The sequence below is a fragment of the Erigeron canadensis genome, chromosome 7, assembly GCF_010389155.1.
Source record: "Erigeron canadensis isolate Cc75 chromosome 7, C_canadensis_v1, whole genome shotgun sequence".
NCBI lineage: Eukaryota > Viridiplantae > Streptophyta > Magnoliopsida > Asterales > Asteraceae > Erigeron > Erigeron canadensis.
In genome coordinates, this window is record NC_057767.1 from 38,166,273 (window position 1) to 38,229,587 (window position 63,315).

Below are 63,315 nucleotides of genomic sequence, written 5' to 3' on the forward strand. Positions count from 1 at the left end.
ATTTGAAGAGAATACAAACACTAAACATTAAATGGGCAAGGAAACGACCTCATATTCAACTGAAAATGTCCCCAGACTCTTTCCACCGCCGTCCCTGAAATCCGAGACGCCCCCCTGTCGTTTCCTTGTCGTCCTCGTCCCCTAAACGTCCCCGGGACGGATACCCTGACCTTTCAGGCGTCCCCGTGCATCATAGGTTATACATATGACAAAATATTTATACTTATAGATTTATAAGTTTACAATCCGACTTAAATCCATAAACTTGCATAGTTATGAGAGTTTTTGTGATTTTGTTTTGATATGATTATTTGATTATTGCGTTTGTATAATGTAAATATCGAACAAGTGTGCTTGGTAAAATAAGTTATTATCTGCGTTTTCATTAAAAAAAAAACAAGTTAAGACATGTTTTTTCAAAACACATGTTTTTGGATAATGATAAATCAACCTAATTGGTGTGCCTAAAGATATGCCTAATAGTAAGATGATGACATGTGGAAACATCAGGGGGCAAGATTAGAAAAGAGAATTAGTGGAATCCGCATGTCAAATTCTTAAGGTTTTAGGTTGATTTTTAGGCATATGAGTTAAGTTGATTAATCATTTTCCTTTTTGAATACATAATTTATTTTATAAACGCAATCCGAAACACCACTAATATGTTAAATAATACTCCGTATTTGCATACTAACAAGCTCTAGTGTAGTAAAACCTTTTAAACCTTTATAATTACGACCTATTTCACCACATCTTACTATAAATACCTTATGGCTTATACAATAGACAAAAAAGATTAAAGACATGCACTTTTTATAATTAGCTGATACCTATTTCACCACATCTTGCTATAAAATACCTTATGGCTTATACAGTTGACAAAGATTAAAGACATGCACTTTGCTTATTCCAAAAAAATCTTAATCAACAACAACAATAACAACAACAAAGACCCAGTCCCCAGACGGGGTACGGGGGAAGTGAGCTGTAGACAATCTTACCTCTATTCAAAGATAGGATGACTGCTTTCATAAAACCTCCGGCCACAAAGAGATGAAAGTCTAAAAGCGTAAAAATTTTAGTTATAAAAAAAAATCTTAATATGATTGTATTTTATGTATGTTGGGATTAAAATATGTCAATAAGAACATGCCATATTATGGGACGCATGACATTTGAAACTCACGCCTAGTCAACAACCTTGCTCACTAGATCTCCACCGTCAATGTCTTAGTATCCTGATCACACCTCTTCTTTTAATAAATGTAATCAACAACGTAATCGTTATCACGTCTGTAATCACCACCCCCACCAAATATATCTGGCATAAACAAAAGTTCATGTGCTTTTTATAAGAAACTAAAAGTTAATTACTTTAGTTGTAACTAGCATAGTGCCTTTATGATGCGGTGGGGGTGACGGCAATGCGATGGTGACAGGGCGGTGGTGACTAATGATGGTGACAATATGTAGTGTAAGCTATTGATGTAAATATAAATTAGGAATTTGATAACTAATGCCCAAGAGACATTAATTATGATGCATTTAATGAACTCAAATTTTCTTTAAATATAAAATCATGTGTTTATGATTCATATAAAAATGGTTATTTTCAGATTGATAGAGAGTATTTCTGACATTTCTTCCTTGTAACTTTCAATATAGTGTCTATTTTTTTTAATAAGAAGTATAGATTCTTATAAACTGTATTATCAACCAGATGAAATTAATTAAGATTTACATAATAACACATGAAAAATGCTAAACAAAGTTCTTAGACCTTTATTTAACTTGCCTAAAAAAATATACTTTTTACATCATTTTCTAAATATGACATATATATATTTTGACTATTTTTTGATAATAGATACCTCTACCATTTATAGCAGTTAGAAAACTATCTCTCAACTACTTTCCTATTTAAAAACTTCGGATTTTTTTTTAATGTTCGTGTCATGGGACGGTTAGCCGTTATATCCATTCGGGCAGGTAGTCATTAGCGACTGATTCACCAAGTCAGGGACCACAGGAGAGGGAAAACCCACCAATTTAACCACTACAGAAGCAAGGGCGCAACTTTTAAGGGGTGGGGGGGACCCCTGAAATTTTTTTTTTACGATGTAGGAGGTATATTGTTTTCGTGTTGAAAATTTTTGATATAATCGGTTTCGACTCCCATTTTAGCGTTAGGGAAAGAAAAATTTAGATCCCGACCCCCCACTGAAAATTTTCAAACTTCACCACTGTACAGAAGACACGACGTTTTGGATTAGTTCGTTACTATTTTGCAACCATTTTTTTGTTTTCTAAAGCAAGAATGAGACTTTATATTATCACAAAACAAACTTCGTATGACCCAAATATATAAAAGGTCAGATCTTATAATAATCTTGTTAATATTGCTAGCATCTTGTAAATCTTAATAAATATTTAGCGCTCAATGAAAAAAGTACTCTCTCCGTTCCATTTTAGTTGTCATGTTAACTAACATTGACCGTAAATAACTTTGTTTGTACTATATAGTAGTTGATGAAACTTATATGAACGAAAAGTACATTAAAAACCCAATCCATTCATATATTTTATATCAAGTGTTACATGACAAAAACAAAATCATTTACGGTCAAAGTTAGTTAACATGACAATTAAAATGAGATTGAAGAAGTATTTAATAATATCATACTTCTTAGATTTTATATTGGAAAAATACCAAAAGTGCCTTGATATCCGTCTTTGTACGCACCCCAAGAACAAATTTTATTCCCTTTTCATATTCCTTTGCGTAGTTTAAGCACCATAATCAGGTTGTAACAATTTTATATTAACTTAACTAATTATAGCTATCAGGGGCCCATTACACTTTATTAGTCGATATTATATATTAGTAAGTAACTCTCAATGTCGTTTTCCACGGGTTTTGGGTCCCAATATCGTCTTCGATGGTGTAGGGGGGGTTTATATGTAAACAACCTTACCCTTACCAAAAGTAGAGAGACTGCTTCCAGGTTCTACCATAGGTAGAAAAAGACCTCCAGCCTTGCTGGGCATGAAAATCGAACCCATGACCTCTGTTTCCAGAGGCATGAGCTCCAACCACTGATCCAACCCAGTTGATTTGATATTATATATCATATATCTATATCTATATTCCATATATAAACAAACTACCCATCTCCAAATTAAACATTTTACCTTTAAATTAGCTATTTTACCCTTTTAATTTACACTACCACCAAACACTTTAATCCTGAAATATCAAAAATACCCTTAAGAAAACTTTACGCCCAATTTGTCTCTCTTCCCTTCCTCTGAAGCTGCTAACATATTATACCAAAAAACACAACCATACATTCCCCCCCCCCCCCCCGGAACAACAAAAGACACACATACATTCCCTCAGAGCCACCTCCCTCTAAAACATATATAGCCACCGCCCCCCAAAATCGCCGTCGCCGTCTAAAACACACATAGCCATAGGTACGGTGATCTGGTAATCGCGCGGGTACCGTTAATTAACAAGTTTTTTTTCCTATGCCCCGCCACATCGCGCGGGTACAAAACTCATATATATATATATATATATATCACCTTGAGTTTATATTTTTGGTGGGGGACTCACTAGTCTTAAAAGGGCTATGCTTATAAGCACATATTTGGTGCGTCTTTGGAGAGTTGGACGCTAGATGCTATTGATACCAAGCATCCTCCTCAATCCTCCGTGCGTCTTCGTGAAAAAGTTAGCGGACGACCAAAACGTGGGACCATTTGTGTTTTCTTTTCTTTTTCCTGGTCATTATATTTATATATTTGTGGTAAAGTTGCAAGAAAAATTTTCTTATAAGGAAGAAGAGAGAAGGGGTCTTAAATGACGTGGTCTTAAATGACGTTGGCAGACAATAAGCTCCATTTGCTCTAAGAAGCTTTGCCTTACAGAACCGGCCTAATACGATTAACGGTTTTGTTATTTATAGATGATGCAAAACATTTTAATAAAAGTATTTACATCTGGTCAAGTTATCGGAAATAAACCTTGTATAATTTGCATTTGAGACCTTTATATATGTTTTAATACTTAAAAGACCAACCTTTTTATCATTAAGTTAATAGCTTTGTAATCATTTATAAGTGGTTCTTCGACTACAACTCAAAAAAGTTTTGACAGAAACACATTAGCTTTTGACACTTGAAAAGTACGTTCTTTTTGATATCATGGTAGAAAACAAAATTACTTTTTGGGTCTTTGCAACCAAGTAAAACAATGCTTGCTATGTAAGTTTGTCGTTATTAGAATAAAAGCAGATGTTGATATATTTTTGAGAAAGAAATGCTATTCAAAGATAATGTAACTAAAGTTGTTATCTTGTAGGTACAAATAAAAATTATTGGCATAAGATGACGAATGCATTGGATACAAGAAGCAATCGGATATATTGTTTTGCAATTCTTAAAAGGTCCAAAATTATTCATATCACATACAGATAGGATACGGCATTAGGTGGAAAATATATAAACAAGATCTTTTTTCTTTTAATGGAGGTGAATCAAAACACATCGTTTGACCTTAATACTTTTATGACCATTGTCGAATAAAATGTGTCATCTACTATCCAATTGTGAAAACTATGTTCACAAAAGATTAATCGGTTATTTAACCGAGTCTCTTTATATCTTTGTTGAGTAGGCAACTAATGAAAATCCCACAAAGGTTCCCACATTTAGGATTAACAAGAATTTAACATTTACATTATGAGTAGAATTTTAAATGCCTCAGTATTAAGATATTATATTTACATATTATTAAGAGTTAGAAATATTCATTTACTGATTTTCCGAAGTTTAAAACATCTTCAATGGACATTTCATAGAGTTGTCTACACTGACATATACGAGTAACTATTAACTAGCATATAAACTATGAGTAGTATATAAAACATTGACATAATAGTGTCGTAATTCGTAAACTTGATAAATAAACCTTATATCTTAGTTTTTAGCTCATTCGATTGATATTGTTGTTACTTATAAATATATCATGGAACAATCTAAAAAGAAAGTTATCTTGACACATTATTTATACGTCTAATTGAAGAAATGACTATATAAATATATATATAGGGTGACAATCAAATGAGAACCAACTTAAAATAAGAACAAATAAAAACATTTAAAAACTACATTTTGATGCATTAAAAGTCCATAAAACTGATATAGTGTATAACTAATTATCATTATTTAAGTGTTTAACAACACATGGATCCGTCAAAATCGAAAAAATTCACGTTTTTTGTTGGATGCATCATTTTGATAATATGCATCCAAGATGGATGCACAAAACAAAAAACGTGATTTTTTCGATTTTGAATGATCAATGTGTTGTTAAACACTTAAATAATGATAATTAGTTATGCACTATGTTAGTTTTATGAACTTTTAATGCATCAAAATGATGTTTTTAAATGTTCTCACCGTTCTTATTTTAAAAGTGTTCTCACCGCAGTGTTATCATATATATATATATATATATATTAATATATTAATTTTTCTTAACTATCATGACAAGATCAAAAGGGAAGCAATTGGTCAGTATCATGTTTTAGGCTCAATATGTTGACATACTTTAATTTTTATCTATCTAGATACACTGTTTCCATGTCCTACTTAAATAATAGAAACAGACCACTGTCCTTTACATGTTGTGAGAATTGAACATCTGACTTCAATGACAAAGATGTTAACCACATACAAACTGTTAAAATGTAAGAAGTCGAAAAAAGGTTCATATTGAAACAAATGTAAAAGTAAAAGGACTCGAAATACAACTTGTCACTCAAAACATAAACACACAGTTGTTGGTCATCTCAATTTCTTCTTTAGCTTTCACAATAATCAACATTCAATTCAACACCTTCTTCTCCCACCACCGCTTTCTCTCTCTAAAAAACACAATACTAATTCCTCATTAAAATGTGAATTCATTGATTCATATACATACATACACACACATTCATTATAATAATAATAACAAAAAAGAAAATCCAATTTATTTATTAATTGAAAGAAAGAAAGAAAGGAGAAAAGATGCCATTCAGTAGATATCAAATTAGGAATGAATTCAGTTTAGCTGATCCGGAGCTATACAAATCAGCAGATAAAGATGACCCAGAAGCTTTACTTGAAGCTGTTGCCATGGCTGGTCTTGTTGGTGTTCTTCGTCAACTCGGTGACCTTGCTGAGTACGTATATATATCCCTGTATCTACACATCTATATCTATATCTATATCTATACATATTTATATGTTTGTATTTGTTTTGGTTTTTAGTTAAATTGGTGAAATTCAATTGATTCAAGATTTAGGGGAATTTTTGTTTGATTAAATTAAGGGAAAAAGTTTGTATCTTTAGGTTGTGTATAGCATTATTATATTTGGGTTTTTTATAATTTTTATTTTAAAGTTAAAAATAAATTTATCTGACTGATTTCTTGAATCAGTGTAAAGTTTGAGTAAGTGACTTGGTAGATTAGTTACCTATCAGTGTCACATGTCACATCATCGTAACTGGATTTTTAATGTGTTAACAAAATATTCTGCTTTTTAGTACTCCCTCTGTCCCATTTTAGTTGTCATGTTGACTAACTTTGACCGTATGTTAACATATGTTGCAACGTTTACTCAATTCGGAAATTGATCACCACCGAGGTGGCCTAGTAGTTAGGCGCCGTGATGTCCTTACAATTGGTCTTGGGTCTGAGTCGAAGACTCGCCCTCCCTGGGTAACCTGAATAGGCAAAATGTACACACAAATTCAGTAGCATGACATCTTTGATTAAATCTGTAATCTTTTAGTTGTTAAACCAGTAGATGTAGAACAAACCGTTGACTCTTTTTTACTGACATTGATAACAAGTAGCTTTGCAACTTCATGATTTGTAAACTAAGTTCCTGTTTATTTCTATCATTTGAGGTTATCGAAAAAGTATGTGTGATTAAACCCGGACTTATAGTTTTCATTTCATATTTACATATAATCTATGCAAATCAGTATGTTTATAATTAACTAACCAGCATTGTAAGATATAACTGTTAATTGTATGCTAGTTAAAGCACGTAAAGCTTTTTTGTGATTATCGACATTTCAAAATAGCTGTAACTTTTATAATAGAATATTATGATCCATTGGTATGTGATATTGTAATGACGTGAAGCTTGCATCCAATTCTGAAGGTTTGCAGCAGAGATATTCCATGGTTTGCATGAAGAAGTGATGGTAACTGCTGCTAGGGGTCATGGTCTACTGGTACGTGTTCAACAGGTTGAGTCAGATTTCCCTGCAATCGAAAGGGCATTCCTGTCCCAAACAGGCCATTCGGCATTCTTCTCCAGTTCAGGTTAAAAATTTATTCTACATTGTTACCAGATTTACCTTGTGCATTTTGTTACTATCTATTTATTATACAAGATCTAAAACTTTAGGATATCAGTTGACGCTCCTGCTTGTTGTAGTCTAGTAGATGATCATATAATATATCTGTAGGCAATATCTATGCAGAGACATTTGTTGGGGAACATTTATAATAGAATTTAGGTTGAAAGCTTGTAGTCTGGAATAACTTGAATTTCTTGAGAATAAAAAAGGATGTAACCTATGGCCCTAGGTCCTTTCACATATGCGGTTTATTGTTTGACACATTCATAATTGGGGAAAAACTCATTCACTCAATATGTCTATGTATTACTTAATAGTTGTGCCTTGGGGATTATGATGTATTATACATACAATAACCACCCTGATTTGATCATCATTGATCTTACAGGTATTAGTTGGCATCCTCATCAGCAAATGGAGCAGAATCTTATTACCAAAGGAGATTTACCTCGGTTTGTCATGGATTCTTATGAAGAATGTCGTGGTCCACCTCGGTTATTTCTTCTAGACAAGTATGAAAATATTATATTCTCTTCTGCCTACCATACTTAGTACTTTTTAAAATAATAAGATGGATTTAACTGTTTTTACTTTCCTATCCCAATGAAGTCATTTACTGCTAAGTGACTAATTTAGAGATAAAAAATAACTAAACCTAATAATCAAATGTGGCTTTCAACAGGTTTGATGTTGCTGGTGCTGGGGCATGCCTAAAACGTTACACTGATCCATCATTTTATAAAGTGGAAACATCGCCCTATGAAATGATGAATGGAGAAGCTCAAAGGGACAAAAAAGCCCGTAAGGCAAAGGTTAGTTTGATGAAATGAATTAATTCAAATATTAGATACTCATTACATGCCTAAATATATCATGGTTGACCATGCACAAATTTTTCAAAACTGTAAACTCATATCTTCAATATCAACAGAAAAAGGGACCGCGATGGAAACATGGAGAGATGCCTGAGGTTTTCCAGCCGTCAAGTGTCAAGTAAGTTCTAGTTAATCATTTCTTTTATAAGAACGATTACTTTTTCCGGTTTGTATTTTTAGTACTCAACTTCTTATCATTTGCAATGCTTTAGACTCCATCAATTACTCCTTGAGGAGCGTGTGCAAAATGGTGCAAGTGAACCTGCACGCCGTGTGAAACTAAAGAAAAGAGAAATTAAATTTCCGTTTGATACGGAAACTGGAAAAGGGTACATGGAACAGTTGTTAAATTCTCCACCTGAGGATAAGCTTGTTCACGAGGTTTCTGTTAGTTACTCGCCTCCAAGATTGGCTACCAATAGCTATAATGAATCAGGGCCTGAACCACTTGAAGTTAGAGGGGTTCATTCGCCTTTAGTAAGTCCATATGAATCTCCGATTGTAGATAAGGCCGTCTCTAGGGAACATCTTGAAAATGCCATGGAGGATGTACCCGAAATGCAGGTTTTAGACCTTTCAACTTCGAGTATAAAATTGCAATCAGGGGGGGACAGTTTTGGAATTGAGGAGGCGGACGTAGAAGAGAAACAAGTATCTGTTTATGCAGAACACAAAGATGACAGTATTGAAGATGCGTACCAATCTGATGATGTGGCAAGTGAGACAGATAACTACATGGACGCTCTTGCTACCATGGAATCAGAAGTTGAAACAGATGCTGAACTTAAAGCTAATTCTGGTCCAACCAAAATTCAGCTTCAGTCACAATCATCAGAGTCTCAATCTGCATCAGATGATGAAAATAGCCCAATTAAAAAGAAATTAACAAGTTTTTCATATTCTGATGCTGCAAGCTCTTCAGCAGAGAGTATGTCTCCGCATGGTGTAGACTCTTCTCAAGCCTTTGGATCTACTGAGATCCCGTTCCGTCCACGAGTTCCGCCCAGCCAGGCCTCTGATAATTGCCTTGAGATGAGTGATATGACGAGTCAAAAGTCAGCAGCAGATGGAGCCTTGTCTGTGGATCAAGGATCAATTTTCAGAGGAGGTACTTCCAAAGAATCAGATCTGAGTGAAACATCGGCCAGCAGTTGTGTAGGTCTTGATAGGGACCAAAAAATTGGAGAAATTGACATTGACCCTGAAGACATTATAGCCTCCTCATCATTTGTTGGAAATCCTCAAATTGAAGAAGATATTGAGGATGATATAGACAATTCTAGCAGTATAGCTAGTTTCAGGGGTGGGATTCAAACAGATGAAGAGATAATAGATGATGTTCATGAGAGCAAGTCTGATCCAGCTGATGCTGACATGTCGTATTCTAGTGATGATGAAAGAGAATTCAAAGATAGAGAAACAATATCAGTTTTCTCAGAAAGTAAAGCTGAAAATGCTGCTGTTTGTGATCCCGTGGATGATTGCAATGGAGATGATAATCTTCATACTCTTGAGGAAGAAAAAGAGTTGGAAGAAGAACCTGAATCAGTTAATTCAGAAACAGAAGATTTGATTCCTGTCACCATTCAAGATGATGTCAATATTCATGAAAGTAAGGTTCTTTCTACTTGTGACGACATAGAATTAGATAACAACGAAGATAATGATCTCTCTACTACGGAGGAGCATGCTGAAAATGGGTTGGTCATCGATGAGTCTGCTATTGCTCAAAATTCTCTTGAATCTGCTGAAAAGATGCCGAGTGAGCAACCAATTGTATCTCCAGAATTAGACTCCATGCCATCTGACTCTTATAATAACCCAGAAATACAATTTCTTGAAAGAGTAGATAACACTGGGATTGCATATGATGTCGATAACCCATGTGAAGATATGGAATCATCTGAATCTGTGGAACAGAAGGAATCAAGTGAGCAGTCAGTGGTCCCCATTCCTTATGCATCGTATAATCATTCAGATATACAGGATCTTGATACCACTCCTAAATCATCCATATATCTGAATGGTGATGTAAATGAAAATGATGTGGATAACCAATCTACGAAGTTAGAACTCTTGCAGGATGAAACCCTTTTTGTTATGGAAAATGTAGATCAAAATGTACCTAACAGCGAATCTAATGCCAAATTAATTGACAATGCTCCTGACTCACCCGTGTCAAGTGATGCCCGAGAATCTAACTCCCTGGACCAAGATGTAGAATCCGAATCTGCAAAGTTCGTTGATCAAGTTGTAGAGTCTAAATCTTTGGATGAAGATGTAGAATCTAAGTCTTCAAAATTTGCTGATCAAGATGTACGAACTAAATCGTTGGACCATGATGATCAAATTGACGAACATGAAGCTGCATCATCTATCTGTAATCACTCTGTTTCTACTGAAGAAAAGGCTGGCCAACCTGAAATGCAATCAATTCAGTTGGAAAAGATCGACTCTCAGAATCATATAGATCGAGAAACTTATATTGATAATCATCCTGATTCTGACCCGGTTGGCCATGAAAGCTATTGTTTAGATCAAGGTGACGAGTTTCAAAGGTCATTTATGGCAGATTTATCACAGTTGAGCGGCCATGTTAACCAATCTGGTTTCAACATGCTTCCACAATTAGCTCCAATCAACATAGAGGAGATGCCACCATTGCCACCTCTTCCACCTATGCAATGGAGGATGGGAAAGCCTCAAAATTGTTCCTTAACTTTGAGCTCAGATGGCGGTTTAAATAGTATTCACCACATCCCACCATCTTTCCCCCAAATTGAGAGCCACCTGCCGGTAGATCAGAATGAAAATGCAACAAATGATAAATCTGAACATGATAATAAAGTTTTTAACTCAGTGGAAGATGGTAACCTAATTGTATCATCGGAAGTGAATGTAGTGAAATTGGAAGAAGTTATCCCACAACCAGCGTCTGCTAGGGAACAATTTGGAAAAGTTTCAACTTCTGGACGAGACATCATAAGGCCATCAAGCACGTCTTCACTTCCTCCACTTCCTCCAGGTGATGATAAGATGCCAAACGGTATTCGTCCTATGAAAGTGCAGAGGCCTCGTACTCCTCTCATTGATGCAGTTGCTGCTCATGATAAAAGCAAGGTACTGTCGATTCCCAATGAGTAGGTCGATTGGAGCCATGTTTATCTGGAGTCATTAAATGTGTTAATTAAAAACATTTTTCCCCCCAAATTTTATAACACATTATTATATTGGTAAAAGTTTTGTAGTCGTACTCAGCTCACTAATTTTTAATGGAAGAAATTAAATTTTTGGACAAAGTGTTTTAGGCCGAGCCACCCCTAATATGGAATTTTTATATGATGCGAGGAGAATTTCGGTGAGATTTTCGGTTGTTTTAAGAATTAAGATGTGACCATGAATTATAGAATTTTATAATGAATATATGCGCGGAAACTATATGAAATGAATCAAAATTTGCTGTTTTTGCAGTTGAGGAAGGTCTCAGAAAGAGCGATGCCTCCAGTCCCAAAGGAAGAGGAAAGAGACACTTTACTGGAACAGATACGTATGAAGGTACTAGTTCGAAATGTTCTTTTTAGTTCCCTTTTTCCTAATTTGTCATGGGGTGGCAAATTATCAACAAGAGTAATATTGTGTGCTTCGAAATGTCACCCTAAGTGTATAATTAAAGCAAAACTTCCTGAATATATAGCAAAAAGTTGGATTATTATTAAAATAGTAATTTGGTTTCTGTAAGTACTACTTACGGATACAACAATCTGTATATTTGCTTTTGGATAATCCAAGCCGATATTTGTTGACCATACAAAATTACTTGTTTTGACGTGCTACCTAGCCCATCGTACCCACCCATTGTGTCACTTCTGATTATTAATTTTCTAAACGAAACCTCTAATCAGTGATGACTATAAAATTTTCTATCTACAATGAAAACTTAAATGACATGTTATATAGGTGAAATAATGTCTTCATAAAAACATACATAGAGATGATGGTTACAGAGATTTGTTTGCTAATCATCTTCTTTGACATTTAATAACGATTTTACTTTCGTATATACCAGTCCTTCAACTTGAAGCCAGCTGTCCAGACTAGGCCTAGCATTCAGGGTCCTTCAACCAATTTGAGGGTAGCTGCCATTTTAGAGAAAGCAAATGCAATTCGCCAGGCCTTTGCTGGAAGTGATGATGATGAAGACGACAATGATAGTTGGAGTGATTCATGAGACATTGGCTTGATGCAAAATATGAGGCCTTCACCCACCATTGTACTTAATACCTTTGGTTTACGAGTAATTATGCTCTTGAGTTCTATTAATAGGAAGTTACAATAAGCTGTATAATATGTTTGTTCGGTCAATGTATCATGTATAGATTTCTACGTCTCTAGTACTGTAGTTTTAGTGGATTTTTCTTCCAATGGATGTTACTTAGGTTTTACTCGATAGGTGCAAGCGTGTAGTTTCTCTCAGTTTTTCTCTCGTCAATTGTGTTGGCTGTATATGGAGATTTTGAGCAACACCAAGTATGAACTATGTTTGTGCTCAAGTTCAATAGCATATCTAAAAGGGTATATATTATGAGTTAAAACTACTCAAATTCTTATCGTATGTCCTTCAGTGCTTTGCTCAAATATGATTAATGTGTGCCCTGTAAAAGTTACTATATAGGTGTACAACACAATTCTGTGCGTGTGTTAAGAAGACATCGAGTCATCTCCTGTAACTGGATGATTGATTACAAATGACTAAAAGGATAGATGAAGAGCAGATTATGATCTTTATATATTTTTTTTATAGAGCCAAGGAAGATGATGAACTAGGATAATTTGGTGGGCATTTTTTTGTGTGACTAAGTTTACATTTATCTTGGTAAAGAGATTTTTTTTACTGTTCAGGTATAATATCCTGAAGATATGTGTTATTATTTGCTAATTGCAAACTTTAGATGTACCGTGTACGCATGTTATCTTATATATATCAGGTGTACTAAATATATGATCATCAAGAAATGATCGATATAGAAAGAAGAAAAGTGGAACTTGCGTGATAATATTGGATGCTCTAAAAATAATATATAGATTTTTCAACTTATGAAACAGTCGAATGTCAATTTCACTTTTTGTACTTTCCCCACCTCTGTTAAAAAAATTATTGGATTTAGAAATGAGGTGTTTTATTCAGAGGACGATTCTTTAACTTATGTGTGTACGGTCTAATTAGAATATTTCGTGATTGTTTCTAAGCTTTTAAATTGGTTTGCTCTATTAAGGTTCGAAAAATCTAAACCTCTTATTAAAACATCAAGATACCTGACTGGCTGACTACCATTTTATCTAATGATGGTTATTGAATCAACTGAGTTGTAATTTTATTTTTTTAAAAGGCAACTTTAAGCAACATCGGGGCCAATTAAGTGGATAATGATAACTTCGACAGATACTTTCTTCTTCTTAATCAACTCCACGTTCCAACATTAAATAAACTTGTGAGATGTAATTAAATCATTTTTAAGCAATATAGGCCACCACAAAACTTGTACGAATGAATACATATTCAACTATATTACATGTGCAAAATATTAGTACACCTTATCATATCATTATGAATATTTGATTACTTTTTTTTAATGAGCACATGTCTTATACGGAGTAGTTAAAATATATAATGAAAAGGTCTTAAAAGTCTTATATCCTAAATATTTATTTAGTATAAAAGTTGGAGTAAAATTGTCTAATAATGAAACTTTTAAGTTATATATATATATATATATATATATATACAATCAAATAATAACAGTTTTAAAATAAGAATGGTGTGAACATCTTAAAATCATCATTTTGATGCATTAAAAGTCCATAAAACTGACATAATGCATAACTAATTATCATTATTTAAGTGTTTAACAACACATTGATTCATCAAAATCGAAAAAATCATGTTTTTTGTTGGATGCATCATTTTGATGAATATGCATCCAAGATGGACGCACAAAACAAAAAACATGATTATTTTGATTTTGACGGATGAATGTGTTGTTAAACACTTAAATAATGATAATTAGTTATGCACTATGTTAGTTTTATGGACTTTTAATGCATCAAAATGATGTTTTTAAGGTGTTCTCACCGTTCTTATTTTAAGAGTGTTCTCACCGTTCTTAATACTTGTTTTACAATACCCAACCCATATATATATATAACAAGTATTAAAGTAAAATAAATAAGAAAAGATCTTGACTCCTAGAATATGGTTAAATTGATACATAAAGATTCACGAAGCAATTGATGTACGATGATTTTCATGATGCACGGTGATTATCACTGAAGAAAAACATATTGTTTTATTTGTTTTACTTTAATACTTGTTTTATTTTACATAAAACCTATATATATATATATATATATATATATAATAAGTAGTTAAGAGGTCTTACATTTGAACTTTACATGTCAAATATTTTAAAAATGAGAAAATTACCTAGATGGTCTAATCTTAAGTTGTATAACTAGATTTAGACATCTACATTATTTTTTACCCATTTAGTCAATGAATTCTTACCACCTAACTTATTAAATAAGAAATAAAATCATCCAGTCAAATTATGCCAAGTATCGATTGTGAGCTTCAATGCATATTAAAATTTTCAAATATTTATTTAAAGACATTGAAACCATGCCACTTTTTTGTTCCATGTCGAACTTTAAAAACCCGTCTAGAACTTAGAAATCATGACTCATGAGTCGTCTTCTATTTCTTCTTATTCTAACAACACTACTCTACTCATTTGTTGGAGACTCAAATATATTTGATGAAAAATATTATTTGGGCTCACTCGGTCACTCCACAATCATAATATTTTGTGGAATTCTTTTAAAGGATTAAAACACTAATGCGACACAAGTTTACGTCTCACGCCATGTATTACGCCCCAAAGCTCATACTTTTTAAAAGGCTAATTAATAACAATCTACTTGATTCATAATTTACTACAAAGAAGCTAATAGTGAGTTACGTGGTTATAAATATGTAGTACAAAACTTTAGCACATAATATCTAAATTTAATAGCACTATTACAGTGTATATTCATTTCTAAAAAGAAAATATAAGTAAAAGTTGATCTGCTAATATATACGAGTATATTTTTAAAAAAGAGACTATAAAACATGTTGAATATTATGCTTGCGACCTATAAATCCCCGATTAAACCTTCACTACTACAAATCTAAAATAATAAACGTAATATCTTAAACTTTGCATGCAAACTGATTTCAACTAAGGGCGCGTTTGGTTCACAGAATGTTTTTGGAAACTTTGCATGCAAACGGATTTCACCTAAGGGCGCGTTTAGTTCACAGAATGTTTTTGGAATGAATGGAATCTTTTGAAGGAATTGGAATCTGAAGGAATGGAATTTGACGGAATGTTTTTGATTTTTTGAAGCTTCATGTGAGGGACATAATGAAATTCCTTCCTCTATTCCAAGGAATGGAGATTCCATCAAATGAGGGAATGTTAACATTCCAACGGAATGTGATTCCTCCATCTTTAACCAACCAAACACGCCAAGGAATGAAATTCAATTCCAATTCCATCAAATTCTGTGAACCAAACGCGACCTAAAGCTCCATATACTTATGAAAAATCTTCAACAAGTGCAAGTATATATTGTAGTCTACTATTTAACACTTGGCATGATTTAATTGGATTATTTTTTTTTACTAAGTAAAAAATATTGTAGGTGTCTACATCTGAATATACACCTTAAATTCAGACCATTTAAGTAATTTTTCCTTTAAAAATTGTTAAAGAAAAAAGTCACGTATATTTAAATTAAAAACTTGATCTCTGTAATAACCTTGAATGAAAATTAATGAATGAAGTTTTTCTACTTGAATTACCAAATAATAACAAGCCTTTTTGATTCAGATGTACATGTCATAATTGAAATATTTTGATATTGTTTTCGACCATTTCCCTTGGCTAATTTTACGATGGGAAAATAATCCGTACTGCAACGCTTTACCTATCTTAGGTATTGTTATGTTAAAAAAAGTTACAATTTAAACCTTTCAATTTGATAAACATACAAAATCCCCCTAAATTTTACATAATCCTTCTCTAAATTTTACATAATTCCTATGCTTTATCTAAGATATGTACTGCATGTTTTACCTAACATTTTCCCTTTCAAGATATATATAAAGAAGTTTTCAATCTTAATTTATGTTATGAGATTAAAAAACATCTAGGTATTAGTGAATAAGAGAAAACACAAAGATTATAGTGTATCTTGTAAGTTATTTTATCAAACCAGTGTTAACTTCTTTCTTTCATCAATCTTAAATTCCAATAGTAATTATCTTGTTAGTCAGTGACGGCCCCGAGAATTTTAACACCCCGGCCGAGCAAAGAAAATTATGCCCCTCACTTTAACTAAATCCAAACATATAAATAACTTTTTTTTATAAATGATAACTAACATTATGACAAAAAATTATATATACATAATAAGATCATAATTTTAGAATTACATAACATAGTACTTACTTTATAGATGATAGCCTTAACACTCTTGTAACATATTATACATTTTATATATAATATATATAAAAAAATTTCAAAAATTTATGCCCTCTCAGAATTTATGTCCCGACCAAGAATCGGGTTTACACACCTTCTAGACCTCAGTTGTTAGTTATTTTATCAACCAATTTTTAACTTATTTCTTTCATCCACCATAAATTCCATTATTAGTATTATTCCAGATTTCCAGCACGTTCACATTATATATATTAATGACTACCACAACTAAGAGAAAAAAAAATAATTTTAACTATTGATCTAAGCCATTAAAATTCATAATCAAAACAATCTTAACCCTTAAAATTAAAAAGTCAAATTCAAGAGTCAATCTATTTTTATACAGAGTAACTTAAAAGTTAATTGATCTAAAAGTTAATTGATTTCTACAATCAATTTTGCTAGCCTTGCTTCTTAGAAGTTATAGTAGTGGTATTCTTTTTACTAATAGTCGTATCCTTTTCTCAATAGTTTTATTTTTTTATTTTTTATTTTTTTGATTTATAGGGTGTATATTTTAGTGTTGTATTATTTCGTATTATAGCTGCTTGATGTTTGTGATTTCTTTATGTATCTGATTTTATATTTGGTTTGGTTATTTTAGCGTTCATGATTTCTTGTAAGGATTTACGTTTTTTGTTTTGTTTTATTTGTTAGTTTAATTTTGAAGATATAAAAGGTATTGATTAACAATTCAAGAGGGTTGAAAAATGAAGATGAAGATTTGACGATTACAAAAACCCATTGTTATGATCCTAATTTTTTGAATTTCATATTTGTCAAAAAATTCAAACGATCCTTCAAAGGAAGCATTCATTATTTTAAGATATGTTATATATGTTTCTTTTTCTATCTTCTTCTTTAGCTAAATATGGTACTTTACGTGTGTGCACCTTATTTTTTTTTGTAGGAACATTGCATTTCGGTCCTACATTCCTGTTATTTCCTTCAACAAACACACTTTTTGGAGGTATGTAAACAACAATATTGGCTTTAATTTACATAGATCGTGTATTCTATATGGTTTGCATTTTAGCTTCGTGGTTACTTTTTGTTGCTTTCTTTAATTACATATATGTTGTGACATTATATGTCAAAAGAGACTCTCTTAGATCAATTCATTTTTTTTATTTAAGTGTTGAAATTGCCACCTCTGCTTAGATTTATGATGTACATCAATGCTTGATTAGATATGAAGATTGCTGAGCTGATGAAACAATACTGCCATTTGTAACAACTTAAAATAAGTTCGAGTGGCAGGTTAGTGTTATTCTTTAGCAACATGTTTTACATTGAGTCATTGACTTCAGTTTCATGAGAAGATAGAGGCTTTATTTGAAGTGTTTGAAAACACCATATTAGGTAGGGAGTATGTAGTTTTTTCCATATTGTTGTCCAATACTATCTCTATATGGTGTTATATTCTTGAATTTAAATTAAATATTAAATAGTGACATAGTGGTACATTTTGATATTTGGTGGGGCAACCTCTTTTAAATATTGCTTGATTTGTTTTCTATGATAGAATTTTCATTGATTTTTTGTCAAAATATAATATTAACATGGTTTATAACAGATTTAAGTTCAACAAATATCTAGAGTTCTAAATATATATCATTTAGTTACAAAGGTGCAAATACTATGTAATATTTGTGTTTACAAAGTAACTTTATTATAAATGTAGTAATGCAATAACGATACTAATTTGTTGTTGACTTTTATAGTTTGGGAGTGAAAAAGATGTGAGTGGTTGCTTAGACAAATGAAGCTCATTTAAGGTACAAGATGGGAGGTGTTTAAGACTTTAAGGTATTACTTATATACATCATGCTTATTAAGCAACAGTGGTTAGAGTATTTTTCATAAAGTGTTTTTCTTTTAGGGTTCTCAAGTTCAAATCGCATTACATGTGATGATGGAGCCTCAGCAACGTTATATCCATCTAACACATGGGGCAAACCTTTAAGGCATTACGAGGAGTCGAACTGACATGGCGCATCCATATGGCGAGTATCAACAATTTATCCAATGCTGCTTTTCAAAAAAGTACATGTCTTCGATCGTTTAGCCCTTGCTATATATGTCTGCTATGAATCATCACATCATCGTATTGCAAAACTATTCGGTTTTGCACATTGGATTTGGAAGTGCCTTACAAGCAAAATTGCATAATCCAAATGGACCAACCACGATTATTTATCATATTGGTTTTAAAATTGTAATTTTATCTTCTTTTAGCTTAAGTGATTGCAATACATGAGTTGTAATTTGGTTCATGAACGACCAAATGGTAGACAGACAAAGCCTTAAAGGGTTAGTATTGATATATGTAGTTATTTCAATCTAGCATGATTGGACTCGAGAATTGAAACATGTTAAATACAATCTATTTCATTTGGGTTTTTATGTAGTCTTTCTTTCATACGGATTTCTATGTTGTCTTATAAATAAAAGTTGAATGTTTACACTTTTTGTTATAAATAAACATGTTTCGTGTGCTTATAAGTGTGTATATATTATTTGTAACCCGGTCAATGACCGGGTATTGATCTAGTTTAACATGGTGAGGTGAACTTAATTGTAAAATCCAATGTTTTAAAAACCGGTATTTTAGTTATACTGGCGTGGAAAATTTTTTCGGTATTACTGGTATTATCGGTAATACCGGAAATACCGGCCGGTACGACTATTTTTAATTTATTATATTTTTTTGTGTAAAAATCTTACAAAACTTATTACAATTTAACAAAAATAGTCAAAATGCAATTATAATTTACTCAAAAATAATACCAAATATGTATTTCATAACAAAATATAGGTTTTAAAGTTCACAAGTAACAAAAAATAACATTAAAGTATCATAAAAATAATTTTTTTAAAAAATCAAAATTTATTTTTTGAAAATACCGGTATGGTAATACCGGAAAATACCGACCGGTATTGAATAGTGAAAATACCGAACTTAAAATACCGCCGTGGTCTCCGGTACCGGTAATACCGGCCGATATTTACAGGTATTTAAAACATTGGTAAAATCACAAAACGATGTCGTCTTGTTCTTTTCTTGACTTTTGCCAGCCGCCTCCTTACTTTTTTAAATCCTAATCCTCAAATAACAACATATTTGTTTTCTTCCAAACCCATTTATCAAAACTTCAAATTAATTCCTTACTTTTTTTCTCACATAAATACAAAACCATAAATTTAAATATACAAACCTTATTTATTTATTTATTTGTGTGACTGCATTCTACGTGTGATAACTTCTCACCGTCCAAAGCCAAACAACTCAACTTTTTTTTTATAATTTTTTTTATTTATATTTATTTTTCAGTTTTTTTTCATTTATTTTTTTTTTTCAAATTGTTGAACACCTAGCTCACAAATCCAAAATTAATTGAAACTTTATAAAAGCCTACGTCAAATCTTTAAAAAGTTTTGAACTTCTTACAACACCCACACCAAATTTTCTGAAAAGCTGTTAAATATTTAAAAACCCACATCAAATTTGTTAAAAAGTTTTGAACTTTATAAAAACCCACATCAAATCTTGAAAAATTTTGTGAAATTTTTAAAAACCCACAAAAAATTTTGGATTTTTTTTTTTAAATAAATATTTTTTTGGATGGAAAATGGAAATTATAGTGGGGGTGGAGGTAGTGGTGGTGGTGGTGAGAAACAGAGCCAACGTCTGCCCCTTTCAGATGTGGTGTCTGATTGTGTAAGAAGATGGTTTCAAGATACACTTAAAGAAGCAAAATCAGGGGATCTGTCTATGCAGGTTTTGGTTGCTCAGATGTATTCTAATGGTTATGGGATTCCTAAAGATCATCAAAAGGTTTGATCTTGACTTCTTAAAAGTTTGTTTTTATATAAGAATATGAATGATGATGGAATTAGGATACTGAGGCTTATTTGTAATTTATATAAAAAAGAAAGATTTATTGTTTTGACTTTTTTTAGGATGATTAGAGGACAAATAGATTGGTGTGTAGGTATTTTTGACTTTTATTCTTGTTTGGAATCACTTTTTGAAAGGATATATATCTGTTTACTGTTTTTTGCTAAATATAGTTTTTGTGGGTTGACATACATGAGCATTCTCAAGAAGCATAAGTAGTTTGAAGTGTTTGGCTATTAAGTGCGTTTTGGCCGTTTAAGGGAAAACTAAACCTAGTTTAAAAGCCAGGTGAATGCTGCTTATTGTGAATACAAGTTTTACGCCGTAAGCACTTAATGTATATGTTATGAGGTTGTTCATTTTTTCTTGAATAATAATGAAGCATGAGGAGTTTTTGTTAGTTTTGAATGTAATATCACTATGTGCTGTTGGATAACTGATGATTTTATAAGTATTGCTTGTCATCTAGGAGGCATTCTGATTTGCATTTTGGTATGTATTATTTGATCAATTGTAATTTCTAGTCCCAGTTGCTAGAATTTAGTATTTAGAAACACATATTTTGCTAAAGGGTCAAGTAGTCAGTTTTTGGATAACCAGTTTGTCATGGACAGACCTAAGCACAAATATGGTTTCTAATTTTGGGTGTCCTGCATTAGTAGCTTTTTTAGCTAAGTTTTAAACCTAAACTTTCTATTTTCCATTGTTATTGCAAAAAGAATTGATACTCGTTTACTGCTTCTCAGGGTGCTTAAAATTTTTGATTAGTTGAGCAATACTCAACACTTTACTTGAACTATGTCCCTAAGCATATGTTACTATCTCACAGAGCAGAGGTATTTGTGTCATGTTTTATGTAATATACATGTGTTATCTTATGGATACTGCATGACAACATCCAAGTACACTCTGATTATTGTGTGTATTAATTTTATTAAGTGTTCTCCTTCCTGTTGGCTTATTCAGCTTCTGACAAGTCCTATATTTCATTTTTTTCTTTTTACTGATTCTTGTTATGTTTATTATCTTGTCACAATCTTGCCTTAGAGATACGTTTTTCTTTATCAATATTTAGAATAGGTCTAGAAGACTTTTTTTATATAAAGAAAAGGGTTAGAGATACTTTTTGATTTGGATTTCGTTTGTTAATTCACAACTTGTGCCAGGCAAAAATCTGGATGACAAGAGCTGCTAGAATCCGATCTTCAGTTTGGAAAGTTAGCGACAAACGTCCAGGTTATCCTCTCTCTCTCTCTCCTCCTCTCCTTGTTCCGAGAGTAATTATGTGCGAGTAGTAGATAACCCGATAAGATACCTGCAAATTCTGCAATAAAGCGGTTATAGAAGTTTGATAGTTCAAGGAATAGAAAGTTGAATGACTAAAACAGTCATTTTCATGAAAGAAAGGGAGGCGTTCTGTGGGTATCTTAATTTAGGTAAAAAGAATGGACTCTGTTTCAACTAGTATTAGGCTGATTCTTTGACCCGAGTTATTCGAGAATCAATCCTAAAACGGAGACCGGAATATCCCTTAAGTGTTCTTTTGTGTGTTATGTGCCAGATATAGTTGTCACTGATCCATTCCCAATTCACTATTCAGGTTATAATGCAAGTGATTCTGACTCAGAAGAGTTGCTGGATGACTCTTGATAGGATGAAAAGGTATTGCTTCCGAATTTGATTTTGAATGTTCTCATCGTTATGTATTTCATCTGTTCTTATTGGGCTAAAATGCTTCATCTGGTATGCAAATTGACTCTCATCACTTTTCTACGTGTTTACTGGAATAGTTGATCAATACTACGGGCTTATTCATAGAATAATTGTCACACATTGTATGAGAAGCACCTATGACCTACCCAAATACTTATCTATCACCTAAAAAGTGCATCAAAAGCTTGACGTTCTGTGCCAAATAAATTACTTTTTTGGTACATAGGGAGTATTTTTTTTGGGTAAAAGTACATAGGGAGTATTGAGTATATTGTTTTGGTTTCAGCTTTTAGCTTTATGTAATCAGGGTTCACAGGGGTAGGCCATGTGCAGAAAATAAGCACAAAGATGATGAAGTGCTAATGTTTACTCAAGTTATAATAAGAAGGAAATAGTAAAGATGATAACTGGTTTTGTTGTATCACTGCTGATCTTAATCAATTGATATCTAGATGATGCAAGTTAGGTGTTCTCTTTTTTGGCACGTAGGAAGAGTATTGCTTCCCAAACCCTTCTTCATATGCAGCTTCCCCATTCCTGATGCCTATTTACCCTCTGTAGGGCTCTACTAGCGCCCGCGTCTTAGTCTTCTGGAACAATTTCTTTTCTTCTAGTGGTCTCTGTCGTCAGAAATTCTGTTCTTTAAATGGATCTCCTTCCCGGGAATCCTTTTTCAGGTAACGGCATTGGCTATCGGTCTGTCGTCTTTCCATTCTTGAGCATGCTCTCTAACATCACATACGAGATTGTTTGTCTGGTTTTTCTCACTCCTTAAGGAAATGTCTCTTCCGAGTCTTTTCTCACTTGCTTTCCTAAGATAGTTACATTTTTACTTATACGTGGTGTGGCTGCGACTTATATGATCCTCAACTAGCTTTTACTCTCTTGTTCGACAGCTTTTACTCTCTTGTTATTTATTTTGCCCTTCATAGACATTAGTTACTTCCAAACTAGCTGTATTTCATGGTTTAAGTGCTGTTCGTTTCTTGGATATATAATTCGAATGCAAGTCTAGATTCCTTCATCTTTAAATGAAAGTTATTAAGTTCTGTTGGTAAGTCACTTCACAAATGTGGGAAAAGATTAGAAAAACATGTTGAAACACGTACCCCCGTGTAGAAAAATTAATAGCTTTGTGTCGAAGTTCTGTACTTGGTCTTCAGAAAGTCAAAAATGTAATATATTTGTTTGTTTTTTCCTCAGTTATTTGTCATCTATTTTATATATACGTTTTAAATGTGCATTAATTCCCTCTATAATATTGATAATAACTTGATATAACTTTTAAGGCTTATAGAGGTTGTCATGGTTGTGGATGGGTAATTGTAAATATAAGGAAGATGGCTTGTTACTAACAATGTAGTAAAATAGAAGTAACGAAGGAATATTAAGAATATGGAAAATGGTGAAGAAGTGACGCACTGACCTAACAACCTCTAATTTTTAATGCAAAGGCCAGTCGTTGCATACTTGCATACAGGCAGGTTGGCTGGGTTAAAAAGTTAATTTTTTATATATGTGTGGTTGGGGTAGTTCGACATGTCAGATACTTTTTTGTCCATTATTTCAAGTTTTTAGACAGATCGTGAAATTGAAATAGAGCGATCCAGGTAAACATTTGAAAATTCTTGTAACTTTTAACCTGTTTTATTTGGTCAGCAAATTTGCCTCATTTCCCCTTTAGCCACTTCTGAAATTGACTTGAACCCCTTGAGATAATATATAACCCAAATCTACCCATTTTTTTGCTCGTGGGCTGCAGTAAAAAAATCTAACAAAAACATATCCAAATCTTCTCATCTATCAAAAATGGAGGCAAGTATTGCTGGGGCCTTCTTTGGTGTTTAATGTTTTGTTGAGCAGTTCTAGACTTCTAGGTGTGGATATTCTTTTCGGGCTATTCGCCTATTCATGAATATTACTTTCTGTAGTCTCAATGCTTCCACTCCTTTGTTATTTCGCCCTACCCTGTAGTAATTTTTTGTATAACTGATAGACTAATGTAACTGCAAAGGCTTAACCTTGGACTTGAGGATTGTAAAGTTCCATTTGGGTGTATCTTGTCATATCTTCTAACAAAGAAGTCAAACTATATAATATACAATATATAATGCATATGTGTTGCAACTTTTTAAATGGACCATGGATATAAGAAGTGGCATGAAAAGATTAGAACATTTAAGAAAATGGTTTTGTCAAACATTTAGGTCAGAACCAATCCTTTAAATGTACGGATATTGTGACTTAAATGCTTCGTGAGCGTATAGTACCCCTAGTAAGTGACGCGATAATTAGTTATGAACGGGGAAACGGCAAGAAGTTTTAATGTACCCGATATTGAGTTTAACAATTAACACCAACAAAGAAACTATAATAATGATGTAATCAGTATATATAAACATATTCATGATACTAAACTCATATGCTGCGGTTTCTTTTGCAGGGCTCTTGGATTGTTCTTCTAATCATCATTAGTACGAAATTGCACTTGGATTTTTGATGCATATTTCGTGTTCACATTATGCTGTTTGTTTTTGCTTTAAAAACCTTTTGTACATTTGACAGGCCTCTCCTGGTTTAGTTCGTGTAGAAACAACTTTGCTTTTCTTTTCTTGTTTGCCAATGAACAGTTTGTGAATCTTTAGCTCATATGATTTCTCTTGGACTTGAACGAAATTGGATTGAAGTCCGTCCTACCAGTTTTTTTTTTTTTTACTTTTATCTTTTTATGTTTTCAGAATCTCTCATTTTCCTATAAACCTGCAACACTGCATGGTGGAGGTTTCTTTTCCATTCTGGTCAATTTACAGGGGGCAATTCTGTAGATGTAGCCACATCTGTATATAATATTTGTTTAAGCTCCAGTTGGTTTCTTATATCAAGTAATTTATATATATGGTCGCTGTTTATCATTTTTTTTGTGTGCTTCGTTCATCTTAGAAAGATAGTTACCATACATATATTTGATCTTTAAAACCTTATTTTGTTGCAAGGATGTCCCTCTTCTACATAAAATGACAAATGCTATTATCATCTTAGGTGTTTTTGATGTATTCTGAAATCTGAACAGCTTCATGTACAAATGTGTAAACCAACTTTGTCATTGAACAAGTGAAACTATTCCATTCATAGTAGTTGATATTGATATGATGTGAATTTTAAGTTAAAGGCCTTACTCTTTAGCCCCTCATGTTCCCTGTTATTTGGTTATGGCACCACACAAAACCAATTCTAAGCCTTGTTTAGTAGATTTTAGATTGTGATAATGAAAGCCCGACTAACCCGACTCAAATGGTCCTTACTAATCAACGTGACCGAACCACACCCTAAGCTTGGTAGTTATCTCAATTCTATCCAACTGTTATGCAAAAGTGCGAAACTATTCTTGTTAAAGCCAGACACTTCAGTTTTGATTGGGTTAATAGCCAAATAGTAAAAAAAATTATTTCACGAGGGCTTGGATTTGGGAGACCAAGGTTTTTAGAAGACAAGATTAATTCTCGTGCCTTTAGATGGATCTATACCCTTCGTTGTGATATTCGATTTGCAATTTTCAAAAAAAAATGCTTTTTTTTTTCTACAAATTTCTAGGTTAATAACCTTAAATACGTAAAGCAGACAGTACTATTATTGATTTTAAACTTTTAACATATTATCGTTTTAAACCCTCCTTTTTCTTCTCTTTCTAATTAATCCTTAAAGTTTTAATAAAGTTTTAATCAAAATGGTCATGCCGTTTGTCTCATCATATATGTCCACTTGTTTGTCTTATATAAATGTCCATCTCAAAATTAATTTTTATCATTTTATCATTCATACACATACATATACATATTATCTGCCACCTAAATTTTTACTCTAACTGTTAGGCAATAAATCACTTAAAACATTATTTTAAAGTAAAAACATTTATTTTGAAACGTTAAAAATATCCTATTGGCAATGTTTTTTTCTATATGACTTTAGAAAAACACTAAATTTATATATAGTTATTAAAGGAAAACATTATATATGATGTTATTGACATCAATTTCTTGAATTTTAAAGTTTCTAAAAAAAATATCATCTAACTAGATGATACATCATATATAACTTATCCCCAATACTTAATCTTCACTAATAAAACTTGTAGGTTAATTGGCCCGCATTGGAGTTGGCCCAATTTTTATTTATTATTGAAGATTAGTTTTAAATAAAGCCCAAACACCCATATGATATGAAATGAATGGCTATTCCTTTTCCTGAAAAAAAGTACCTAGTAAAAACATCAACATAAATGATCATAAGAAAAGTGACAAGTAAACTTGGAGATAAAATTGCCAAACAACAGGAGGTATATGTATAATCTTTATACACTTTTAAGTTTTTAACTGTCTTACATTATAATTCAAGTTTGTATTTTTCTATGTGGGTATGTTTGCATGGATGAGATATTAATTAAGGATACAGTAATTAGTTCATTTTTAGTACTTGCATTACATAAAAATAGGGAATCTTGTACTTGAATGATTATTTGGGAATGTGGGTGTAGTCTAGCCTATCTGGTTCCGGATAGGGGGGCATTTCGAAGTATTTGGGGTTAAAATGTTTTTAATGAACTTGAATGTTTATTTGGGATTTTATTTTTGTAAGTTATTTTGTGTGTGTGTGTGTGTGTGTGCTGTTGACTAGTAATGCTTTTTTTTTTTGTTCCTTAAACCAATGCGCGTGTAAATTGTTTATATTTCACATATTTAGGCTGGACGTTGTTCTGATCTGTACCTTTGGGTATGGGTAATGACCGTTTACATCTTTATGTCACAAGCCAATAGCCATGGGATTGGGTATTTTCGTCGTTGAATATGCTGTGTAGGCTCATTTAAGCTATGTCGTTTATGTCACATCCAAGTTATGTTTAATCCCGTTGGTGTAGGCTCATTTAAGCTGTGTTATCTAGGCTTCGAAAACGGCTGAAACTAAATAGGAATAGGATTGAGCTTGGCTTAGATAGTGAAATGAGCTAGCCCACCTGGGTTGGGCTCACTGATTGTTTTGACAACTTGGTTCATAAGTGAACTTGTCTCTAGTCGACATTTGTATCTTTAAGTTGTAATATTGTGATCTTTCTCTTTTCAGGCTGTGACAAGGCAGTTCATCACGAGTGGGTATGAGCATTTAGATGTAATGGTTTTTACTGAGCTGGAGTTGCAACACCACCAACAGCCGGAGAAGCTATACAGGTCAACTCGTTCAGGAAAGGTAATGATACAATTGTTATCTGTTCATGTATCATATGTTCAATTTTGTCCTAATTCTTCCCTATTTTTTCAGGATTATCAGAGTGAATCAGTTAAAGCAGCAGAAGATTCTACGACCGTAGGATATAAGCATATAGAAGCAGGTGAAAAGTCATACCACGGAGTAAATTTAGATCTCAGCACTTTAGATAATACAGCCCTTAATATCGCTTTTTTTGTTTGATTGGTATTTGCTCCTTTATGAAAATTAGGAACCAGATTGTCTGGAGCATGTTGCCAATATGAAGTGGAGAATGCCACTGATGAAACTTTGGCCAAGGCTGCATCTATATACGGGGATGCACGTGAACACGTGGATAGGGAGCAAGAAGATTTCACCAAACTCTTAATTTCACAGGTTATCTGATCTATTCTAATCTATTACAATTATGTTATAAGCTATACATCATGTTCCCTGGGTATAAAGTGATATTAAATGTGAACCTCGAAAAAGGATGTACGCTCAAGTCCTAGTTATGTAAATATAGAGGATGAACACCTCCTTCCCTGTCGAGAACAACTACATCATCAAGAAGATCCTATCTCTACATCTCTTATGATTTCTCTATTTGTAGGCCACTTCTTAGCCAGATGGTGTGTCAGGTGTTTCTCTCTTCTCTCTTTCTGTATATAGATATAGATACATATGTACATGTATATAAAAGAGATACATCCATGTATATATATGTTCTCACATATATTTGTGTTAAGCTGTTCTCATTGACATGTTTACATACATATAGATACATAAGTTGTTCTGTCGACCAAAAATTTTCAGAGATAATAGAAGTCTTTATAAGCTCACATTGGCACATGCCAATGGGGTTGGTGACCCATTGGTAAGGTCTTTGACCTTGGGAGGATCTACCTGGGTTCGAGTCCCACTTCTCACATTTGTGGGGGTGGATTAATATGGTGGTTTTCAAGAGTCCTGGTTTCTAGGCATATGTGTAATTTAAGAGTAGGAGTAGAGTAGATTGCCGTTCCCAAAAAAAAGCTGACATTGGCACATGTCAAGAATTAATGAAAAATTGTGTATGTTAGGGATGGTCCTTGTAACTTTTGAAAGCTAGGGATAAACATTGTTATTTCCTGCAAACAACGCGGACCATCCGTGTTGCGAAAAAAGTTAAGGAATTGAAACGATAAATGTTGGAAGTCTGAAAAAAACACTTATCGATCCACACATGTTATCTCGAAATTGAAAAACAAAAAGGAAAAAAGAAAGTTTTGCCCAATATGTATAAAATAATAATACCAGCTACAATGTCATTTTTTATGTTGGAAGTATATGCAGGGAATAGAAGCCATTTAATATTATCCTCTTCAAGTACGTATATATGTCCATGCAAATTTGATCAAAAAGAGAATAACAGATAGATATACACAAAATATACAATACACATCCATATCTAGTGAGAAAGATATAGAGAGAAATGGATGAGCACCTCCTTGCCCATCAAGAACACCACCATCATCAAGAAAATCCTATCCCTACATCTCTTCTAATTTCTCTATATGTTGGCCACTTCTTAGCCAGATGGGGTGCCAGGTGTCTCTCTTCTCTTACTATCTTTCTATATATAGATATACATACATACATGTATATAAAAGAATTACATACATGTGTATGTGTATGAGTGTATCTCACTCTCTATGTGCCTAGACATTCTTACATATGTTTGTGTTCATTAAAAAGTCTACACACATATATAAACACATGGTTTGAAGGTCAAAATAATCGACAGGGTTCAGTTGAACTCACTAAACAAATTTATCAATTTATCTTATTGATATGTACACTTAATTTGCAGTATGGATCAATATTAGTTATATATCATATACTTTGAGTTAAAGAGTTGTACAATATGAATTTTGTTGGATTGATTTTTTAACATATCTTTTTTATGGATTTAAATAGGATGTGGGAGTTTTCGGTCGGGTTGTATATGATAAACATTTGGCCCGATTCATTGCTTATGGCTGCAGCCTATGGGGTGGTCGAATCAGCATCGACCACCTTATTTGGTCCCCTCGTCGGCCAATGGATTGACAACTCCTCGTATCCCAAGGTTGAATCATATTCATTCTGTTACATGTTTGTTTTTAAATCTTAATAAACATTAGATTTGGGATTAAAAACACAGCCCTGTTTCTATAATATGTTTTAAGAGTAATATATCAACCCAAAAAGCTTACATCTTGTCAAGCATTTGTAGATGTATTTTAACTAAAGCAACAGTGCTGATTGCTTGAAAATCATATGCTATAATGCTTATATGTATTGTTAATTGGATATATTACAAATTTACAATGGATCCGTTAACCAAAACAACTATACCCAGTTCTGCCAAGGGTGAGGTATGGGAGGGTGTGATGTAGACAACCATTACCTCTACCCGAGGGTGGAGAAACTGCCTTCCAGAAGGACCTCCGGCATCTGTAACCTAAGAATAACCTTTTTTGAAGTCTGATTGAGGTATAACAAATTGTTAAATGGGCAAAAACATATTACTAGCTAGTAAAACTTTTTGGGTCATGACCAACAATGAGGTGGATATGACACCACCTACTCCTCTAAATATTTGTATGCTTGTGAAAACCACTATAGTTTCTACATCATATTCTCTAAATTTGTTCTTGTCTTATTTAAAGCTAAGTCTTACATTGTCATCGTGCTTCTTATTGATATTTTTGGTTTCATATGTATAAGTTTCGAACTTTGACCTAAATTATGCTTAGCCTATTTGTTAAATAGCTGATTGGGGTGCATATGCATATATTTACCATAAAAAAAGTCTATTAGTTTTCTCAAGTAAAAAAGGAAGTTCAACTGAATACATACTGATAATTTTTAATGATAATAATATTACTTTAAAGATTCCCAGATCCACCACTACACCATTAGCTTACATTTGTTTCTGAATAGCAAACTTACACACCACTTGTTATTGTCTCAGTTGAGATTTGAACCAACACCTGTTTAGTTAGTAAGTCATCAAAGATACAATTTAATGAAGCTAAGTAAGAGGCCTCTTGGTCTATATCCTAGATCCTTAATATGGCCTTACATTGGTTTATAAATTGTGGCTCTAGAAAGTTGATAAAAGGCATTTTATACGCCATGATCTTCTAACTCTTTTTATTTGGTAGGTTCTAAAATTTTGGCTATCAACACAAAACCTCTCATTTATCCTTGCGGGAGTCTCAGTGGTCGGACTTTTAATCTCTCCGGACTTGCGGTTCACCAATGTCACTGTATTTTATTTACTCGTTGTGTTGACCAATCTATCTGGAGCAGTTGCTGTTCTTTCAACTCTTGCGGGAACCATCTTGATAGAAAGAGAATGGTACATGTTTCACTCTAAAGACTTTCACTTTTGAACTCAAACCGCCCCATTGCAACCCTTAAGGAATGCTTAATTAAGTAAACTTATATAGAAACCCAATGACCACTTGTCTAGAGATGAATAAAACTCTTATATGACATTGATTTCAAATCTTGACAGGGTTGTGGTAATATCAGAAGGGCATTCTGCAAACTTGCTAACAAAGTTGAATTCCAGAATCCGTAGAATAGATCTAATAAGCAAACTATTTGCTCCAGTCGTCACAGGATTCATCATTAGTTTCGTGTCAATGATTGCTTCAGCCGTCAGTTTAGCAATCTTCAACATACTATCGGTTTTCTTGCAGTATTGGCTCTTAAACTCTGTATACAAAGGGATCCCAGCTCTAACAGAAAGCAGCCGCAAGCGGGGTCTTAAATGCACCAGACCAAATGATCAAGAAGAAGGCCCATCTACTTCTCATGACCCAACTAGCCGACATCAGGATACGTATGATCGTTTAGAAGATGTTTGTTCTTGTAACCCGATGGTTTATCAATTGGTTAAATGGGTATCTGATAGTTCATTTATTCGTGCTTGGCGAGTTTATCTGCAACAAGATGTTGTTCTACCAGGATTATCTCTAGCTTTACTCTATTTTACAGTTCTCAGGTGTGTTTCTTTATCTTTTTTTTTTTCCGAATAATTTCCATTCATTTGGAATCAGCCAAAACTTCTAACTAATAAGTATGGTTAGAAAGAGTGATCTTGACTAATTGTGAGTATATGACTCTGAAAAGCATCCTTTAATATTGCAATATCTACTGGCGAGAATAGTTTATTATCGAAACTGTAGAGGTGGCAAAATGGGTAGTTGCACGGGTTGGATAAGGGTCTGAGTGAGTTCAGGATGACACCGTTGGATAACTGTAGAGCTGGGTTGACTTGCATTTAATCTGCAAAAGTATTAACAAAACATTTGTGCAACTTTCAACCCATTTGACATGTTCCTTTTTGTTAAAGTTTTTGGTTTGATCAGGATGACCTGTTACGCAATCTACATTAACATCAACCGATTGATTAATAAGTATATGTGTCGAAATTGCCGTATCTATTGAAAAGTACAATAGTTAAAATTATCCACATCTTATTCACTAGATTCAATAATTGTATAATATCAAACAGTTTTGGGACTTTGATGACTGCAACTTTGGAATGGGATGGAATTCCAGCATACATTATTGGAATGGGCAGAGGAATAAGTGCAATAGTTGGTATTTCGGCCACATTTGTGTACCCTTCTATGGAGACTCGAATATCGACACTTCGAACAGGACTTTGGTCAATCTGGTCACAGGTATGGTTGAACTTGTTAATAAAAGTGTCTCTTCTTTGTGTAGAAAAGGGGCATTAGTCTATCGCTAATGGGTCAAATGAGTAATTTCAAAAAATTCTCTAAAACAGAAACAAGTCCAAAAAGTTGAACCATTTAACAATACTGTAACAGATAACAGGTAAAAAAAGTTAGTAGGTCATCTGGACCTGAATGACCTGCCCTAAAAGTTTGCGTTTTTTTTATATCTGAACCTGTATTGACTGTTACCTGACCCACCCATTTATTACTTATAGTAACAGCTAAATTGATATATCAAAGATTTATGTTGTTAATGTGAAGTGGACTTGCCTCTTGGTGTGTGTTGGTTCAATATGGGTTAAAAACAACACGGCATCGGCATACTTGTTGATGGCTGGAGTAGCAGTGTCACGTCTGGGCCTATGGGTGTTTGATCTATCAGTCATTCAACAAATGCAGGTGATCTAAAAGTCCGCAATCATAATCAAGAAACGAATCTTGATTTATGTATCTTAATGCTAGCTTTGCTTCTGAAACAGGACCAAGTTTCTGAATCTGATAGAGCTGTTGTTGGAGGCGTTCAAAACTCGATTCAGTCTTTCTGGGATTTGATGACGTATATTATGGGGTTGATTATCTCCAATCCACAGGTACTTTTTATTCGTTTTATGACAGGTGGCAAGATAGATAAGTTGGGGACATGGGTCAAAACATGTTCTGTTTGAGACGCGACATTTTATGGTGTGTGCGGGTTGATATGCCTAGGCCTGTTAAAATTTTTAGTTTTGAACTACTAAATTTGAAGTTATAATATCCTTACAATGATAGACCAAGTATATAACGGATATAAGAGGTTTTATGCAGAAAAATACGCCTTGGGCGACTTTCAACCCATTTGACCCATTTCTTTTTTTTGCTATTTGTCTTATTGGAACCCATTTTACTTGTTTTAAATAAAACACGCAAGTTTCCAAATTCTTAAATTATTGAGCTGAGCTGAGCTTACAATATCCTATCACTTCTTTTTTATATTTATATCATGGGACCATTCTTTTTGCTCATGTCAAAAGATGAGACTTAGCAGTCATTTCTTTTTTTTTTTTTTCTGCCTTCACCATATATAACAGTAAACTTGCTGAAATTTTGTATGGAGTACATTTTAGAGATCATAAATAATACCTTTCTTGTTATGTCTTGGTGATTTTATATATTGACGGTTTTTATGCTTTTAGGATTTCTGGAAGTTAATCTTGGTTTCGTTCGGGTTGGTAACCATAGCAGCAATTATGTATAGTATGCACATATATCGAGTTAGGAAACACTTTTTTCACTTTGAGAAGTTTCTCTTGTGGTTTCATTAATTTGTAATAATCATCAATTGTAACAAAAATTCTTAGCAACATGAGAAAAGATACATCAGTTCAGTACAACGATATTTGATTGTGGATTCAACATCAACATATCACCATGTAACAACATTCTAAATGTACACATTTGATGTGCTATCAAGATACAATTTTGTTCAACAGACATAATTAGTCACACCAAGATATAAACACAGAAAATCACATTCATGAACAGCATAAGGTGAGAACTAGATCAAAGGCATGCAGACAAGCTCTAAGAATACCTTCATGCGTTCAAGTTCTTCAATAGGTGCATCTCGGTTGTTTTCTAGTGATTCAATTGTTTCAGCAATGGCATTTTCCATTTTCTTTACGATCCCGGGTTGCAAGTTTTTCGTGATGCTGTATTCATTGATCTTATTCTTCATTTTGTATATGCTATTCTCTAATGCATTGTATGCATCCATTTTCTTTTTGAATTCTTGGTCTTCAAGTTTGTACTTCTCTGCATCTTTTATCATCTTTTCAATCTCTTTCTTGGACAGTCTTCCATTTTCATTTCGTATTATGAGTTTCTCCGACTCACCAGTGGATAATACCTCAGCCGTGACTGTGAGGATACCATTGACATCGACTTCTAAGCATTGCTTGATTTGTGAAACTCCTTTGGGTGCAGGTGGTATTCCATAGACATTGAACTTCCCTAGGAAATGGTTATCAGTAGATCTGGCTCTTTCACCTTGGTATACCTTGATACTAATTGCAGACTGATTTTCATTATTTGTAACATAGATTTTGGCCTTCTTTGTTGGTACCGGAGTGTTTCGTGGGATCAGAACATTCATTTCTTTCCCGGTTGTCTCTACACCGAGTGATAAGGGAGTGACGTCTGACAATGACAGGTCCTGAAATGTTGTATCATCATCATCAGTTAACTTTGCAGCCATCATTGCTGCACCACATGCAATAGCTTCATCAGGATTGACGTTCTTGCATAGTTCCCTGCCGTCGAAAAATTCCTGCAACATACACTGGATCTTAGGTATCCTAGTCGAGCCACCGACAAGAATAATCTCATCTACACTAGATTTTTCAACACTTGCATCATGTAAACATTTCTCCACTATCTGAATGCATTCATTGAATGAATCCATGTTCAGCTCTTCAAATTTAGCGCGAGTAAACTTCATAGAAAAGTCGATTCCCGCATGTAAGCAATCCAAGTCGATTGTGGTCTGAGTAGTACTTGAGAGAATCCTTTTCACTTTCTCACAAGCATATCTCAACCTCCCCAATGCCCGTTGGTTCCCCGTCAAGTCTACATCATATTTTCTTTTAAATTCCCGCACACAGTGATTCACCATGCGGTTATCAAAATCCTCACCTCCCAGATGAGTGTTGCCAGCAACCGCTTTCACTTCAAAGATACCCCCTTCTTCAATTGTCGATAAAGAGACATCAAAAGTGCCTCCACCCAAATCAAAGATGAGGACTTTTATCTTGCCAATAATAGAAGCGTTATTATCCAAACCATACGCGATTGCAGCTGCTGTAGGCTCATTGATGATGCGGATGACATTTAAACCAGCGATGATTCCAGCTTCCTTTGTTGCTTGACGTTGAGAGTTATTGAAATAAGCAGGCACCGTTATCACCGCATTTTTCACAACTTTTCCAAGGTATGCCTCAGCTATTTCTTTCATCTTACTAAGAACCATTGACGAAATCTCTTCGGCAAAAAATTCCTTCTCTTGACCTTTGTAGGAGACAACAATCTTTGGTGTGTCGCTAGGCCCTTGTCTGACCTTGAAAGGCCACCACTTCATGTCTTCCTGCACCATGGAATCACTGTACTTTCTTCCAATCAATCTCTTAGCATCTGCAAATTCAATTAAGGATTGATTATGTAAATATATAAACAGCAATAAGTAGTCCTTGTTTCCCACAAAATTTTTGTTTTCCCTTAAGTTAGTTATTATACATTACTGCCGGGATTTGAACCCCGGACCTCCATAAAGGTAAAGCTTCCCACCCTCCTTTTGAACCATTAAACCAAGAGCTCATTGGTTATGGATTCTTTTAGTAGATAATTTGGCTACTTCCATTAGATTCTATAATATAACTATATTCACTATATTTGGGTTCTTCTTCTTCAAAAAAATAAAATAAAAAAAGCAGTAAAAAAAACCCAGAAATGTTTATTCTTATTAGTTTTTGAATATATCGAATATGTTTAGCTATCTTATTAATGATGAAAATAAAATGATAAAAAGTAGCTACCTAGGAATGATATAACTAGAGTGCTTACCAAATATGGTGTTAGCAGGCTTCATGGCTATTTGGTTCTTGGCACCATCGCCGATGAGACGTTCTGTATCAAGGAAAGCGACACATGATGGTGTGGTTCGGTTGCCTTGATCATTTGGTATGATTTCTATCCGGTTACGGTACCATACTGCAACACATGAGTATGTTGTTCCGAGGTCAATGCCTATAGTCGGGGCTTCATTTGCTTTTCCTTCCATTGCATTCACTAATACTACTCAACATAAGATGTTTGTGAAGTCATGTTTGTTTCTCATTTTATGAAGATAATTGGTTACATCATCCGATAATTAAATAATGTAGCTTAAGAAAGAATCAATATACAGGTAACATCTAATTAAAGTCAAAAAGGACGGATGAAAAGTAAACTACATTATAAGGTCGTCTATATTCAGTTCTCAACGTATTGAAATTACCACTTCACTTCGTACTGGTTTTTCCATAATTATTTAACAAAAACAAATTTCTGTTTAAATAAACAATATTAATAAATTAAATTAAAATAATGTACATTGGTGTCTGTTACAAAGAAGTCAAATTAATATCTAGTTTGTAAAACTATACAATAGGATGTACACGTATTCATTTTTTATTACTTGTATTTTTTTAGGAAAAAACGTTAGTCCAAATTATTAATTCAACCTCAATGCTCGGGTTTAAACCCGGGATCTCTCTAGAAACAAAGTCTCTCGCCTCCTAACATATTTATTTACAACTAATAAAGATCAGTCTAATTGGTCAGAAACACTCTCGGTTTTACCTAAGGTCTTGAGTTCGATCTTTAGGGATGGTAAAACTTTGGGATTTTCCCTCTGAATATTTGTAACGGCTCATGGTCAATATCTTGTTGTCTAGGGTACGTGCAAGACTTCACCATTATACGGTGAGATTTCCCCGATGTCGTATTCCAACTGAATGTTCGGAAAAAAAACATATTTATGTACCAATGTGGGCTAGCCTATTTGGTAGAAACTATTGTCAACGTAAAAACCAATAAAATGATTAATAGTATATATTGGTGTAATTTAAAAGTCAACATATGTTGTTCAAAACAAAAAATTGAAAGTACACGAATTTATCTAATTATATATATATGGGAAAATGATCCGTACCGTAGACTTTACCTAAGCTTAGGTACTGTCATTTTAAAAAAAAGTTACAAGTTAAACCTTTGAATTTGATAAACATACATAGCCTACCTGAATTTTACATAATCACCCCCTGTTTTACCTAAGATAGATACTGCATGTTTTACCTAACTTTTCCCCTTATATATACACTTCAAAGGGAAAAGTTATTTTGAGTCCACTCTTAATTTGAGTTTAAAGGGTTTATTGATTTTCCATCCATCTCCTCAAATCCCAACCACCTCCTCCCACCACCACCATCATATCCGACCACCACCATGATCCTCTGGCGAATGCGACCACCGCCACCACGACTTACACATAACTTACACATGTGTAAGTTACATGAACCTATTGACTCAAATTAAGCTGGACTCAAAATAACCCACCTTGATGAGCGTGATCATTTATTTTATAATTTTGTTAAGTTATCTTTTATTTTTATAAGTTATTTTTTAAAATTTATTAGAATAATTATCTATTGATTTATTCCCTATTTTAATTATCCCTTTATCCCGCTGCGTCAGTTGGTATCAGCGCCGAAAATCCTGTTCAAGATGTCTCATAGTGACGATATAATCTATGACTATCCGCCCGTGTATGATGAATACAAGGATGATGAATGGTATCTTTGGTTCGGATCTGATGATGGTTGATATGGTGAGAAGATCGATGAAGAAGATTACATGTCAACTCGAAAAATACCCAAAAATCCGCTTCTGTTCGTCCAGATCTGTGCAGTTGCAGGAAAACAGGAGGTACGGATTCATTCATCATTGGATTGCTCTGATTTTCAGATATGTTGTCCAAGACTCATTGAATCAAAGTCCGACCGTTGGGATTTTCGATTGGAGTTTCCTACAAGGAGTTATGATTTTCTGAAGTTTATGCAGTTATTTAATTTTGTTCCTGGTGTTCAAAACAAGATTTCTCGAGGTGAAAAGTGCAAGATTGATAGCGTTAATGATATGCTTCCGTTTGATCCCGGTGGTTTCAAGTCAAACTCGAGGACAAGTTTTTCGAAGAGGGAGAGAATGATGAGGAGCGTGATCTTTTATTTTTATAATTTTATTAAGCTATCTTTTATTTTTATAAGTTATTTTTTTTAATTTATTAGAATAATTCTTTATTGATTTATTTCCTATTTTAGTTGTGTTAGGATTAATATAGATAACGTACTAGGTGTTTTGTAAAATCGGTTTTGAGTTTTTTTGATATATGAAATTTCATATTTTCTTCCCTATACACGAGTGTGCGAATTTTTCCTGATTATCGATATTCTTTTTTGAATCAACGATAGTTGGAAGAGTTGTTCCTGGGTATTCTTTGAATTAATATGTCCAATTATCTATCTATAATTTCTTGCTACATCACCCCTACACTTCAAAATTATATATATACTTCAAAAATGAAAAATATAATTTTGTTTTTCTTTATTTTATTGCATCTGTCTTGATCATCTTTTGTTTACTTTTATTTCAATATATAAACATTTGATGAATATTCCCTAAACATTGCCAAGAAATATACTCAAAATAGGGTTGGTGGGTGTAGGTGGGTGGGTGGGTGGTTGGGGATATACTCAAAGGAACCTGCCTTAATTTATCTTAAGTTCACCAAATCAACCAAACTTAATACAAGTAAATGGATAGAGTTTTTTTCTGTTCAAGTGATTTACAAATTGTTTTAACTTAAAAATATACAGTCCAACTAGTGTATCCTTTGAGGCTATGACCGTTTTCTAATGTTTCTCCTAGCAACCCTCAAGGATATTATCTAAAAGATACGATATATTTTCACAATTTTTCTTAATATTTTATCGTTAAGGCCTATGTTCAAATTATTATTTTTTTGGTCATGTGAGATCCAATATGTGCATCAAAAACTCTCTATTCTTTTTAATTCTTTTAAGTTTTTACAAAAGAACATCTGCAGGACTGCAGCTAATTAACCCTGTTAAACCGTCAAGCTATCACCCCCTATTTGTTTTAGTCACCAACAAGTTATATACAACTAGTTTTGGTAATAGAGCATGAAATTAAATTGTCCAGTGCAGCATACAGACTATACAGAGAATTACATACATATGTAGTACAACTTTTATCATTTAACAGACGCAGTATTTTTTTTTTCTTTTTACATACATTATCAAACCAATATATAAACCAAACAAAGACAGAAACAGTACATTCTTATAAATCGCTGATGTTTAGCCACCATAAAACGTTCGACGACTAGATTAGTGGCGTGCAAGCCAACTCAAGGGATGCCTTCATCCGCTGAAGCTCTTCAAGAGGCGCACCTTGGTTGTCCTCAAGCCATTTGGTCGTGTCAGCAATGGAATTTTCGATTTTCTTCAAGGTCTCAGGACTCACCGTCTTGAAATCAAATTTTCTGATCTTATTCCTCATTTTGTAAAGGCAATCCTCTAACGCAACGTATGCGTCCACTTTCTTCTTATATGCCTGGTCCTCATTTTTGTACCTCTCTGCATCTTTAACCATCTTTTTGATCTCTTCCTTGGAAAGTCTGCCGTTCTCTTGAGTAATTCTGAGTTTCTCCGACTTACCAGTTGAAACTATCTTGGCCGTGACGGTGAGGATACCGTTGACATCTATGTCAAAGTAGACCTTGATTATTGGAACACCCTTGGGAGCAAGTGGTATTCCATAAATTGTGAACTCACCCAACAAATGGTTTTTCGTTGATTGTGATCTTTCACCTTGATACACTTTGATACGCATCGAAGTTTGGTTGTCAGCAGTTGTATAGTAATTTTTGTCTTTTTTCGTCGGTATTGGAGTGTTCCGGGGGATAACAACGCTAAATAAATCTCCTATTACATCGATACCAAGTGACAAGGGAGTGACATCGATTAGTGACAAATCACGAAAACTCCTACCTCCAATATCGCTCAACTTTTCTGCCATAACAGCTGCACCGTATGCAACAGCCTCATCCGGGTTCAAACTCTTGCATAGCTCCTTCCCATCAAAAAATTCTCTCAACATAAGTTGGATCTTAGGTATTCTAGTCGAGCCACCGACAAGAATGATCTCATCCACCGATGATTTCTCCATTTTTGCATCACTTAGACATTTTTCTAGAGTCTTGATACATGTATTGAACAAGCTCATGTTCAGTTCTTCAAATTTAGCTCGAGTAAATTTCATAGAAAAATCGATGCCTTCGTGCAAACAATCCAATTCTATTGATGTTTGAGTAGTTGATGAGAGAATCATTTTTGCTTTCTCACAAGCAAACTTTAACCTCCCCAATGCTCTTTGATTCCCTGACAAGTCCTTATTATACTTCCTCTTGAATTCGCGGACACAGTGATCCACCATTCGGTTATCAAAATCTTCACCTCCCAAATGAGTGTCACCGGAAACACCTTTCACCTCGAAAATATCTCCTTCCTCGATCGTTGATACAGAGACATCAAAAGTACCGCCACCCAAGTCAAAGATGAGAACATTTATTTTCCCAATAATGTTAGACTTATTATCTAGACCGTATGCAATTGCAGCTGCTGTAGGCTCGTTGATCATGCGTATGATGTTTAACCCAGCAATCGTGCCTGCATCCTTTGTTGCTTGGCGCTGCGAATCATTGAAATAAGCTGGGACCGTTATGACAGCATTTTTCACATCTTTACGAAGGTACACTTCAGCTATCTCTTTCATCTTTCCAAGAATCATGGATGAAATTTCTTCTGCCAAAAACTCTTTCTCTTGACCATTGTAAGTGACTACAATCTTTGGAGTGTCCGCGGGCCCTTCTATGACCTTGAAAGCCCACAACTTCATGGCTGCCTGCACCTTCAAGTCACTGAATTTCCTTCCAATCAACCTCTTTGCATCTGAAAATAATCCACAGCTGATTATGTAAACAACTATATATTAACAAAATTCAGAATCAAATCATAGTTATGAATATTGAACTCTGGTTCTTATAATAATTGATCAAAACTAAAATAATGAAATAGTAGACTGACCATATATGGTGCTGGCAGGCCTCATGGCTATTTGGTTCTTGGCACCATCACCAATAAGGCGTTCTGCATCAAGGAAAGCAACACACGACGGTGTGGTATTATTGCCTTGATCATTTGGTATGATTTCTATTCGATTACGGTTCCAAACAGCAACACATGAGTAGGTTGTTCCAAGGTCTATACCGATCGCTGGGGCTTCATTGATCAAACTTCCCTCCATTACATTCACTTCACAGCAAAAAATGATTTTTGAAACTATTTGCTTATTACTCCTCCTCTTTTTATAAATTAAGAACCTTGGTTTGTCTATCACTCCATTTGTTAATCACAAAACATGTAAAAGTCAAACGGGCAGACTAAAACAAACTACAAAAGTCGTCTCTTGAAATTACATCAATATATGTGGCATTATTCTCTTCTAATTGTTTTTGAATTTCTATATACCATAAGGAAACTTAAGTGAAATTAAGTTGTAACTTACTAAACTTTGAAATTGAACAAGTCAAATAGTTATAGAAATTCTATCGTATTATCTTTTTAAAATACAAATGCCAAACAATCATTTGTTTTCACATTTAGAAGATTATGTTGTATATTGTTTTTTGGATGAAATGAAAGGAAAAAAAAAAGTCTTTAATGAAAGTCCTATGGGTTCTTGTTAATATGCATAAACATATATATATTTTTTAACATAAAGTGTGAACCTCTAATATGAAATATAAGTTTTTTATGCATATGACTGAATCGAAAAATAAATAAAAGAATTAATTGCAAGATTAGTCCATATGGTTTGTTCGTTTTTACAGTGAGAGTTTCTTTTCGAGTACCGTTGCAATAGGGGTCTCTGTTTTGAAAAGTTTTTTCAAAATTAAAATTGGTCCTTTTTTAACAAAAATGTTAGCTGGTGTCGTCAACTCTTCACGTGGTCATCCCGTGCAGGGGCAATATCGTCATTTCATATGCAACACAGATGGGACCCCCCATTGTTAATGAACTTAAAAAGAAAAAAAGGGGGGGGGGGTCTAAATGCCCGGTAAGGTATCACTGATACTCCTTTAGAGTCGGTTAGGTATCACTCATGCTCCTTTAGAGTCGAGATTAGAATTTGATTTTAAGACTGAGGAGAAAGGGAGCAAGAGCAGGAAAAATAGGAAATAGATTGAAGACTAATGATATATCCTATATGGAGTTTCACCTCCGTAGCTAAGCTGGATACGAAGAATCCTTCGTACAAGAAAAATTACTTATTTATAATACGAAGCATCAAGCTTGTAGCCAAAGCTACAAAGCACAACCTCCAGAATCAGAATAACTCCGGAGCTCTTCAAGTAATTCGCTTAGCTCTGGAAGAATTCATCAAAGATTGTATTGAAACAAATCCTTTCCATAGTTATCCAAATTTCCTATAAAGGAACAAAATCTGAACATCGAATGCCTCGGACACGGTATAGAATAATCCGATCGTAATCTTCTTAAAAGATAAAAGATATCTCTAAAGTTGGAAGAGATTTACCCTAATTTTCTTACCATCCTCCCAAAGTTTTCTACCCAAGAGGTTATGCCGTACGGCATACATCATTATCTTCTCCATACTATCTTCACACATAATTAACAACGACCTCCAAGCTCGGTGTAACAACAACAATACATACATAAGGTGTAAAGCGGTCGTAGTCCCTCTGACCTAATAGGGAATCGCCTACAAATCACCCCCAAAACACTCACACCCCTTGATTGAGTCATAATGCGATTATTTGATCAAACAAAGAGAAAAACAGACGAAGGCATAGATTTTTATTTTATGATGTCGGACAAGAAATGCGACCTCTCATTTATGTCGACATGGGCTAGATTTGCGACCCTGCGCACTTGAAGCCCAAGTCCGATTCATTCTCTATAAATACAGAACCTTATTAGGTTTAGGGTTAACACTTGTCGAAATTACTCATATATTGCAGGTTATTTTCGTGCTAAAGGTGTTCGTATGACCTAGAGAAGATCTTCTACTTTGCAGATAATTAATCTGAAGGCTATTTTTCAGAAGTTGTGAATCGCTGAGTTATAGTGAGGGGTTCCGCACCTCCAGATAACTGGAAAAAGCTATTAACGGTCTATTTCAAGGGGACTTACATAATCTAATGTGTTCATCTCCTTAGGAAAAAGCTTTTCTTTAATAGCTTGATGTTTGACAAACTTTTGACATAATAAGCCTTTGTACCCAAAGGTATAAAGCTTTTTGAAAGACTTTTTTTTTTTCAAAAAGTAAAAGTTTTTCATAAAGCTTCCATTGAAATTGCTCGAAGGGCATCCACAATGGTTAGTTTTTAAATCTTTTTGCTAAAGATTATGTAAGAACTTGTAAAAGCTTTTTAAAAAACCTTTTACACTTCAATGATAAAAAAGCTTTTAAAAGCTTGAAGTTAAATATAATATAATATATAACATGTAAGAGTTGATGAAAAGCTTTTGCACTGCAAAGAACAAATGAAGGGTGTAACTTATATTTTTTAAAAGCATGACTAAACCGAAACTTTTGTTTTTGATGTTACACTATACAGTGCATATGTTTAGTCGTGCACAAAGTACACATGTTATGCTCTTGTTTGAAATGTATTCTTGTACTAACGTATTATATTTTATTTAACTTTGAATTTTGAAAAGATTTTTGCTATTGGAATACAAAGCTTTTTAAAAAAGGTTTTTACACATTCACACATATTATTTTGATAGACTAGCTTTTCAAATATAACTATTACGGCTTTTAGAAAAATGCAACAAGTGATATACACTTAGAAATATGCATTAGTGAACCCCTAGTTTATAAATTTTGATCAAAATAAGCCTTATTAATGTTTTATTCTCGTTTGGTTCATGCGAAGGATTTGGGATTATGTTTTACAGTGGTGGTTGATAGCTCGTTTCTTTTTCTTCTCGGTCAAGGTTCTGTCAATTTAGCTCAAGAATTGAGAGGTGAGTCAAGTTGGAAGCAAGATATGCATCTCATTATTGCCACCTTGATGTGGTGTTTATGGAGAAATAGAAACAATAATGTTGTCTTCAAGTCACAAAGGGGGTCGGTGGATTCGATTATAGATGAAATTCGGTCACTAACATTCATGTGGATTATTAGCAGGTCAAGATACAAAGATTTATCATGGAGAAATTGGCGTGACTTTAATTTTTATTCATTTTATATAATGTAACTTTGATTACGATGCTGTGAACGTATTCGTTCATGTACGTAAGTGATGACATATGGTGTCCAATATTTTGTTACTTCACATTATAACGATAATTGATTTTGTTGGTTGTTAAAAAAATGTTTTATTCTCATGTGCCTAATTATTCTCATTAATTAATGATTTATTTATTTAATTTTTTCATTTTTTAAATTCTAGGATATGGCGAAGGTCAAAGGTAAAGGAGTTCCAGATCATCATTTCGACTGGTGGGATCGTGGGGTTACTCCTATAGTTAGGGATATGTACCTCGAGGTTTGTTGGGCGTGTGAAACTATTGGAGATTGTAAAGCCAGTAACTAGATTGCACACAATCCCCTAGCTTTCTAAACGCTCAGTGTTAAACATCTAATAGACTATTTTGATAATTACAACAAGAAGAAAGACTAACAAAGAGTGCTTCGGGGAATGTATGCAAAGCCCTAGAATCTATCTTAGTTAATGGTGGGTGTTTATACATTGAAGCTAATTATCCTCAAAGAAAATATGATGAGAAGCAACCTTGTGCTAATGCAACATTATGCTTTTCTATAAGAACTATTATATGATGAAAGGCTCCAAAAGTAAGTTCTATGTGTTAATCATCATTATAATTAACTTTTTTGCGCAGTCAAATTTGGTTACAAAAATCGATCGGCTTGGATGTGTTATGAAGGATGAGCAAAAATTCCTCGAGATTGTAAAGCTTCAACCGGTACGTCGTAGCTGTGATATCAGGTCACGTGCTTAAAGAGGGAAAAAGGTAAAAAGTCTTTCTTATATATATATATTGTGTTTTTTTTTAATTTGTAAGGAGTATTGTTTGTACATATATTTGGATGTTGATATTACAAAAATTTTGTTTTTCTGTGTATTATTTTTTCTTTTTTTCTTTCATCCAAAGGGTGTGATCAGGTTTCCGGAAGTCAGTACAGGTGGCACGATTGGCGTGGATGGTAAGCCTGATCATTTGCGTGCTTATATGGGATAAAGAAGGGAGAAAGGTGTAAACTAGTGTATGTCAGAATAATTGGGGAAATCATCATAGAGAGGCTGGGTACTTCAAGATTGAGCGAAGTGTTGAACATCCCAACGGGACAAAATACATCGCCAAACAATGTTTCTTTCCTGTCATTTTTGGTCATGGTGGTAAGTAATTTTACTGATTAAGTTATGATTAAATTACTCATAGATATACAAGCTACCTAATCACATGGGGTAAACATAAATGATATCGCTAGAAAACAGTAGTTATATTTTTTAACACAACTAAAGGACAAACACCTTTTTATATGAGCTTGAGCTGTGAGCGACTACTGAGTAAACTCTTTTTTATATATAGGAACCAACAAGAACTGTTTTAGCTGTTGTTGCATACATTTTTATACACTTTGCTTTCTCAAACTGTGGTTGTAACTTGATTTTCACTAGTAGCCAAGTATGATGGAACAGAGTGTTTTTGATATATTTTGGGAGGCGATGGGTATTCAAATTGGTCATGATATCCTATACATTAACTTAATTATGACATGTTCGGAAGAAATTAACTAATTATGCTATGAATTTTCAATGATAATTTTTAATGTTTTCTAGCGATATCATTTATGTATACCCCATGTGATAAGGTAACATGTGTATCAATGTGTAATTTAGTCATAACTTTAATCAGCAAATTACTTACCACGATGAGCACCATGACCAAAAATGACAAGAAAGAAATAATGCAATGATGACGCTTACCATCCGCGCCAAGCGTGCCACCTGTACCGATTACAAAAACCTGATCATACCCTTCGGATGAAAGAAAAAATGGAAAATTAATACACAATTTTTTTTAAATATCAATATCCAAATATATGTAGAAACAATAATCCTTTACAAATTTAAAAAAACAATATATATATATATATATATATATATATATATATATAATATTTAAGAAAGACCTTTTACCTTTCCCTATTTAAGCACATGACCTCATATCACAGAAATGACCAATTGAAGTTTTACAATCTCCATAAAGTTTTGCTCATCCTTCATAACATATCCAAGCCAATCGATCTTTGTAGCCGAATTTAACTACGCAAAAAAGTTAATCATAATGAATATTAACACAGAGAAATTACTTTTGGAGCACTTTCATCATATAATAGTTCTTATAGAAAAGCATACCCCTGCACTAGCACAAGGTTGTTTCTCATCATATTTTCTATGGGAATAATTAGTTTCACTGTATAAATGCCCACAATTACCTAAGATGAATTCCAAGGCTTTGCATACATTCCCCCAAGCATTCTTTGTTCCGTCTTTCAACTTGTTGTACTTATCATAACAGTCTATTAGATGCTGAACACTGGGCGTTTAGAAAGCTGGGAGATTGTGTTTAATCTGGTTAATGTCTTCACAGGCTACAATAGTCGCACACACCCAGCAAACCCCGGGGTATATATCCCTAACTGGAGAGTAACCCCACGATCGCTCCAGTCGGAATGATGATCTGGAAGTCCTTTAGTTTTACCTTCACTAAGATTTTTTTTTAAAAAAGAAAAGCCTCATCTCGATCACTCTTTTCCACAGCTTCATGGTATGACTTAGGAGTTTTATGCCCCTATAGTTGCTACAACTCTGCACGTCTCCCTTGTCCTTATAGATAGGTATAACTTCACTAACTCTTATTCTTCTGGCATCTCTGCAATTGTCCAAATCTTGTTGAAGAGACTTCTCAACAAGCATATCCCCACACCCCCCCAGGCATCTCCATGCCTCAATTGGAATTTGATCTAGACCTACTGCTTTGTTTCTTCCAATCTTCTTCAGGGAGAACCTTACTTCGTCTTGGCTGATCCTTGTAACATCGTCGTCGTAGCGTGAGTCTGAGTGTGTACTGTGGTTGATTCCTCCTTCACTTCGCCCCGACCCCCTCCCATTAAACACATTGTGAAGTACTTTTCCCATCTTTTCCTAATGTCTCTATCCTTCACAATGCTCCGTCCGCTTTCATCTTTGATATAAATGACGTCTCCTAAATTCCTATGTATACTCTCCCTTGCTTTAGTAATTATGAAGATATCGTTTTTTGGAGTCTAGTTTCTTATACAGTTCTTCATACGCTCTTTCTGGGATTCGTAGTACCTCTGTCTTGCCAATGACCAGTCTTCTTTTGTTCTGTTCCGTTTGCTCTTGATAAGCTCTTTAAAGCAACTATGTTTTGTCGCGACCTTGGTCTGGAACTCTTTGCTGATCCACCAAGATTCCCTACCTACTTTACGCTGCCTTCCTATCCCTCTAGTTACCCTTAGTACCTCCTTTGCTGTCTCCCTTATACCCTCTGCCAAGTGTGTCCATAACTGATTAGCTTTCATATGCGATTTTTCTTAAATCTCCCTTGTGAACCTTGTGCTAGTCGTCGACCTAAACGTCTCTGGTGCTTCCCCCATTAGGTTTTTCTTGAGGATTCTTGGCTTTACAACCTTCTCTAACTTGATTGCTTGTCTACTCACGAGCAGATCTATGACCAACAGTCTAAGTTGGGAGAAGCAATCTTCTTTATGGAGGACCTTGCAATCTTTGCATGCTCTAAAGTCTCCTTTTTGCACCAGGAAGTAATCAATCTAAGTGTTATGTTGGCCATTCTGGAAGGTAATCAGCTGAGTATCCCTCTTTCGAATGAAAGAGTTTGTGATAACTAGGTCGTGTGCAGTAGCAAACTTCAATATCGTGCATCTATCTTCATATCTCTCTCCAAACCCTAATCCCCCGTGTACACCTGAGTAGTCGTCTGCCTCTACTCTTATATGCCCATTTAAGTCTCCTCCTAAAACTAATCATTGGTCATCATGGCAGCTCCTAACAAGCTCATCCAGTGAGCCCCAAGAACTCTTCTTCTCAACCACTCCCAGGCTCGGTGGAGGGGCATACACGCTGGTACCTACTCCATTTCTCGTTGAAGGCGCTCGAGAATACCATACCTTATCCATTTACGTCTTTAGTGCTTTCCCCCATTCACCTAGTTTCTTGAAAGAATGCAATGTCTATCTTACACCTATTCAAGCCATCTCCTAGCCCTAAAAATTTACCAGTAAAGTTACCCGCATTCCAGCTCCTGAATTTTAGCTTAAAGTATCTATTTACCCTAGCCTTAACCAAATTGAAGGACATGATCTCACGAAACCATAGGTAAGAGACAACGTAAATAATTATAATTATTATAACAATAATCAATAAAAGAATAAATACTATAAATTTATATGAATATGAATGTATATATATAACAACAATTCCTGCAAAATAACGATCAATAAAAGAAGCAAATAATTGAACAAAAAGATTAGGAGAATGATACTCCAATAATTAAACTAAAGTAACACTGAAAACACTAACACGGATACTTATATTCACGACGACGACGACGACAACAACAACAACAACAACAACAACAACAACAATAATAAAACAAAACTAACCAGATTAAAAAGTTTAACTTAGCAATTTATTAGAACAAAAAAAATGAAAGTAAAATTTTAGTTTCAAAAAGAAGTAATAATAAAGATGTATATCTGTGTATCTTTTGTATATAACAAAGCAGTAGTACTAAATTTTCAAGAGGAAGATCTAATTTAAAATTATAAGAAAAGGAAATTGATGGAAGGTGGAAAATTTAGATATTTAGAAAGAAAACTTAGAACAACTATCTAGTTTAAGTGAGGATCGAAAATCCAGGTCCGAAAATCAAATTTGAACTTAAAAAAAAAACAATCTGATGATGATGCTGATAAAAACTAAAGAAAAAAAAACAGATTAAAAGGTAAAATTAAAAATAAAAATAATAAAAAGATAAGTTTTGGAAAGTGAAAGCATAATTAAAAGCAAATAGAAGTAGTAAATCGAGGAGGCTTGAAGCGGGGATCAGTGGTTGCCTGGAAATTTTCCAGGCGATGGTGGAGCTTTGAGAGTGGTATTTGTTCTAGGTTCTTAGGCAAAGCCGCAAAGGTGAGAGGATTTGTAAAGATGAAGGTGGTTGCTTGATTCCCAACGGTGAGCACACACACACACACACACACAGAGAGAGAGAGAGAGACTTTATGTATATGTATATACTATATAGACTAAAATAAACTATACAAAAAGTCCGTCTCTAGAAATTACATCAATATTATTCATCTTTTAATTGTTTTTTAAATTTTATATACTATAAGGAAACTTAAGTAAAATTAAGATGTAACTTACTAAACATTGAAATTGAACAAGCCAAATAGTTAGAGAAATTCCATTGATATAAGTAGGAAAATACACCTACTTTCTTTGTTATCGTTTTAAAATATAAGTGTCAAAGAATCATTTGTTTTCGCATTTACAAGATCATGATGTATATTTCTTTTGGACGATATGAAAGAAAAAAAAAATCTTTAATGAAAGTCTAAATCAAAGTTACATCAACTCTTTTCGCTTCAAATCCGGTTATCAAACATTGACACAATCAACATTGAGTATAAACAAATCATAAAAACGTATAATTTCATAAACCCACTCTCAAATTTTCAAGATTCAATTCAAAAACCTGTTTTGAGCTAAAACACACATTTTACACCAATATCGACCACCAAATGTCTAGATCTATAACATGGAAGTATTTTACAATGTAAGAGGAATGTTTTGAGCTAAGAAAAATTTACCAATTTGACACACAACTCCAAATCCGGTTTTGGGGCTTTAAAAGGTGGATCAACACTTTGAAACAAAAGGATTCTTGGGAAAATGATGATTATTACTGTTATTGTTACAAGATCTAGTAAATTTAACACCAATAACTCAAAATTTGTAAGAACTTATTAAGGATTTAATATGAGATCTCGAGTTAGATGAGAGGAGGGGAATGGAGTAAATGAGAGAGAGATAAGGGAGAAAAGAAAAGAGAAAAGAAAGGAGGGGAGTGGAGTAAATGAGAGAGAGATAAGGGAAAAAAGAAAAGAAGAATTTGGGTGTGTGGTGGGGAGAAGGTGGTCGGCCTAGGGGAGCCCAAAGTGGACACTCGCTCCGGATTCGACCAATAGCTATTCGCGATCCAAGTAAACGCTAAGACGAAGCCGTAAACACATGCAAATTTAAATTACGGTAAGGCTATAACAAAACATTCGGGAATTGTCATAACATCATCAAAGCAATTACATTTAAAATACAAGTCAACGTAGTCAAAAGTCACAAATGTTACATGTTCCCAGGTCATTGTCGATTGCTTATGCTTCCTTTTCCCCGCCATTTTATTAAATTGAGTGTAACATGACTGTCAAGAGTGTTTTATGACTTTATCTTGTTTTTCCATGTTTGGACTGATTTTTCATCTTCTATTTGATATATATTAATCTAATATAGTTTTTATAATCCAAATTAGAATTAAAGTAAACTATATTCGCTTATTTGGTAGCTGATTGAAAGTTGAGGATTATTTTTCTAAAGAAGAAACTTGATGGAAGTTACACAAAGACGGCTAATGACCATTTCAATTGCTATTATATTTGAATCAATTTGCCTAAAGTGAAGTTCTATTATCTTTATTTTTATCTTTTTAGGTTAATTTAGAATTACTAGTTGACTTTTAGTACATGTCTACAATAAAATGAGCAATTTAGGATGTTGTTTTAGGTTAATGTTTTTTAACTCATAATCCTCACTGAAAACTCAAGGGTTGTTTTAGGATGTTGATGTTGTGTGAAGTTAGCAACGGTCCAAGAGTCCAAGCCAATTAGTAGCAAAATATCCCTTAAAACTAAATATCAAATGCTACTCTCCAGGTTGTTTGGAAAAACATGAACCTAAACCACTTTATTGGGTCACATTCTATATGCATATGGCAATAAATAAAAATAGAATTAGCAAAAAAAGAAAAGATAAATTTACGTTTAAAGACCAAATATGTTTTCATAATCGAAGTTTTTTTTTTTGAAACGGATGGAATAAGTCAAACCAATATGCATACACATACTTGGGAAATCACAACATATTTGAGGACTATATCAGTGGCATGCAAGCAAACTCTAGGTTTACCTTTCTGCGTTGGAGCTCATTAGTCGGAGCCCCTTCATTGTGTTCCAGCCACCTAGTCATGTCAGCAATTGCTTTCTCCATTTTCTTCATGTTCTTGCGGTGCTCGTTACTGATAACCTTGTATTCTTTGATCTTATTCTTCATGGTGTATAAGCAATCCTCTAATGCATTGTATGCTTTTACTCTCTTTGTGTATTCCTGGTCCTTACGTTTGTACTTCTCTGCATCTTTTACCATCTTTTCAATCTCTTCCTTGGTGAGCCTTCCCTTTTCGTTGGTAATAGTGAGTTGGCATGTCTTACCGGTTGACAGTATCTGCGACAGTATCTGCGACGTGACTCTTAAGTTTGCAGCCATAACGGTTGCACCATATGCAACAGCCTCATCAGGGTTCACACTCTTGCATATCTCCTTCCCATAAAAAAGTTCCCGCAACATTTGTTGAACTTTAGGAATTCTAGTTGACCCACCAACAAGAATGATCTCATCCACCTATGATTTTTCCATCTTTGCATCGGTTAAACATTTGTCCAGAATATTAATGCAGTTATCGAACAGGCTCATGTTTAGGTCTTCAAATTTAGCTCGAGTAATTTTCAAGGAAAAATCAATCCCCTCATGCAAGCCATCCAATTCAATTGATGTTTGAGTAGCAGATGAGAGAAACCTTTTTCCTTTCTCGCAAGCAGATCTCAACCTACTCGTTGTTTTTTTGTTAGCTGTCAAGTCCTTTTTCCATTTCCTTTTAAATTCCCGAACACAGTGATCCACCATTCGGTTATCAAAATCCTCGCCTCCCAAATGAGTGTCACCATTAACAGCCTTAACCTCAACAATACCCCCTTCTTCAATGGTGGATAAAGAAACATCAAAAGTACCACCACCTAAATCAAAGATCAGAACATTTATCTTGCCAGTAATAGCAGACTTATTGTCGAGACCATATCCAATTGCAGCTGCTGTAGGCTCGCTAATTATGCGTATGATGTTTAAACCCGCAATAGTACCTGCATCCTTTGTTGCTTGACGCTGTGAATCGTTGAAATAAGCCGGGACCGTTATTACAACATTTGTCACAGCTTTTCCAAGATATGCCTCAGCAGTTTCTTTCATCTTTCCTAGAATTATAGATGAAATTTCTTTAGCCAAAAATTCTTTCTCTTGACCTTTGTAGGTGACAACAATCTTTGGTTTGAAAATTACACATGTGATCGACTTGCATACATGTGATCATAGCAATATTCGGGCACATGTGATCAAGAATCCAAATCTCCACATAATTGTATAACGGATGATAATCCATGCTCCACACAATTATAAATTTCAAAAACTACACATAAGTTATTTAGAAAACAATCAAAAACCAATTTTCATATAAAGAACAATTATTAGTTGGGCTTGATTTGAAAAGTTCTCAAAGGTTCTCGCAAAAAAATTTCTCAAAATAATTTTCTCATATATATATATATATATATATATATATATATATATTGTACATCTCAAAAGCATTTTCATTTTTAATTTAAAGACCTAATCCTAATATTAGTGGGTGCATAGCCGTCTTAAATTGTAAGGCTATTAAAGGAACTCTTTTATGCCATGCAAGACCCAAATGGGTTATCTTAACTAGGGGTGTAAGTTAGCCGAACTATTCATGGTCACTTGAAACTCAATAAAAACAAGCTTAATTAAGCGTATATCATAAATAACTAGATTATGATCAACATACATACATATTGCACAAAGAATTAAGCCTTTATAGTGACTACATTAGATTAGTGTCCTCACTTAGAACTTCAAGGCGCTGTAATAAATTATCTAAATAATTTTCTTATCTTCAGGCCAAACTTTCCAAACGAGTGATGTTAAAAATATCTTTTCGAAAATGGTGTAGACTGCAGCCAGGTTGCTGAAACTCAGAGTCTTGACTTTAACCCACTTCAAAACTGTGTTTGCGAAACCCGTTTATTGACTTTCCACTTAAACTCTCATTTGCTATACAAAAAAAAAATGAAAAAATAAAAGGGAAAAGCAGACATAAAGAAAGAACAATTCCAGTTTCACACTACCACCGCATACTTACTCCATAGTTTTCCACTGAACGACACACAATGAGTATGATGTTACAAAAACAGATTCGGTTTTAACATAACTCAGTAAGTCCATATCATGTTTTCTTTTCTAATAAATGTACTCAATTTAGTTCAATGTTTCCATTTCAATGTACGTTTACATTCCAAACTCTAAAAAATGAAAGAAAGAGAAAGAGAGAAAAAAATAGATAAATAAAAAAACTGGCCTGACCAAATCCGGTTTTTGAACCCTAACATAACCAAGGGTCAAGAATAAAGCCAAGGCAAGAGTGGAGGTATCGATGGGCAAGTTTACTATATCCGGGTTTAAGTAGAATGTTAACAACCAGGTTTTGAGAATTCAGATTTGACAACTCAACTACACCATTTTTGAAAAGGTTTTTTCAACCTCACCATTTAAAAAAAAGGGAAATGATTAATCCTCCTAATTCATAAACCTAATAATCATCCTAATTCATAGGTTGGTGACATGTAGATATTCAATGGGTAAGATTAGGAAAAAGATTAAGTGGAATCCAGTTGTCATAAACCTCATAATTAAATGTCAATATTTCATATAGTAATAATAAAATCCTTATTCTAATAGATATGCATGATTCGCTTTAATAGACCAAATAAGAAAAATCAGCGGGTAGTAGTTAGGCTGAGTACCAAAATGGTGGTAGCAGGATTCATGGCGACTTGATTTTTGGCGCCTTCGCCAATGAGACGTTGAGAATCAAGAAAGGCAACACATGATGGTGTGGTTCGGTTGCCTTGATCATTTGGTATGATTTCTATTCGATCGTTCCTCCAAACAGCAACACATGAGTATGTCGTTCCGAGGTCAATGTCGATCGCCGATGCTTTGTTTAACTTTCTCTTCATTTCAAGAAATTTTTTTACTCTATCTTGTTTACTTGTAGATTTCTCGTAATGGTAACCGACCACAAAGAAGTATACTCCATTTGTGTACTTTTATTTTGATTTCTTTCATATTGTTTTGGGTCGGGCTTAGGGCATGTTGGGTAAAAAAAAAGAAGAAAAAATATTTGTAAAGGTTATGTCATATATATATATTTTTTCTTTATAATTTTCAATCTTTTGATCAAAAACTTTGTCCTTGTCCATTGATTAAAAAAAAAAACTTAAAAATTGCTTTTAATTAGAGGAGATGATCTATACCCCACTTAATTTTAACCGTATATCACCAAATTTCCTTTATGGTGTTGTATTGTACAATACTATGAAACATGTTTGGTGGTGTATAACTTAAAGTAGGTAGTATATACTCATCACCACCCTTTTCTAATAGCTTGAAGATGGTGGATTAATTAGGTGACAAAATAAAAAACTTTTTAAATTTTTTTGCCATTTTAGATGCTTTTCTTTTTTACATGATCCAACATATAATAAAGGTGTTTAAATATATTTATTAGTTAATTCCATGATTCGATTGCATTTTTCCTAAAGAATTTTAGTGAACATTTTAAAATTATCCAGTTTGTTGCGAGTTACATCTTTGAAGACGTATATAAACCATGAAAATGAACAAAGTCACAAACCACAATGGATGTAAATGACATCAAAAATGGAGTTTACAATAAAACTGAGTAAGACATTTTTTAGTAAAATTATGAGGATATATATATGTAAAAACAAACCAAAATGATGAATCCTACCATTTCAATTTCTTATTCCTTATGGATCTCCAATTCTAGAGAAATTAATCACAGGGAAATTCTTGTCATGTTCATGCTAAGATTTGAACTCAAAAAATGTAAGTTATAAGTCCTATAAATAAAATAAAATGAAAATGTTTTAGCTGATTACCTTTTATGAAAAATAATAAATTTTACTTAAAAAATAGTTTAAAAAATCCTCCTAACTACATATTAGGTCTATCATAAATATCATTTATGAATTAGTCAACAATTATTAGGTCAACTTTTATTACTATATGTTAAGATTAAAATAAGTTTATGATGTATATTGAAAATATATTCAACATCAAACAATATATAAAAAGTAACCGAAAGACTTAGAGATTAGTCCACTCACAATAAATATCACGATACTTCCATTCACAAACTTTTTTCATATAAAATAAGTCAAACCAAGACATTATATACACACATTTGAATAATCTCAAAGTTTAGCCACCATAATTTAATTAAGAACGCTAGATTAGGGGCTTGCAAACAAACTCCAGAAATACCTTCTTGGCTTTAAGCTCGACAACAGGTGCACCTTGGTTCTCTTCGAGCCACTTAGTTGTGTCCGCAATGGCCTTCTCAATTTTCTTCAAGCTCGAAATGGGCACCTTCTTCTTGCCATCTTGTTCCTTGAACTTTATCTTCATGTTGTATAAGCAATCCTCTAATGCATTGTATGCATCCACTTTCTTCTTGAATTCTTGGTCCTCAAGTTTGTACTTGTCCGCGTCTTTGACCATCTTTTCAATCGCTTCCTTGGAAAGTCTTCCATTCGCTTTGCTAATCGTGAGTTTCTCCGTCTTACCTGTTGATATTATCTTCGACGTGACAGTTAGGATGCCGTTTTCATCGATTTCAAAGCTGTCTCTAAATCTTATACCGCCTTTAGGAGCCAGTGGGATTCCAGAAAATCTAAACTCTCCCAACAAATGGTTTTGTGAAGCTCTAGTTCTTTCACCTTGATACACCTTGATCATTGTTGAAGCTTGGTTATCAATAGTTGTTACATATTCTTTTTCTTGCTTTGTTGGTATCCGAGTGTTTCGTGGTATCACAACACTGAACTCATCTCCTTTGAGATCGACGCCAAGTGACAAAGGAGTGACATCAAGTAACATCACATCTTGGAAACTCTTATCGCCGTCATCACTTAACTTTGAAGCCATAACAGCTGCACCGTATGCAACCGCCTCATCAGGGTTCACACTCTTGGAAAGCTCCTTCCAATCAAAAAATTCGCGCAACATATTTTGAACCTTAGGTATCCTAGTCGACCCACCCACAAGAATAATCTCATCTACCCACGACTTTTCCATCTTTGCGTCACTCAAACATGTCTCCAGAGTCTTGATGCATTCATCAAACAAACTCATGTTGAGCTCTTCAAATTTAGCTCGAGTGAATCTCATAGAAAAGTCAATTCCCTCGTGCAAGCAATCCAACTCGATTGAGGTCTGAGTTGTGCTTGAGAGAATCCTTTTCGCTTTCTCACACGCAGATCTCAACCTCCCTAACGCTCTTTGGTTCCCAGACAAGTCCTTTTTCCATTTCCTATTGAATTCATAAACACAATGATTCACCATCCGGCTATCAAAATCTTCACCTCCCAAATGAGTGTCACCAGAAACCGCCTTCACCTCAAAAATACCCCCTTCTTCAATAGTCGATAAAGATACATCAAAAGTACCTCCACCTAAATCAAAGATGAGCACATTTATCTTGCCATTTATATCGGACTTATTGTCTAGACCATACGCGATTGCAGCTGCTGTGGGCTCATTGATCATGCGGATAACGTTTAAACCTGCAATAAGACCTGCATCCTTTGTAGCTTGACGTTGCGAGTCATTAAAGTAAGCCGGGACAGTGATCACGGCGTTCTTTACAACTTTTCCAAGGTACGCCTCGGCAATTTCTTTCATCTTTCCAAGAATCATTGATGAAATTTCTTCTGCCAAAAACTCTTTCTCCTCACCTTTGTAGGTGACAACAATTTTTGGTGTGTCATCCGGTCCTTCTATGACCTTAAAAGGCCACAACTTCATGTCAGCCTGTACCTTTACATCGCTAAATTTCCTTCCAATTAGTCTCTTTGCATCTGAAAATTCATACTGAATTATATTACTCTCCTGTCTCCTATTTTAAATGTCCTAGCTTGATTATTCAAGTCTTTTTTTTTAATCTTTGGCCATAAATATCTTTATTTGTGTTATATATTAGTCGATGGAATTTATATCAACGAAAAGTATATCTAAAACTCAATCCATTTAGATATCTCTACGATATTATAAAACATTTGTTCATTCATTTTTTTTCCCTCTCATCAAATATCAACCACTCATTTTTTCTCTCTCCTCCATAAATTTTTATAATTCATTCAGAATCTTTTATCTCAAAAACCGTAAATCGATAAATTATAAAAATTATATGGGTGTTCTCAAAATTTCATGTTATTTCATTAAAAATGTTATTCGATATACTTTCAACGAATTTTTTAATCCGAGGGTCGACCCCGTACAGCTAAGGCATTTGACTATCACACTCTATGACATATCACAACCTATATCCTATCAACCTACCATCTTACCGCCGCAACGTGCGAGTACTTACTCTCGTTTTATATTAAATGTTATAAAGTACAAACAAATATATTTACGATCAAAGTTGAAGATGTCTCATCAATCTAATTAAATTTTACTCAAATAAATTGACTAGTATAATTAGATTTTTTGAATATTTCACCATACTTATCTTTTGGCACATGTTCCTACTAATGAATATCATATATATTTCCATATGAATAATCATAAAAATTACGAAAATAACTAGGAAAAAAAAACAAACTAGGAAAGATAGTATATATACTGACCAAATATTGTGCTAGCAGGCCTCATGGCCACTTGGTTCTTAGCACCATCACCGATGAGACGTTCTGCATCAACGAAAGCAACACAAGATGGGGTGGTCCGGTTGCCTTGATCATTTGGTATGATTTCTATTCGGTTACGGTTCCATACTGCGACACACGAGTATGTTGTTCCGAGGTCTATACCGATCGCCGGTGCTTCCTTCATTTTGCCTTCCATTATATTTGATCAAAATGCTTAAAGTAAAACTATTTGTTTTAAGTTGTTTTGTTTTCTAGATATTTAAATAATGAAGTTGTAAAATATATGTATATACCCGGAAGTCAGATCGAACAAAAAGTAAACTCTAAAAGTCGTCTACTGTATTGTTGGTGCTTTTATTATTCGTGAAAAACTCTTCGAAAATATATATGTAATTGATTGGTAACTTCCTGAAATTAAGCATATGATGATTTAGTCAAATTATTTTTTTTTTAACTGCATTTTATTCTGCTGTACCCTCGAAAAACCCATATTAATCTACCTCCATAAGTATGAAAAGTGAGACTCGAATTCAGGTGGATCCTTTTAAGATCAAAGACCTTACCAATGAGCCAACCCCATTGACGATTTAGTCAAATTATTTATTAAGAAATATTATAATTATTTATTTTAAGAAAATAAGATTCTTTTAGATTTTAAAATATAGTATATAACAGGTTAAATGCTCTTTTGTCAATGCTACTTTAAGTTTAATCTGTCTATTTTGTTTGTTGAATGCTACTCCGTATTTATTTTGGTTTTTTTATTTATATATTATTACTATGTTAAGTTATCTAAAAGAGAAAATCACATGATTAGCCAAATTTCATTGCGATTGTATCAATTTAGGCAAAAAAAATTAGATTTTCACAAAATAACCAACAAAGTCGCAATAAACTGACAAAATCGCAATGAGATCTACAAAATCGCAATGAGAACTTAAAAATGCAATCAGATTTTGTAGAATCGCTACTGGATTTTAAGAATCACAATGCAATTCTGAGAATCTCTGTGCGATTCTGATAATCTCGTAGAGATTCTGCAGAAGAATCTCATAGAGATTATGCAGGATCTCAAAGAGATTCTGCAGGATCTCATAAAGATTATGCAGAAGAATCGCATTGCGATTCTCAGAATCTCGTTGCGATTCTCAGAATCTCGTTGCGATTCTCATAATCTCGTTGCGATTCTTTATAATCTTATTGCGATTTTGTAGAATCTTATTGCGATTTTGATGTTCTCATTACGATTTTGAAGATCTCATTGCGATTTTGTCAAATTATTGCGATTTTGTTGGCTATTTTGTGAAAATCCAAAAAAACTTGGCTAAATTGATATAATCGCAATGAAATTTGACTAATCACGTGATTTTCTCTATCTTGAATAAGAAAGAATAAGAAAAAAAAATAATTTATGGATGCCTATGTATAAGACTATAAGGGGTGTTTGGTAAGTGTATTATGTATATGGAAATGAAAGAACATAACAAAGTTTGGTTTGTAAATTTGATTGTTAAGAATGGGAATCAAACCTCACATCTTTACTCTACCTAAAAGTCTAACTATAAAAGCAGTAATGTCCATCAAGGTAGCCAGGTAAGTGGGCTTAGAAAATTTCCATTTTCAAATTTTTTTTTATAATAAAATTAAAAAAAAAATTATCTTATAAATATATGTTTTGAAAAAATTGACGTGAGAAGGTTACATTTTTTTTTTTGAAAAATAATTCATTTAGTGTTTATTTAAAATTTCTTTTGACAAAGAATTATTGTTAGACTTTTTATTCCAAATTTCTTTCTTATTCAAATTTTGAAATGCCTTTTTATTATCCGTTAATGTCATAGATACCCTTATTTTATAAATTATTGTGTTAATTCATTCACTATTTCATATCAAGTTATGACATATTAATAATAAACTCATATTTGTTGGTTATAAAATATGGAGTAATTAAAATTCCCGGTTTGAATCCAAATTGATAAACTAATCTCTCTAAAATCCATAGTGAAGTTTTGAAATTTCTCTGTATTTTCATGAAGTTTTGACAAAAATTCCAAACAAAGTGATCATCGATTAGTGATCACATATATCTTACAAAATTCTAAATCAATAGTACGCCTGTAAGTTGTAACCTTATTCGGTCAATAAGAAAATATATAATATCATAAATAAGAACTAGATTATCTAGTAGGGGTGTTCAAACGGTTGGGTTTCGGTTTAATAAGGTTAGTCGGTTTGGTTTAATCGGGTTTTAAATAAAAATTTAACCAACCAATACCCAATCCAAAAATGTAAACACCCGATCCAAACCATCCAAAAAACATTTGGTTTAAATGGATTGGGGCCCAATAAATCCGAAAATGTAAAATGATTCAAAAATTAAACTAAACATATATAACGACTTATCATGGATAGTAAATTAGAACTAAATTTGTAACATATCTTAAGTAAATTAACTACATAAATATAGTGATGGTGTTGTCTTCATGATATCATACTACAATTATTTTAGAATACTTGCATTTTGACTATGCGATATATATAACCAAGTTTATCAATATTAACTTATCGGGTTTCGGTTTGGGCCCCAAATTTTTTTTTTTACCCAAAACCAATCCAATACCCGATACTTTTATTCGGTTATAACCTTTAACCAACCAAATCCAAACAACCCAAACCCAGTTAACCCAGATCCAATTGGATTGGACGGTTTTCCGGGTGAAACCAAATAATGAACACCCCTAACTAGATTTGGTGCATTATAGCAAACTCTAAGATTTTTTCTTGTTATGAAGCTCATCAGCAGGTGCCCTATTGTTGCGTGGATCGTAATAAGATGTGATTCGTTATGTCAAGAGTGTGGAATCCTCTTGAGATAACTAGATTGCTATTGTCTTTTGTTAATTAATAAGTAATTAATCAACCCAAGGAGATGCACAAGGCTTGTGGTTCGTGTAGAAGAACACACGAAGGAACAATTAACCTTAGCTCTGAAATTCGTGAATAACTCTCAAGAATTCGTAAATCATTAACAAGGATTAACCTAATTCCGTAGATTAGGTCTTGTATTTATACTAGTTAAGTATTGGATCGTGTGGGCTTAAGCCTTAATCGTAGATTAGGCCCTAAACAATAATCAATCGATCTGCCTCGTGCTGACGTCAGCACGAGGCCAGTCCTACATGCTGATGACGTCAGCACGAGGTTCGACCCTTTGATTCTTTGTTTTACTTTGTTTGGCTCGTACATAACATCCAATCATCGTTTAAGTGTTCTACGACACTTATAAACCTTGATTCTATGTTCTTGTACCTGCAAAACAATATATAACACACAAATACAATATAAAACATAAACAGATATAATATTGAAGTTCAAACGTAATCATTAAATATCAACACAAGTTCTTATTTAAATGATTACAAACAAGTTCCTAAAAACATAAACGATAATCAAATCTATGTTGCGATTGTCAAAACGAATCTGCATCTACAGACTCCCCCTTGACGATTGCAACTAGATCTCTTTAAAGTCTTCAAAATTTGAACTTCAAAACTATCCATTAAACAAAAGTCTGGTGCTATTCGCATGAATTCTCTCTTGCAAACAATGTGCGAGAATGTTGCGATAGCGTCTTTCCTCTACTCTCCAAAAATCCACAGTTGAACAAGGTGTATCCAAAAGTCTTCTTTGATCACCTCTTGACAAGTTGACAACCTGCATCAGATCATACATGCATAGCAACATTTGTTTCTTTGAATCATCAACAAACATCTGTGCTTCGCCTGACTTGATATCTATCTGCCAAAATGTCATCTCTGTCAGCATATCTTGATCCCATCTGATAGCGGGAACCTTCTTAACACATTTAATCCTCTTCTGGACAAACCGAAATGTGCCATCTGGATTCTTAATCTTCTTCAAAGGTGTTGGCTTTATCAACCTTTTTTCTGGCTTCAAACCTCTAGCACTGAAATACTTAATTCTTTCATCTCTGAATCTATTCCAGTAGAAATCTGCAAGTCCATTGTTCTGAAGATTAACGAACCAGCGTCTTCCCAAATCTATCATGTCTGAATCACTGAGAGAGTGGAAGTGTCGTTGACTTATTGACATGTACTGGCAACCCTCCTTTCTCTTGATAATAAACAATTTGATTCTGTGATCATTGAACCAACTTTGTATCATTGAGAAGTATTTGGGTGCATCCTTGTCTGAGACATATTTCCAAAACATTGATGGTTTATACGCATCACGTATCATCAAACCAGTATGTCCTCTATAACCTGGAATTAGTCTATTAATAATAAACTCATGATCTTATGGCACCGGAGGTATATTAAATCTTCCAAGGTCAACCTCTCGTGTAGCATCTATATTCCAGTATAGATGAAAAATATTGTCATGTCCTTCATCAACTATGTTTGCATATACAACAAATCTTAACCTTGCAGCATTCTTAGGTTTATCTGGACTATCTCTGATTGGATTGAGATTGAGATGTTCTACTTCAGTTATTGGTTCAACTTGAATGACTTCATCTTCATTAAAGACACGATCAAAGTCATAAGGTATCTCAAGCAACCTTTTTCTATCAGCTTCTGAAGTAATGAACTCTCCTTCTTCCAAATCTTCATCATCGATACTTTTTAGATCTTCTTCAGCATCAAGATCGTACAATGCACCTATCCTTTGAAGCTTATCTGCAATTCAAACGATTTACATATACAAAGATAAAGAACATAAATCATAAGTCAAGACATAATAAAATAGTATAAATACATAACAAAAATTAAAATAAATAATACTATATCATAAATATAATGTAACAATTACATTAATATTTATCTTATAATCTTTATCTATTTTAACTTACAACAATAATATTATATCATAAATATAATGTAACAAATACATTCATATTTAACTTATAATTATTACAAAAACAAAAACAAAAGATCATTAGCACTAAGGTTCATAATCCGAATCTGAATCCGAATCTGACTCTGACTCTGAAGATGTATGAGTTAACCCTGACTGTTCTTTCATTTGATCCCTAAGTGATCCTGGATCATAATAATCATCATAATCCATAATCTCTGCTCTAGCTCTCTTTTCTAGTCTATGC

The 63,315-nt window shown here is 33.7% G+C and overlaps 6 protein-coding genes and 1 pseudogene across 8 annotated transcripts; 3 read left to right on the forward strand and 4 right to left on the reverse strand.

Moving 5' to 3' along the window:
* Positions 1-5,886: 5,886 nt before the first annotated feature.
* LOC122606868 (protein SCAR2-like) lies at positions 5,887-12,896 on the forward strand. The gene is made up of 8 exons (XM_043779750.1): positions 5,887-6,233; positions 7,225-7,388; positions 7,815-7,938; positions 8,109-8,238; positions 8,358-8,419; positions 8,514-11,421; positions 11,773-11,856; positions 12,368-12,896. Exons 1-8 carry the CDS (start codon positions 6,079-6,081, stop codon positions 12,527-12,529), a joined length of 3,789 nt encoding a protein of 1,262 aa, XP_043635685.1. The 5' UTR covers positions 5,887-6,078; the 3' UTR covers positions 12,530-12,896.
* A 7,244-nt stretch (positions 12,897-20,140) lies between these two features.
* On the forward strand, positions 20,141-25,176 carry LOC122609559. The gene is made up of 4 exons (XM_043782588.1): positions 20,141-20,724; positions 21,954-22,023; positions 22,388-22,449; positions 24,944-25,176. The coding sequence occupies exons 1-3, from the start codon at positions 20,512-20,514 to the stop codon at positions 22,435-22,437; spliced, it is 333 nt and encodes a 110-aa protein (XP_043638523.1). The 5' UTR covers positions 20,141-20,511; the 3' UTR covers positions 22,438-22,449; positions 24,944-25,176.
* A 1,557-nt stretch (positions 25,177-26,733) lies between these two features.
* On the forward strand, positions 26,734-33,919 carry LOC122608569 (solute carrier family 40 member 2-like). Of its 3 annotated transcripts, none has more exons than XM_043781661.1 (12): positions 26,734-26,833; positions 27,616-27,738; positions 27,811-27,880; positions 27,989-28,134; positions 28,231-28,379; positions 29,698-29,848; positions 30,930-31,126; positions 31,286-31,777; positions 32,291-32,462; positions 32,760-32,918; positions 32,999-33,109; positions 33,692-33,919. In XM_043781661.1, the coding sequence occupies exons 1-12, from the start codon at positions 26,777-26,779 to the stop codon at positions 33,818-33,820; spliced, it is 1,956 nt and encodes a 651-aa protein (XP_043637596.1). In that variant the 5' UTR covers positions 26,734-26,776; the 3' UTR covers positions 33,821-33,919. The 3 variants fall into 3 exon arrangements, with proteins under 3 accessions (XP_043637596.1, XP_043637597.1, XP_043637598.1); XM_043781662.1 differs by having other exon boundaries at positions 32,781-32,918; XM_043781663.1 differs by lacking the exons at positions 26,734-26,833; positions 27,616-27,738; positions 27,811-27,880; positions 27,989-28,134; positions 28,231-28,379 and adding an exon at positions 28,452-29,328 and having other exon boundaries at positions 32,781-32,918.
* An 82-nt stretch (positions 33,920-34,001) lies between these two features.
* Positions 34,002-36,420, reverse strand: LOC122608571 (heat shock cognate 70 kDa protein-like). The gene is made up of 2 exons (XM_043781665.1): positions 36,114-36,420; positions 34,002-35,684 (listed from the first exon to the last, which is right to left on the reverse strand). Exons 1-2 carry the CDS (start codon positions 36,328-36,330, stop codon positions 34,054-34,056), a joined length of 1,848 nt encoding a protein of 615 aa, XP_043637600.1. The 5' UTR covers positions 36,331-36,420; the 3' UTR covers positions 34,002-34,053.
* Positions 36,421-39,308: 2,888 nt separating this feature from the next.
* LOC122608572 (heat shock cognate 70 kDa protein-like) lies at positions 39,309-41,646 on the reverse strand. The gene is made up of 2 exons (XM_043781666.1): positions 41,255-41,646; positions 39,309-41,119 (listed from the first exon to the last, which is right to left on the reverse strand). Exons 1-2 carry the CDS (start codon positions 41,472-41,474, stop codon positions 39,492-39,494), a joined length of 1,848 nt encoding a protein of 615 aa, XP_043637601.1. The 5' UTR covers positions 41,475-41,646; the 3' UTR covers positions 39,309-39,491.
* Positions 41,647-51,477: 9,831 nt separating this feature from the next.
* LOC122609493 lies at positions 51,478-54,473 on the reverse strand (annotated as a pseudogene).
* Positions 54,474-55,633: 1,160 nt separating this feature from the next.
* Positions 55,634-58,429, reverse strand: LOC122608570 (heat shock cognate 70 kDa protein-like). Its single transcript, XM_043781664.1, has 2 exons — positions 58,170-58,429; positions 55,634-57,398 (listed from the first exon to the last, which is right to left on the reverse strand). The coding sequence occupies exons 1-2, from the start codon at positions 58,384-58,386 to the stop codon at positions 55,768-55,770; spliced, it is 1,848 nt and encodes a 615-aa protein (XP_043637599.1). The 5' UTR covers positions 58,387-58,429; the 3' UTR covers positions 55,634-55,767.
* Between the last annotated feature and the right edge of the window lie 4,886 nt (positions 58,430-63,315).

Bases quoted from the DNA above. Each gene is read 5' to 3' on its own strand.
- LOC122606868 (XM_043779750.1), top strand. From the start codon at position 6,079: ATGCCATTCAGTAGATATCAAATTAGGAATGAATTCAGTTTAGCTGAT. The intron at 7,939-8,108 runs GTATGAAAATAT...GGCTTTCAACAG, and splicing joins CGGTTATTTCTTCTAGACAA to GTTTGATGTTGCTGGTGCTG. The intron at 11,857-12,367 runs GTACTAGTTCGA...CGTATATACCAG, and splicing joins TGGAACAGATACGTATGAAG to TCCTTCAACTTGAAGCCAGC.
- LOC122609559 (XM_043782588.1), top strand. From the start codon at position 20,512: ATGGAAAATGGAAATTATAGTGGGGGTGGAGGTAGTGGTGGTGGTGGT. The intron at 20,725-21,953 runs GTTTGATCTTGA...AACTTGTGCCAG, and splicing joins TTCCTAAAGATCATCAAAAG to GCAAAAATCTGGATGACAAG. The intron at 22,024-22,387 runs GTTATCCTCTCT...TTCACTATTCAG, and splicing joins AGTTAGCGACAAACGTCCAG to GTTATAATGCAAGTGATTCT.
- LOC122608569 (XM_043781661.1), top strand. From the start codon at position 26,777: ATGATCATAAGAAAAGTGACAAGTAAACTTGGAGATAAAATTGCCAAA. The intron at 26,834-27,615 runs GTATATGTATAA...TTCTCTTTTCAG, and splicing joins AAATTGCCAAACAACAGGAG to GCTGTGACAAGGCAGTTCAT. The intron at 32,463-32,759 runs GTATGGTTGAAC...GATATATCAAAG, and splicing joins TTTGGTCAATCTGGTCACAG to ATTTATGTTGTTAATGTGAA.
- LOC122608571 (XM_043781665.1), bottom strand. From the start codon at position 36,330: ATGGAAGGAAAAGCAAATGAAGCCCCGACTATAGGCATTGACCTCGGA. The intron at 35,685-36,113 runs GTAAGCACTCTA...TTGAATTTGCAG, and splicing joins GCCTGCTAACACCATATTTG to ATGCTAAGAGATTGATTGGA.
- LOC122608572 (XM_043781666.1), bottom strand. From the start codon at position 41,474: ATGGAGGGAAGTTTGATCAATGAAGCCCCAGCGATCGGTATAGACCTT. The intron at 41,120-41,254 runs GTCAGTCTACTA...GATTATTTTCAG, and splicing joins GCCTGCCAGCACCATATATG to ATGCAAAGAGGTTGATTGGA.
- LOC122608570 (XM_043781664.1), bottom strand. From the start codon at position 58,386: ATGGAAGGCAAAATGAAGGAAGCACCGGCGATCGGTATAGACCTCGGA. The intron at 57,399-58,169 runs GTCAGTATATAT...ATGAATTTTCAG, and splicing joins GCCTGCTAGCACAATATTTG to ATGCAAAGAGACTAATTGGA.